Source organism: Salvelinus namaycush, unplaced genomic scaffold (assembly GCF_016432855.1).
Source record: "Salvelinus namaycush isolate Seneca unplaced genomic scaffold, SaNama_1.0 Scaffold707, whole genome shotgun sequence".
In the NCBI taxonomy this organism is placed as follows: Eukaryota; Metazoa; Chordata; class Actinopteri; order Salmoniformes; family Salmonidae; genus Salvelinus; species Salvelinus namaycush.
The window spans coordinates 68,479-130,768 of record NW_024061428.1 but is presented as its reverse complement, the minus strand read 5'-3'; the positions used below and the strand labels follow the sequence as shown (position 1 = coordinate 130,768).

The 62,290-nt window shown below is 42.4% G+C and overlaps 2 protein-coding genes across 2 annotated transcripts; one reads left to right on the top strand and one right to left on the bottom strand.

Annotated features, from left to right (window-relative positions):
- Positions 1 to 4,807: 4,807 nt before the first annotated feature.
- Positions 4,808 to 18,585, top strand: LOC120042528 (NACHT, LRR and PYD domains-containing protein 1 homolog). Its single transcript, XM_038987369.1, has 10 exons — positions 4,808 to 4,838; positions 5,424 to 5,461; positions 6,022 to 6,086; positions 6,219 to 6,433; positions 6,616 to 6,875; positions 7,033 to 7,161; positions 7,316 to 7,448; positions 7,534 to 7,554; positions 16,977 to 17,259; positions 17,954 to 18,585. Exons 3-10 carry the CDS (start codon positions 6,079 to 6,081, stop codon positions 17,958 to 17,960), a joined length of 1,056 nt encoding a protein of 351 aa, XP_038843297.1. The 5' UTR covers positions 4,808 to 4,838; positions 5,424 to 5,461; positions 6,022 to 6,078; the 3' UTR covers positions 17,961 to 18,585.
- Positions 18,586 to 23,419: 4,834 nt separating this feature from the next.
- Positions 23,420 to 52,835, bottom strand: LOC120042527. Its single transcript, XM_038987368.1, has 19 exons — positions 52,738 to 52,835; positions 50,475 to 50,765; positions 42,694 to 42,860; positions 40,793 to 42,593; positions 40,536 to 40,709; positions 40,283 to 40,456; positions 39,848 to 40,021; positions 34,672 to 34,718; positions 33,989 to 34,543; positions 32,177 to 32,434; positions 30,089 to 30,346; positions 27,968 to 28,225; positions 27,670 to 27,706; positions 27,093 to 27,136; positions 26,428 to 26,465; positions 25,729 to 25,793; positions 25,424 to 25,596; positions 23,649 to 23,983; positions 23,420 to 23,479 (listed from the first exon to the last, which is right to left on the bottom strand). The coding sequence occupies exons 1-19, from the start codon at positions 52,833 to 52,835 to the stop codon at positions 23,420 to 23,422; spliced, it is 5,007 nt and encodes a 1,668-aa protein (XP_038843296.1).
- Positions 52,836 to 62,290: the final 9,455 nt, after the last annotated feature.

The window sequence follows — 62,290 nt, the reverse complement described above, 5'->3', positions numbered from 1 at the left end:
AATGCAATCGCTGGGTTAGATTTTTAAAATTAACGTTACTGCGCAATACAGCGTGCGCTAAAGCGAGACCGCCCCATAATTCATGGCGGAATTATTATTTAACATTTGTCAACATAAGTACGAATTAACAGCATAAAGACTGCTTACTCTTAGCTGAGCTTCCATCAGAATCTTGGGCAAGGTGTCCTTTCTCCAGAACAATCGTCTTTGGGTTGAAAGATGTCCTCTTGTCCGGTCGAAATAGCCGCTAATGTTAGCCACCAACTGGAGAGGTGTCCAACTCGTGAAAGCGCATGACAGAGAAGTCCCAGAAAATCGCAATAAACTGCTATAAACTGCTATAAGTCAGTTTAAATTAACTACCTTATGATGTCTTTAACACCTATAACGAATAAAAACATGACCGGAGATATAGAACTACTAAAACGAAAGCGTTTGCAGGACGCCATTGTGATGTCTTCTTGCGCCAGGCGCACCGTTGAAAAGGACGGTACTTCCGTTCCATGGTCTTATATAAGGTCCCAGATTGCGCAATCCACTCCATTCAAATTCTCCCCGCTTACTGACATCTAGAGGAAGACGTATGCAGTGCATGTAGCCCGATGGCTTACATGGGGACTTATAAACTGACCTCAGAACAGGGACCTCGATTTCTGAAATCCCACTCCCTGACAGGAAATGTGCTGCAGAATGAGTTCTGTTCACTCAGAGAAATAATTCAAACGGTTTTAGAAACTAGAGAGTGTTTTCTATCCAATAGTAATAATAATATGCATATTGTATGAGCAAGAATTGAGTACGAGGCAGTTTAATTTGGGAACTCATTTTTACTAAGTCGAAATGGCGCCCCCATAGGCTCAAGAAGTTAACCTGTTATGGCTGCAGGGCGGGTGCCGGTACACTTATGACAACAGCCCGTCCAAGTGCAGGGCGCGAAATTCAAAATATATTTTTTAGAAATATTTAACTTTCACACATTAACAAGTCCAATACAGCAAATGAAAGATAAACATCTTGTGAATCCAGCCAACATGTCCGATTTTTATAATGTTTTACAGCGAAAACACCATGTATATTTATGTTAGCTCACCACCAAATACAAAAAAGGACAGACATTTTTCACAGCACAGGTAGCATGCACAAAACCAACCAAGAACCAACCAAAATAACCAAGAAACAACTTCATCAGATGACAGTCTTATAACGTGTTATACAATAAATCTATGTTTTGTTCGAAAAATGTGCATAGTTGAGGTATAAATCAGTTTTACATTGCAGCTACCATCACAGCTACCGTCACAAATAGCACCGAAGCAGCCAGAGTAATTACAGACACCAACGTGAAATACCTAAATACTCATCATAAAACATTTCTGAAAAATACATGGTGTACAGCAAATTAAAGACAAACATCTTGTGAATCCAGCCAATATTTCCGATTTCTTAAGTGTTTTACAGCGAAAACACAATATAGCGTTATATTAACTTACCACAATAGCCAGAAACACAAGCCATTTCCCAGCAGCAAAAGTTAGCGATCGTAGCAAACCAGCAAAATATATATAATTTTTGACTAACCTTGATAAGCTTCATCAGAAGACAGTCCTATAACATCAGGTTATACATACACTTATGTTTTGTTCGAAAATGTGCATATTTAGAGCTGAAATCAGTGGTTATACATTGTGCTAACGTAGCATCTTTTTCCCAGAATGTCCGGATATTTTTATGACACTCACCTATTCTGACCAAATAACTATTCATAAACGTTACTAAAAAATACATGTTGTATAGGAAATGATAGATACACTAGTTCTTAATGCAATCGCCGTGTTAGAATTCTAAAAATAACTTCATTACGACATCCAGCTTACGTTATAGCGAGAGAGTGCCCAAAATCTGGGCGCAAACTATTAGTAAACATGTTCCGACAGATATATGAAATAGCATCATAAATGGGTCCTACTTTTGTTGAGCTTCCATCAGAATGTTGTACAAGGGGTCCTTTGCCGGGAACAATCGTTGTTTGGTTTTAGAACGGCCTTTTTCCCTCTCGATATAGCAAGCACACTTGTCAAGTGGCACGAATCTCTCCATCGTCAACAAACGGAAGAGAACGGAACACGGCAAAACTCCCGAAAAAAGTTCAATAATCTGATTAAACTATATTGAAAAAACATACTTTACGATGATATTGTCACATGTATCAAATAAAATCAAAGCCGGAGATATTAGTCGTCCATAACGTCAGCTTATCAGAAGGCAAATCCAGGTCCCTCGCACTCTCCAGAAAACAGGAAACTGGTGACACGTCATGCCAAGAGCTATGATTCGAGTCCTGATCAAGTTACACACTCAATTTCTTCTCTCACTACTTGTCGACATCTAGTGGAAGACGTATGAAGTGCATCTAAACTAATAAATATCAAGGACTTTAATAGGCAGCCCCTAGAACAGTGCATAGATTTCAGATTTTCCACTTCCTGTCAGGATGTTTGCTGCAAAAGGAATTCTCTTTTACTCACAGATATAATTCAAACGGTTTCAGAAACTAGAGAGTGTTTTCTATCCAATAGTAATAATAATATGCATATTGTACGAGCAAGAATTGAGTACGAGGCCGTTTGAAATGGGCACCTTTTATCCAGGCTACTCAATACTGCCCCTGCAGCCCAAAGAAGTTAACCTGTCTGGCTCTGGCGTTCCGTCAGCGGAACTCCTCCCACATTCCACTGAAAAGGCAGAGCGCGAAATTGAAAATATATTTTTTAGAAATATTTAACTTTCACACATTAACAAGTCCAATACAGCAAATGAAAGATACACATCTTGTGAATCCAGTCAACATGTCTGATTTTTAAAATGTTTTACAGCGAAAACACCACATATATTTATGTTAGCTCACCACCAAATACAAAAAAGGACAGACATTTTTCACAGCACAGGTAGCATGCACAAAGCCAACCTAACTAACCAACAAACAACTTCATCAGATGACAGTCTTATAACGTGTTATTCAATAAATCTATGTTTTGTTCGAAAAATGTGCATATTTCAGGTATAAATCATAGTTTACATTGCAGCTACAATCAGAAATTGCACCGAAAGCAGACAGAATAATTACAGACACCAACGTCAAATACCTAAATACTCATCATTAAACATTTCTGAAAAATCGATGGTGTACAGCAAATTAAAGACAAACATCTTGTGAATCCAGCCAATATTTCCGATTTATTAAGTGTTTTACAGCGAAAACACAATATAGCATTATATTAGCTTACTACAATAGCCTACCACACTACCGCATTCATTCACCAAGGCACGTTAGCGATAGCAATAGGCACGTTAGCGATAGCGAATAAACCAGCAAGATATATAATTTTGACTAACCTTGATAAGCCTCATCAGATGACAGTCCTATAACATCAGGTTATACATACACTTATGTTTTGTTCGAAAATGTGCATATTTAGAGCTGAAATCAGTGGTTATACATTGTGCTAACGTTGTGCTAACGTAGCATCTTTTTCCCACAACGTCCGGATATTTTTCGGACACTTTTTCTGACACACATATTCTGACCAAATAGCTATTCATAAACATAACAAAAAAATACATATTGTATAGGACATGATAGATACACTAGTTCTTAATGCAATCGCCGTGTTAGAATTCTAAAAATAACTTCATTACGACATCCAGCTTATGTATAGCGAGAGAGTACCCAAAAGCTGGGCGCAAACGACTAGTTCACATGTACGACAGATATATGAAATAACATCATAGAATGGGTCCTACTTTTGCTGATCTTCCATCAGAATGTTGTACAAGGGGTCCTTTGTCGGGAACAATCGTTGTTTGGTTTTAGAACGGCCTTTTTCCCTCTCGATTTAGCAAGCACACTTGCCAAGTGGCACGAATCTCTCCATCGTCAACAAACGGAAGAGAACGGAACACGGCAAAACTCCCGAAAAAAATTCAATAATCTGATTAAACTATATTGAAAAAACATACTTTACGATGATATTGTCACATGTATCAAATAAAATCAAAGCCAGAGATATTAGTCGTCCATAACGTCAGCTTATCAGAAGGCAAATCCAGGTCCCTCCTCGCGCTCTCCAGAAAACAGGAAACTGGTGACACGTCATGCCAAGAGCTATGATTCGAGTCCAGATAAAGTTACACACTCAATTTCTTCTCTCACTACTTGTCGACATCTAGTGGAAGACGTATGAAGTGCATCTAAACTAATAAATATCAAGGACTTTAATAGGCAGCCCCTAGAACAGTGCATCGATTTCAGATTTTCCACTTCCTATCAGGAAGTTTGCTGCAAAAGGAGTTCTGTTTTACTCACAGATATAATTCAAACGGTTTTAGAAACTAGAGAGTGTTTTCTATCCAATAGTAATAATAATATGCATATTGTACGAGCAAGAATTGAGTACGAGGCCGTTTAAATTGGGCTCGATTTTCCCCCAAAGTGAAAACAGCGCCCTCTGTCCTCAACAGGTTAATCAGTCTATCCTTCTGCTTTACCAACACCAGAGACCATGGTGGAGAGTGTTGGATCAAGCCTGGACCTGAGGACACCATAGACCATGGTGGAGAGTGTTGGATCAAGCCTGGACCTGAGAACACCAGAGACCATGGTGGAGATAGTTGTGTCAAGCCTGGACCTGAGAACACCAGAGACCATGGTGGAGAGAGTTGGATCAAGCCTGGACCTGAGAACACCAGAGACCATGGTGGAGAGTGTTGGATCAAGCCTGGACCTGAGAACACCAGAGACCATGGTGGAGAGTGTTGGATCAAGCCTGGACCTGAGAAATGTGAGTGTTAACTGATTTTAATTGTTTTTAAAGGAAAATAGTTGTTAAGCGTTCATTATTCACAATCATGCTCTATTTTGTCTAAACATACTTAAAGGTTGAGTCAGCAATATGACGTAGAAGCACAAAGTAAACAGCATAGTGGGTCAATTTCTACAACAACTGAGAGCGTTGGAGCGCAAGGCTAAACTTCTCCGCTGTAAGAGAGTGAAGAGAACCCTTGCACATGGGCAGATGCTGTGTGTGACTGTTTGAGAGAGATGTCAAGCATCTTGCTCATCACAATATCTGTGGTGCTGCACGTACAACATAATTTAGCTGACTCTACCTTTAAGCTCTCATCCTAGGATCTACCAGAAATCAGATTCCCAACATCTACAAAACATGGACCAGAACGATGTTGTTTCCTGCTTCCACAAACATTAATTAATATAACACTAATGTCAGATTATGGTATGCTAATGAGTGTACATTCTGAGACTGTTGCTCACTGATATTCATTTTTATTACAAGTCTATTTAATAATTATTAATTCATTATTCGACGAGATTGTCCATTTTAAATAACAACTACTTTTGACTTTAGGGATTCCTCAGAGTTGTAAGACCTGTGACCATGTTGAGGTAAGTCATAATGTCAATTCTTACTTTTACATACCTGCAGGAGTCAGGCACAGTCTCAAAACCAGGTGTGTACCAACCAACCATTCATACTGGGATATAGACAGTCCTGTGTTCTACTTTAGTAATATAAACACAGTCTCAAAGCCAGGTGTGTACTGACCAACCATTCATACTGGGATATAGACAGTCCTGTGTTCTGCTTTAGTAATATAAACACTGTCTCAAAGCCAGGTGTGTACTGACCAACCATTCATACTGGGATATAGACAGTCCTGTGTTCTGCTTGTAGGCATGCAGGATTTTAGCTGTTGTCATATTTTGTCATTAGACAGTTTAATTGATAAATCACCAGCATTCCATGTAACATTGAATAAATACATTAGATTAGTTACTTTGGTTAATGGGCCAGTTTCCCAGACACAGATTAAGTCTAGTCCTGGACCTTAAATAACTTTCTATTGAAACTTCCATTGAGCACGCTTTTTAGTCCAGCACTAGACTCAATCTGTGTCCAGGAAACAAGCCCCATATTTATTACTGACATGCTTGTCCTTGTTCAGGACTCCACACACTGGCTTCAGATTGAACCCTTGACTTCCACTGTCCAGGGAGTGACAATGTTCAGGTAAAATAACTACTTTCAACATTTCATTCCACCTGCTAGTGTATTTCCCCAATACCTTTGGGAATAGTCTTCTAGTCCAACCTCTCCATTTGACGATTGACACTCTCTACCATATCTTGTTGTTGCCCTCAGACACAGGACACCCAAAGGGAGTTATGAGTGCACAGTGTCTGGGCTCCGCTGGCGGTGTGAGAGAGATGTCATTCTGAAGTATCACTTCAGGAACTGGGAACCCTACAGTCAACTTCTGAAAGACATGCAGTACACACAAGGTGGTCCATTGCTGGACATCACTATGGAGTTAGGTGAACTGGAGGAAGTTCATCTGCCACACTGTGTCTGTTTAGGTAAAACCATATAGAAATACTATTCAGAAAGACATTTCCATGTAACTGAGTTTCACTTCCTGAATTAATGAACTATTCTGGGAGTTTGAGTTTACTGTGATCTGGTACTGCATATTCTTTGTGTTTTAGTTGGATGAATAATGCAATATTTGTCTTTCTCTCCTTTGTATTGTGTTGTTCAGGGACCAACCCTTCCCTGAGGAATGAGATGAAGATTCTTCATGTAGAGGAACATGGAGTGTCTTTAGAGGAAGTGCATGAGGTCACCAGATTCCATGCTAAGATTCTCCATCCCAAGTTCTCAGCTATCTCTGTTATACTGAGCTATATCCTTTCTTGGAACGTAGATGTCCACTGTGAGCTGATGCTCTATCTGACAGTGATGAAGGAAACACTAATTCCACGCCTATACCTGTTCCCCAGTAACCCCGGCCAAATACAGGTGAGGGACCATTATTATAGAGATTACCTTAACTAAACAGTTGTGCAGTTTATGTTGACACTCATTAAATTAAGATAAGTGTGTTGCTAGTTTTCTGAATAATGTTTGAACAAGACTATACATTGACTGGCTGGGTATTTCATGCCTCGTTTCACAGGCTGTGGAACAACAGGAATCAAAGTTTCAAGGGTCTAAAAGGTTTCCCATCACAAGACCAGAGCAGTCCTTCAAACTGAAGAGTTCCTTCAGACTGAACATTCCCTGTTCTACCGCCATCAATCCACCGGTACAGTTTTAGTAGACTAAGAACATGAATCTGACATTTCAGTCACAGTTCTATCCATTGCTCTCTCTCTCTCACTCTCAATTCAATTCAAATGGCTTTATTTGCATGGGAAACATGTTTACATTGCTAAAACAGACTCTCCTTCTCCCTCCAGAGGATTCATCTCATACATAGAGACACCACACCAAGCTTTTTCAAGGCGGTTGTGAAAATGACAGGGATTGACATTGAGATGGAGTTATTCAGTGATGATGAGAGGATAGTATGGACAGAAATAGTATCACGAGGTAGGAGCATATGTCAATCATCACTTCGTACTTTTGTACCAGATGCTATTTAAAGTGATATAACCTCATGTTGTTTATCTTTCAGATGAATACTATCAGAACCAAGGTAAGACCCAGATGCAGACTGTCCAAGTAACAGTGTTTATTGTAACAGGGGCAGGCAAAGACAGGTCAAGGCAGGCGGGGGTCAGTAAACCAGAGGTGGGTTAAAGGTACAGGTCGGCAGGCGGGGTCAGGGACAGGGGCAGCCAGAGTGGTCAGGCAGGCAGGCTCAGAGTCAGGACAGGCAAGGGTCAAAACCGGGAAGACAGGAAAAGAGAGACTGGGGAAAAAACAGGAGCTGAGACACAACACTGGTTGACTCGAACAAACAAGACAAACTGTCAACAGACAAACAGAGAACACAGGAATAAGTACACAGGGGGTAATGGGGAGATGGGCGATACCTGGAGGGGGGTGGAGACAATCACAAAGACAGGTGAAACAGATCAGGGTGTGACAGAATACATCACTGACACCCATTCAACAAGTCAGTAAACATGAGAGTTACAATGCATTCGGAAAGTATTCAGACCCTGTGACATTTCCACATTTTCTCACGTTACAGCCTTGTTCTAAAATGGATACAATTGTTTTTTCCCCTCATCAATCTACACACAATACCCCAGAATGACATCACAATACCCCACAATGACGTCACAATACTCCATAATGACAAAGCGGAAACAAGTTTAGACATTTTTGCAAATGTATTAAAAATAAAAAACGATCACATTTACATACCTGAAGGGAACATTTTGACATTTGCCGTATGGTTAGTGAGAAACACCATATTGCAAATGTGCGGTCCCTTACTAGACGTCCGCCAACGTTTGAAACATTTGCGGACGGCGGAGGGCCGTGCACGTGGGCCAGGTCTTTCAGGAAGTCATCGAATGAAGTCTCTCGGACATTCGGTTTACGTTTGATGAAATTTTCTAATTTTGGTTGTTTTTTCGCTGTCCCGGTATATCCCACCAGAGGGTGAATGGAATCATATTGCAAATGTACAAAACATCAACAACCATGACGTGGCCTTTTCTCCTAAACAAAAAAGATTTCGAAGACGAAACTTGGTGAGCATAGGTTTGGCATAATGGGCAGTTGGCCCCGAACAAGATGGCGTCGAGGCCTCAACGCTTTTTGAGTTATGGCCAATTTTCTGGGATTAAAGGTCAAAGACGAAAATAGAGTGCTAATTTGACCACTTCACGTCAAAGTACATAAACCTACGGTGTCAGGAAAAAAAGAACCAGCCATTTATCTATCCTAATTTAAGAGAAATCGTACATTGTACAATTGGTGATGTTCACAAAAATGAGTTTTTTTCCCAAAAAAGTTACAGATCCAGTTGCAGCGTGTTCAGGCGAACATTTTTTAAGTGGGTTTTGGAGCTCTGCGAGAATTCTGTGATTTTCTGTGATTTTCTGAAATAACACACACTCATTTAACCCTCTGTAAATCAGTCAGTTCTTAACATAAAGACTTAAAACTCAGGATTCTGTAAAAGCCTACCATAATGAGGATATGTGTTTACTTTTAGCTCCCTGTACCAACCGGAAGTGCCATAATTGGTGTCAAAGGTGCTGTTTTGAAGGGTTAAAAAAGTACATCTTTCCAAAACTTCATATGTGTGATTAGGCAACCCTCGTGAACTCTAAATCAGTCATTCATCCCATCAGATTTCCAAGAAAAACGCACACACCCACTCAGAAAGGATGGAGTGACACACTGTGGGGCTTAGAGACAGACAGTGCCTGCAATAGTTACTTTTGTTCGAACTATTAAAGAACCGTTAGACTTAGAGCTCTGAAACTTTAGAAACCTGTTATAGAGCTCAGGTCGATAGTGTACGGTGAGTTATGTTGCTCTAGAAGGTTCTGAGACCGAGAAACAGCCTTGTACATTTGCAATAACTTCAATTCATTTGGACCAATACGAAAATGACGATATTTAGAAAAGTCCCAGAGTTGCAAGACTAGGTGCATTGAAACCGGCTCGGCCCATATAGATGGACCCCAACATTTCTGTCCGATAGCTCATTCAAGGACCCCGTAGCAAGGCATGGAAAAAGGTGGATTTTCAGCACCAATTAAGGTCTTGCTCAGGCACTGAATAACCTATCGAGCCGAAACTTTGGATTTGAGGTCACCTCACATAGGTCTACATATAATGTCAGAACTGGACCCGCAGTTAGAACGTAACTATGTGTTATATGTTTTTATTGTGGTTTAAATAGAAGGCCCTGTGAATTTTGGGCCTGCTCGGAAATATGTGATAGTTGGCTTCTAAACGAGTTGAAAGAAGTGGGTGTCAGTTTGTATCAGTTTGGTGTCTGAAAATATCTAATTGACTGATGGACACTGACTTGCTAGTTGACTTTTGTACATTTGCAATATGTTTAAACAGTGAGGTACCATCACCGAAATGACATTCTGAAATCAACACCAACGAGCGATGGAGAGAAACCAGAATCACTGTCCGGCCATCCCGAGTTCATCGGCCCAGTCAATTTCTTATTCCTGCGGGAGTTTTGAGCATGTCATATTCGTGATGGTATATGCCCATTGAAACATATTGCAAATGCACAGTACATTTGCAATATGATTCAACAGTGAAAAAACATCACCAAATGGACATGATGAAATCAACACAACGAGCGATGGAGAGGAACCACTCTCACTACCCGGCCATCTCGAGTTCATCAAGGCCAGTCAATTTTGAATTTCTGCAGGAGTTTTGAGCATGTCAAATTCGTGATGGTAAATGCCCATTGAAACATATTGCAAATGCAACTGTACATTTGCAAAATGATTCAACACTGAAAAAACATCACCAAATGGACATGATGAAATCAACACAACGAGCGATGGAGAGGAACCACTATCACTGCCCGGCCATCCCGAGTTCATCAGGCCAGTCAATTTTGCATTTCTGCAGTATTATAGGCTATGTTTCATGTTTTGTGTTACCAGGCACGATTTCAAAACAGTTTTAAAAGCTTTTAGGGAGCATCCAGACTTCCATGCCCGCTATGGGACCACTATACTATGGCCCAAAGTCCATGGGGGCCGGCCTGAGTGGTTTATGGAGGTTTTCAAAAAAAGTTTTAAAAAAATCTGTTTTTTCTTCTCTAAAATATTCTATGTTTCATGTTTTGGGTTACCAGGCACGATTTTCAATATGGTTTTAAATGCTTTTAGGGGGCATCCAGACTTCCATGCCCGCTATGGGAGCACTATACTACGGCCCCAAGTCAATGGGGGCCAGCCTGAGTGATTTGTGGAGGTTTAAAAAATGGATGTCTGTACATTTGCAATATGATTCAACAGTGAAAAAACATCACCAAATGGACATGATGAAATCAACACCATGAGCGATGGAGAGGAACCACTATCACTGCCCGGCCATCCCGAGTTCATCGGGTCAGTCACTTTTGCATTTCTGCAGTATTTTTGAGCATGTCAAATTCGTGATGGTAATTGCCCATTGAAACATATTGCAAATGGACAGCCGTGCACCTGGTGATTACAATTTCTTTAGTGGGGAGCAAGGGGTCAACGGTTGGGTAGGGAGCACCCCCCACCCTTGCCCATCCATAAGGGGGCGCCCCTTGTCATTTTGGATGTTTTATTTTTTTTATCATTATTTTCGACTTTTGACTTCTTATGAAATCATATTGCAAATGGACAAAACATATGCCTTATGGACTAGTAAAAAAAGAATAATAATTATGATAATAAAATTTGACAAAAGTATGTTCATACAGTTCTTATACATGTGTAATTGACATAAAAATCAAAATAATTTCGAAAAACGGTCCATTAACCTTTTTGGGCCAGGGGTGCCGCTAGCGGCACCCCTCCCACATTCCATTGAAAAGGCAGAGCGGCAAATTCAAAAAAAATATTTTTTTAAAATATTTAACTTTCACACATTAACAAGTCCAATACAGCATATGAAAGGCAGACATCTTGTGAATCTAACCAACATGTCCGATTTTTAAAATGTTTTACAGGGAAGACAAAATATGTAAATCTATTAGCTAACCACCTTAGCAAAAGACACCACTTTCTAACACCAATCAGTTTTTACGTCCATCACCAGCTATCACTAATTCGACCAAATGAAGATATATATAGCCACTAAACCAAGAAACAACTTCATAAGATCACAGTCTGATAACATATTTATTGTATAGCATATGTTTTTTTTGAAAAATGTGTATATTTATGGTATAAATCATAAATTACATTTCAGCTACAATCAGAAAGCAGCCATAACATTTACAGACACCAACATCAAATACCTAATTACTCCTCATAAAACATTTCTGAGAAATACATACTGTGCAGCAATTGAAAAACAGGATTCTTGTGATTCCAGACAATATTTCCGATTTATTAAATGTTTTACATCGAAAACTAAATGTAGCGCTAAATTAGCATAGCCACGCCAGACAGACACACTTGGGCGCGCGCGACCAGTTGACATGCACGACAGATATATGAAATAACATTATAAATTTGGTCTTACTTTGGCTGATCTTTCATCAGAATGTTGATCAAGTTGTCCTTAGTCCAGAAGAGTCGTTCAATCCATTCAGAATGGCAACTTTCCATCTTCATTTAGCAGGGGTACTAGTCGAGTGGCACGGATCTCTCCAACGTAAACAAAGTAAACATTACGGAACACGGCAAAACTCCCCAAAAAATTCAAATAATCTGATTAACCTCTAACGAGCCTCTACCCCGGGTCCGGGATCACCCCCCACACACTGATTAGCATAGCTAGCATAGCTTCACAAGTAGATAGTAGCATCTAAATATCATTAAATCACAAGTCCAAGACACCAGATGAAAGATACAGATCTTGTGAATAAAGCCACCATTTCAGATTTTTAAAATGTTTTACAGGGAAGACAAAATATGTAAATCTATTAGCTAAACACGTTAGCAAAATACACCACTTTTCTAACTCCATCAGTTTCTTACTACTTCAGGTGCTATCACCAATTCGGCTAAACTAAGATATTGATAGCCACTAACCAAGAAAAAACCTCTTCAGATGACAGTCTGATAACATATTTATGGTATAGGATAGGTTTTGTTAGAAAAAAGTGCATATTTCAGGTAGAAATCACAGTTTACAATTGCACCGACCATCACAAGACGACTAGAATTACTATAGAGAGCGACATGTATGACCAATTTACTCTTAATAAAACATTTCATAAGAATAGACAAAGCATAGCAATGGAAAGACCCAGATCTTGTGATTCCAGACAATATTTCAGATTTTCTAAGCGTTTTACAGCGAAAACACAATAAATCGATAAGTTAGCATACCACATGTGAAAACGTTACCAGAGCATCGATTCCAGCCAAAGAGCGCTATAACGTAATCACCGCCAAAATATATTAATTTTTTCACTAACCTTCTCAGAATTCTTCCGATGACACTCCTGTAACATCATTTTACAACATACATATACAGTTTGTTCGAAAATGTGCATATTTAGCCATACAAAACCATGGTTACACAATGAAAATACTAGGAAATCAAGCCTCAAAATGTCTGACGTCATCTTTCAGAGTGATCTAGTTTAATTGAAAGCTAATCATATACTTGACTAAAAAATACAGGGTTGACAGGAATCGAAAGACAAATTAGTTCTTAATGCAATCGCTGATTTACATTTTTTAAATTATCCTTACTTTTCAATACAGGTTGCGCCAAGCGAAGCTATAGCAAACAAGATGGCGACATAAACGTTTAACATTTATCGACAGAAACACGATTTATCATCATAAATTGTTCTTACTGTGAGCTGTTCTTCCATCAGAATCTTGGGCAAAGAATCCTTTCTTGGGTCGAATCTTCTTTTGGTCGATAGATGTCCTCTGTCCTTCGAAATATCCACTAACGATCGAACGGGACCCCGAAACGTGTCCAAAGTTTCAGAGTGCACGACAAAGAAATTCCTCAAAATCGCACTAAACGGATATAAATTGCTATAAAACGGTTCAAATTAACTACATTATGATGTTTTTAACAACTATAACGACTAAAAACATGACCGGAGAAATATCACTCTCTAAACAACGATTTGGAAGGAGGCAGGTCTGATGTCCATTTTGCGCATGACGCATGCAGGAAGAGAGCGGTACTTCTACGTTTTCGTGTTTTATAGTGGCTCTGATTGCGCAATCGAATCCATTCAAAACGTGATGACGTACTGACACCCAGAGGAAGACGTAGGCAGTGTCGGTTTCTCTATAGCATCTACTGGCACCTTAAAACCGATCCCAGATCAGGGGTAAAAATTTCTGAAATCTGACTCCCTGTCAGGAAAAGTGATGTAGAAGTAGTTCTGTACCACTCAGAGACAAAATTCCAACGGCTATAGAAACTAGAAAGTGTTTTCTATCCAATAATAACAATAATATGCATATTGTACGATCAAGAATTGAGCACGAGGCAGTTTAATTTGGAGACCAAAAAATGCTAATGCGGAACAGCACCCCCTATAGTTGCAAGAAGTTAAACTATATTGAAAAAACATACATTATGATGAGATGGTCTCATTTATCAAATCAAATCCGAGCTGGAGATAGTTCACATCCGAAACGGCAGCAAAACAAAACATGATATCTCTCCCAAGTCGCGCGCTTCTGACTTCCTGAAATTGACGGTCATGTCAAAGAAATAGGTCTTATTTCACGTCAAAACAAGATAAACGCAAGATTTCTCCTCTGACGTACTCTTGACACCCAGAGGAAGGCGTACGAGGTGTGTTTCGGGTCATAAGTGGCATGACCATGTATAGGCAGAGCGTTGAAGCGAGCATAAACATCTTGCATTTTACTTCCTGGTCGGGGAAAGTGCTGCCAAAGGACTTGTGTTCCACTCAGAGAAAAAATTAAAACGGTTTTAGAAACTAGAGACTCTTTTCTATCCAATAGTATTAACAATATGCATATTGTAAGAGCAACAATTGATTAAGAGGCCGTTTGAAAATTTGCACATATTTTCCAGTTTTTCCAAAACGCCCCCTATAGCCCAAACAGGTTAAGCTTTTTTAAGGGTGTCTTGACTTGTGTTACATTTGCAATATGAAAAATTACGGTAAAGCGCATTCGCCATCTATTGGATTTTTGCAGTGTTACACTTGGCATTTGCCATATGGCATTTGCAATCAGTTTTGAATGAAACGACGCCGAATTGAGTGGTATTGTACATTGTGTTCATGTTTCATATGGTGCCAATAACTTCCTATTCATTTTTGTCCATTTCAGGGGGGTGTTTCCTTACATAAGTATTCCGACCCTTTACTCAGTACTTTGTTGAAGCACCTTTGGCAGCGATTACAGCCTAGAATCTTCTTGGGTATGACACTACAAGCTTGGCACACCTGTATTTGGGAAGTTTTTTCCATTCTTCTCTGCAGATCCGTTCAAGCTCTGTCAGGTTGGATGGGGAGCGTCGCTGCACAGCTATTTTCAGGTCTCTCCAGAGATGTTGGATTGGGTTCAAGTCCGGGCCCTGGCTGGGCCTCTTATGGACATTCAGAGACTTGTCCCGAAGCCACTCCTGCATTGTCTTGTCTGTGTGCTTTGGGTTGTTGTCCTGTTGGAAGGTGAACCTTCGCACCAGTCTGAGGTCCTGAGCACTCTGGAGCAGGATTTCATCAAGGATCTCTTTGAATGTTCATCTTTCCCTCGATCCTGACTAGTCTCCCAGTCCCTGCCGCTGAAAAACATCCCCACAGCATGACGCTGCCACCACCATGCTTCACTGTAGGGATGGTGCCAGGTTTCTTCCAGATGTAACACTTGCCAGTCAGGCCAAAGAGTTCAACAGCAAACTCTTTTGGCAAACTCCAAGCAGGCTGTCATCTGCCGTTTACTGAGGAGTCGCTTCCGTCTGCCCACTCTACTATTAAGGCCTGATTGGTGGAGTGCTGCAGAGATGGTTGTCCTTCTGGAAGGTTCTCCCATCTCCACAGAGGAACTCTGGAGCTCTGTCAGAGTGACCACCAGGTTCTTGGTCACATCCCCGGCCAAGGCTCTTCTCCCCCAATTGTTCAGTTTGGCCGGGATCGGCCAGCTCTAAGAAGAGTCTTGGTGGTTCCAAACTCCTTTCATTTAAGAATGATGGAGGCCACTGTGTTCTTGGGGACCTTCAACGCTGCAGAAATGTTTTGGTACCCTTCCCCAGATCTGTGCCTCAACACAATCCTATATCAGAGCTCTATGACAATTCCTGAGACCTCATGGCTTGTTTTTTTGCTCTGACATGCACTGTCAACTGTGGGACCTTATATAGACAGGTGTGTGCCTTTCTAAATCATGTCCAATCAATTGAATTTATCACAGGTGGACTCCAATCAAGTTGTAGAAACATTTTAGGATGATCAATGGAAACAGGATGCAACTGAGCTAAATTTCGAGTCTCATAGCAAATGGTCTGAATACTTACATTTGCAAAAAATGTCTACACCTGTTTTCGCTTTGTCGTTATGGGGTATTGTGATGTCATTATGGGGTATTGTGATGTCATTATAGGGTATTGTGATGTCGTTATGGGGTATTGTGATGTCAGTATGGGGTATAGTGATGTCATTATGGGGTATTGTGAATTCGTTATGGGGTTATGTGATGTCGTTATGGGGTATTGTTTGTTGATGTTTTTTATTTAACTAGGCAAGTCAGTTAAGAAGAAATTCTTATTTACAATGACGGCCTAACCCGGACAACGTTGGGCCAATTGTGCGCCGCCCTATGGGACTCCCAATCACGGCGGGTTGTGATACAGCCAGGAATTAAACCAGGGTCTGAGCCACTAGATTGCTCCGGATTTTTTTTGTCATCTATTTTAGAATAAGGCTGTAACCTTACAACATGTGGAAAAAGTCAAGGGGTCTGAATACTTTTCGAAGGCGGTGAATATGAGGCTTTCAGAAACATCCTTGGTCTTTGTATATAGTTGAATCTGTGCTTGAAATGCGATACTTGACTGAGGGACCTTCCAGATGTAGTATATATGGAGGACAGGTCCACTTTGACATTACAGAGTATTTTCAGTAGATTGATGACAAAACATTACAATTAAATCCTTTTTAATCCCACTATATAACACAACAGAGAAATCCAAGGGGTATGAACACTTTTGCAAGGCTCTGTATGTTATGTAGAATAGACAATCGTGTCAGCCAGGGTAGGCGTCAATTCCAAATAAGTCAGTCAATTCAGGAAGTAAACTGATATTCCAATTCAATAACTGGAAAATGGCATCTATTTTCAATGACTAGTGGGAAGAAAAAAATGTGTTTAAATTGACTGACTTGAATATGAATTGACTACAACCCTGGAGTCAGCTCTATACAAGAAATGACTATCAGAAGAATGATAACTAGAGAGACTGTTAGATGTAGAAACAGCTGCTGTTCACCCTAAAGCCATATTCATTTAATTCACCTCCCTTCAGCATTAACACTCCCTGGGATTCCTGCTGAGGAGTTTCTGAAGAAACACAGGGCTAAACTCATTCAGGGAGTCAAAAACCCAATGCCAATAGCAGATGTTCTGTCGTCAAAGGGCATGATTGGTGATGAAGAGTACTCCAGAATAACAGCTGAAACAACTGAACAGGAGCAAATGAGAGAACTACTGAATGCAGTCCTCCCTAAAGGACCAGAAGTGATGGGAGCTTGTCTCAAAGCTCTCAGTGAACATGAACACCATCTTGTTAAGTACTTGAGTGAATCTAGGTAAGACCCTTTTCTTTTCTCCCTCCCTTGAATATGTGGGATGATTAAATATAGGTCAAATAAAAACATAGCTACCCAGATCAAAGAGAAAGTATTTTTCAGAATGGAAGCATGTTTTTGTGTTGCTGCCTGTAATAAATGTATCTTAGTATAGTTCTATCATAGGACCATCATCACATCATTATCTCAGGTGTATCATAGGACCATCATCACATCATTATCTCAAGTGTATCATAGGACCATCATCACATCATTATCTCAAGTGTATCATAGGACCATCATCACATCATTATCTCAGGTGTATCATAGGACCATCATCACATCATTATCTCAGGTGTATCATAGGACCATCATCACATCATTATCTCAGGTGTATCATAGGACCATCATCACATCATTATCTCAGGTGTATCATAGGACCATCATCACATCATCTCAGGTGTATCATAGGACCATCATCACATCATTATCTCAGGTGTATCATAGGACCATCATCACATCATTATCTCAGGTGTATCATAGGACCATCATCACATCATTATCTCAGGTGTATCATAGGACCATCATCACATCCTTATCTCAGGTGTATCATAGGACTATCATCACATCATTATCTCAGGTGTATCTCACTCCTCCTTCTTCTCCATACTTTCTGATCTCTCTCTTCCCTTCTCCTCCATCCTCTGTCTTGTAGCACCTAATCTGAAGATGCTGAGGTCTGTCTCCTAGTCTGTGGACAAAGACACTTCTCCACCTAATCTGAAGATGCTGAGGCCTGTCTCCTAGTCTGTGGACAAAGACACTTCTCCACCTAATCTGAAGATGCTGAGGCCTGTCTCCTAGTCTGTGGACAAAGACACTTCTCCACCTAATCTGAAGATGCTGAGGCCTGTCTCCTAGTCTGTGGACAAAGACACTTCTTCACCTAACCTGAAGATGCTGAGGCCTGTCTCCTAGTCTGTGGACAAAGACACTTAAATTACTGTTAGGGAAATTATGTTTCCTTTTCTTTTAACAAATGTCTGTGTTTTATTCATGTGCTGTTCTATAAACCAATGTGTGTTCGTCAAGTGGCTGACTGTACAAATCCTCACTATCAGTAGCTGTAATTTGGCAGTAAACCCAGATTATGTTTTGAGAACGAGATATCTCAGTTTCAAGATCTCATCTTAGAGAGAAGAAGACTGGTGAGGTGTTGGTCTGTCAAATGCTATGAACCAGTAGTGCGGTTAGCTAGTTGCGAGGATCCAGATGAAAATGTTGAGAGTTTGCGGTAGGAATCCGGGGATATGGAGAGAAAAATAGGTCCTTTATGCTCTGGTTTGAGTCACGTTGTATGAACTGGCGAGAGCTTTCCGAGCTCAAGGTTAGCTGATGACCGCTAGCAGTGGTTTGCTGACTGATAGCTGGTAGCTGGCTAGCTTCAGTTGAGGGATTCCAGATCCGAAGTAGAAATACTTTAGAAAAAAAAACAGACACACGCCACATTGGGTGAGGCGGGTTGCAGGAGAGTATTTAGAAGTTGAGGTTTAAAATATTTTTAAAAGAATGTGAAGAAAAAGATATAAAAATATATATACAAGGGACACGACAGGACAAAGACGTCTGACTGCTACGCCATCTTGGATTTATGTTGGATCATTCTGTTGGTTATTTGTATTACTGCTGTTACCATGGCAACTTTCTGGTAATAATTGCTTTAATGTTGTTAACAAATATCAATGCTATATTATTATTTGTGCTATAAAGAATATTGACTTCATTGCTTTTTTCATATTGTTAAACAACATTCTAAGGCTGCTAACATTTCCTCATAAAATGTTACAAATTTCAACCATTTGTATTATTTTTCATCATCATCACCTTTATTTTGAAGGAAAATCACCGAGGTCACGACCTTATTGTTTCTAGGTCTTGGTTATTCTTACTGGTGAAACGGAGGTGAAGCGAAGTAGCGGCACCATTGAGCTGTAATAATAAGAGACCCTTTCCCTACTTCATTATAAATGGATTTCCTGTTTCAACACAGTGGGTGGATTCAACACCTATAGGTTTATTGGTTGATATTTATGTCATGTAAAGTCTTCATACACTTAATACAAGTATTCAGTCTATAAATTAAGATTCTAACTAGTAAAAGTGCAGTTACATTTTTTATTTCCTGATTTGATTTATTTAGGTGATGTTTTGCAGTGCTACCAGGAGAGGGCGGTGTGACACAACAACCAGGTTTGGCAGAAGGACTCTAGACCAGTGGTTCCCAACCTGTGGTCCGTGGGGGTGGTGCAGCTGGTCTGCAATTATTTAGAGATTGTAGTATTTTATTATTCAATAATAATAACAGGAGTATTAATGGTATTATAAGCAATTTTACATTCCTTTTCATGATACAAATAGTTTATGATAATAGACTTTTACAGGCCTTGTTACATTCACATGTATTGACAGAATTTAAACATCAACATATCTGATGTGGAAAAAATATCAGCGACTCTGTGAATGGTGGTCCTCAAGAGCTTTTGACGGTGATTTGATGGTCTCCAGAATGGGAAAGGTTGGGAACCACTGAGATAGACAGTCACATCTGTGTGGTAACATGATAGGATGGGAACCGCTGAGATAGACAGTCACATCTGTGAGGTAACATGATAGGATGGGAACCGCTGAGATAGACAGTCACATCTGTGTGGTAACATGATAGGATGGGAACCGCTGAGATAGACAGTCACATCTGTGTGGTAACATGATAGGTTGGGAACCACTGAGCTAGACAGTCACATCTGTGTGGTAACATGATAGGATGGGAACCACTGAGATAGAGAGTCACATCTGTGAGGTAACATGATAGGATGGGAACCGCTGAGATAGACAGTCACATCTGTGTGGTAACATGATAGGATGGGAACCGCTGAGATAGACAGTCACATCTGTGAAGGTAACATGATAGGATGGGAACCACTGAGATAGACAGTCACATCTGTGAGGTAACATGATAGGATGGGAACCACTGAGATAGACAGTCACATCTGTGTGGTAACATGATAGGATGGGAACCACTGAGATAGACAGTCACATCTGTGAGGTAACATGATAGGATGGGAACCACTGAGATAGACAGTCACATCTGTGTGGTCACATGACAGGATGGGTAACCAATGATATACAATGATTCTGCAAACCCCAAAACAGACTGATTAGAATGTATAGTAGATGACATTACATTGAACTAATCACAGTAATCAGAGACCAACTCACATACACAGTTTAAACAAAGACACACACAGAATGTATTACATGTATTTGACAGGGATTTTGCACATCAATCAACATTTCTGTAAATGTGCCAGATTTAGCCAGCTAGCTAGTTTTTAAATGTAGTCCCTGGGCAGGTAGATAAACATAAAAAAATACATTAAAAAACATTTGGTAAAACATTGTGTATAGATGGGGGCTGATTGTCCTTCAGCCACTCTCAAGTCATTGGTAAAGGAGTGACAGGTTACACAGCTCCTTATGTCTGTCAATGCTCAATGTGTTCCAGACGTGAGGCTCTCACTGAGAAAGCTGCTGATAGTCTGAGGTGGTTGTGTTGATGTTCAGTCTCTCTCATGAACCTCTAACAGGCCAACACTGTACAATATATTCATAAAATACATTTATGTTGAATGTGTCTAGGACTGAAGGACCCTCCTGCTAGATAGGGGTCCAGCTAGGTACCTAGTGGATGACTGACCCTCCTGCTAGATAGGGGTCCAGTTAGGTACCTAGTGGAGGACTGACCCTCCTGCTAGATAGGGGTCCAGCTAGGTACCTAGTGGAGGACTGACTGACCCTCCTGCTAGAAAGGGGTCCAGCTAGGTACCTAGTGGAGGACTGACTGACCCTCCTGCTAGATAGAGGTCCAGCTAGGTACCTAGTGGAGGACTGACCCTCCTGCTAGATAGAGGTCCAGCTAGGTACCTAGTGGAGGACTGACCCTCCTGCTAGATAGGGGTCCAGCTAGGTACCTAGTGGAGGACTAACTGACCCTCCTGCTAGATAGGGGTCCAGCTAGGTACCTAGTGGAGGACTGACCCTCCTGCTAGATAGGGGTCCAGCTAGGTACCTAGTGGAGGACTGACTGACCCTCCTGCTAGATAGGGGTCCAGCTAGGTACCTAGTGGAGGACTGACTGACCCTCCTGCTAGATAGGGGTCCAGCTAGGTACCTAGTGGAGGACTGACTGACCCTCCTGCTAGATAGGGGTCCAGCTAGGTACCTAGTGGAGGACTGACTGACCCTCCTGCTAGATAGGGGTCCAGCTAGGTACCTAGTGGAGGACTGACTGACCCTCCTGCTAGATAGGGGTCCAGCTAGGTACCTAGTGGAGGACTGACTGACCCTCCTGCTAGATAGGGGTCCAGCTAGGTACCTAGTGGAGGACTGACTGACCCTCCTGCTAGATAGGGGTCCAGCTAGGTACCTAGTGGAGGACTGACTGACCCTCCTGCTAGATAGGGGTCCAGCTAGGTACCTAGTGGAGGACTGACTGACCCTCCTGCTAGATAGGGGTCCAGCTAGGTACCTAGTGGAGGACTAACTGACCCTCCTGCTAGATAGGGGTCCAGCTAGGTACCTAGTGTAGGACTAACTGACCCCCCTGCTAGATAGGGGTCCAGCTAGGTACCTAATGGAGGACTAACTGACTCTCCTGCTAGATAGGGGTCCAGCTAGGTACCTAGTGGAGGACTGACCCTCCTGCTAGATAGGGGTCCAGCTAGGTACCTAGTGTAGGACTAACTAACCCTCCTGCTAGATAGGGGTCCAGCTAGGTACCTAGTGGAGGACTGACCCTCCTGCTAGATAGGGGTCCAGCTAGGTACCTAGTGTAGGACTAACTAACCCTCCTGCTAGATAGAGGTCCAGCTAGGTACCTAGTGTAGGACTAACTGACCCTCCTGCTAGATAGGGGTCCAGCTAGGTACCTAGTGGAGGACTGACCCTCCTGCTAGATAGGGGTCCAGCTAGGTACCTAGTGTAGGACTGACTGACCCTCCTGCTAGATAGGGGTCCAGCTAGGTACCTAGTGGAGGACTGACCCTCCTGCTAGATAGGGGTCCAGCTAGGTACCTAGTGGAGGACTGACCCTCCTGCTAGATAGGGGTCCAGCTAGGTACCTAGTGGAGGACTGACTGACCCTCCTGCTAGATAGGGGTCCAGCTAGGTACCTAGTGGAGGACTGACTGACCCTCCTGCTATTTAGGGGTCCAGCTAGGTACCTAGTGGAGGACTGACCCTCCTGCTAGATAGGGGTCCAGCTAGGTACCTAGTGGAGGACTAACTGACTCTCCTGCTAGATAGGGGTCCAGCTAGGTACCTAGTGTAGGACTGACTGACCCTCCTGCTAGATAGGGGTCCAGCTAGGTACCTAGTGTAGGACTAACTGACTCTCCTGCTAGATAGAGGTCCAGCTAGGTACCTAGTGTAGGACTGACTGACCCTCCTGCTAGATAGAGGTCCAGCTAGGTACCTAGTGGAGGACTAACTGACCCTCCTGCTAGATAGGGGTCCAGCTAGGTACCTAGTGGAGGACTGACTGACCCTCCTGCTAGATACTGGTCCAGCTAGGTACCTAGTGGAGGACTGACTGACCCTCCTGCTAGATAGGGGTCCAGCTAGGTACCTAGTGGAGGACTGACTGACCCTCCTGCTAGATAGGGGTCCAGCTAGGTACCTAGTGGAGGACTGACTGACCCTCCTGCTAGATAGGGGTCCAGCTAGGTACCTAGTGGAGGACTGACTGACCCTCCTGCTAGATAGGGGTCCAGCTAGGTACCTAGTGGAGGACTAACTGACCCTCCTGCTAGATAGGGGTCCAGCTAGGTACCTAGTGGAGGACTGACTGACCCTCCTGCTAGATAGGGGTCCAGCTAGGTACCTAGTGGAGGACTAACTGACCCTCCTGCTAGATAGAGGTCCAGCTAGGTACCTAGTGGAGGACTGACTGACCCTCCTGCTAGATAGGGGTCCAGCTAGGTACCTAGTGTAGGACTGACTGACCCTCCTGCTAGATAGGGGTCCAGCTAGGTACCTAGTGGAGGACTGACCCTCCTGCTAGATAGGGGTCCAGCTAGGTACCTAGTGGAGGACTGACTGACCCTCCTGCTAGATAGGGGTCCAGCTAGGTACCTAGTGGAGGACTGACTGACCCCCCTGCTAGAAGATCCACACTTCCAGGAGGCTGCAGAAGGAGAGAGGCTGTGTGGTTGGTCCTTCAGTAAGTTTATTGTTATTATAGTGGTCATGTTTGATTGCCATTTTCTGCACGTTTTTGTGACCCTGAATTAAAGCAACAGACAGCAAGAACATGTTGAACCATCCTTTCTGTCTACTCTGCCTGGTCTCCCCACCTCCAGGGGTTGACTACAACTGTTGATCTGAAGCTCTGTCCAAAGACAGGGGTCCAGCTCCCCAAGAAAGATGATCATCCTGGAACTTGACTCATTTCCTTTTCTCAACACCATGTCGATGATGTCACGTGCCTTCTCTGCCCTCTCAGCTATCACCTTCACTGACTCCATTTCCTCCTGGTTGATGACTGTTTGTTGCAGGAGTCCGTCTAGCAGACCATTCAGGACAGGTCCTGATACTCGTTTCACAAACTCTGTCCGTACAGAACGCAGCTGCTGCTCTGGAGAACCAGTCAGACTGCTCTCAGCCGGACGCCCTGCCCCCGACACAGCACCTGAGAGAGTCAGGTTACAATATAACTACATTTGTACATTTACATTTCAGACATTCAGAATCCTAAAATAAAAGTATTGAGAAAACATTCTATTTTACAATAACGACCTGAACATATCACATATTCACATTTAGGGATGGTTTCACAGACATAGAAAAACAGTCTGGGTCATTCAGAACCAGGCTAATCTACATCAAGTCCTGGAGGATATGTCATTGGGCCATTCAGAACCAGGCTAATCTACATCAAGTCCTGGAGGAGATGTCATTGGGACATTCAGAACCAGGCTAATCTACATCAAGTCCTGGAGGAGATGTCATTGGGACATTCAGAACCAGGCTAATCTACATCAAGTCCTGGAGGAGATGTCATTGGGTCATTCAGAACCAGGCTAATCTACATCAAGTCCTGGAGGAGATGTCATTGGGACATTCAGAACCAGGCTAATCTACATCAAGTCCTGGAGGAGATGTCATTGGGTCATTCAGAACCAGACTAATCTACATCAAGTCCTGGAGGAGATGTCATTGGGTCATTCAGAACCAGTCTAATCTACATCAAGTCCTGGAGGAGATGTCATTGGGTCATTCAGAACCAGGCTAATCTACATCAAGTCCTGGAGGAGATGTCATTGGGTCATTCAGAACCAGGCTAATCTACATCAAGTCCTGGAGGAGATGTCATTGTTTTTGAAGACAGTCTTTATTAATCAGGACTAGTCCAGGTCCTACAGTAAACCATGTTGACTGGCCCTCAAGTCATTGGTTTGTATCTCTCATGTTTACTTATTTAATGAATGTTACAACAGAAATAGATTTCTCACAGAGCTGCATGTTGTCTTTGTAATCTAGAGATTTTCAACAAACTATCAGCTTTCCTTTAGTAAGTTTCAACATACTGTTGTCACTTCAATGATAGTGGCTCACCTCTTTCTGACTGGAGTTTCTGAGGAGCAGGTACAGCCTTGAAATTACTGTTGACCTTTTTACTGCCAAATAGAGGACCACGTCACAGTGGACGTTCCAAGAAAATATATATTTCAGTATCAGAGATACACGGTTATATATTTTCAGTATAGTAGAGATAAGTGAGAACTTGGAATGGAGAATCTTAGCATGGAATCTGATGATCTCATGCACTTCTTCAAAAGACACTCCATGTTCCTCAACACAAAGAATCTTCATCTCATTCATCAGGGAAAGGTTGGTCCCTGAATGACACAATAAAAAGGAGACAAAAATACAAATATTGTATTATTCATCCAACTAAAACACAAAGAATATGCAGTACCAGATCACAGTAAACTCAAACTCCCAGAATAGTTCATTCATTCATTCAGGAAGTGAAACTCAGTTGCATGGAAATGTCTTTCTGAATACTATTTCTATATGGTTTTACCTAAACAGACAAAGTGTGGCAGATGAACTTCCTCCAGTTCACCTAACTCCATAGTGATGTCCAGCAATGGACCACCTCGTGTGTACTGCATGTCTTGCAGAAGTTGACTGTAGGGTTTCCAGTTCCTGAAGTGATACTTCAGAATGACATCTCTCTCACACAGCCAGCGGAGCCCAGACACTGTGCACTCATAACTCCCTTTGGGTGTCCTGTGTCTGAGGGCAACAACAAGATATGGTAGAGAGGGTCAATGGTCAAATGGAGAGGTTGGATTAGAAGACTATTCCCAAAGGTAATGGGGAAATACACTAGCAGGTGGAATGAAATGTTAAAAGTAGTTATTTTACCTGAACATTGTCACTCCCTGGACAGTGGAAGTCAAGGGTTCAATCTGAAGCCAGTGTGTGGAGTCCTGAACACATAAGTAATACATATGGGGCCTGTTTCCTTTACACAGATTTGAGTCTAGTGCTGGACTAAAAAGCAAGCTCAATGGAAGTTTCAATAGAAAGTTCTTTAAGGTCCAGGACTAGACTTAATCTGTGTCTGGGAAACTGGCCCAGTAACCAAAGTAACTCATCTAATGTATTTATTCAATGTTACATAGAATGCTGGTGATTTATCAATTAAACTGTCTAATGACAAAATATGACAACAGCTAAAATCCTGCATGCCTACAAGCAGAACACAGGACTGTCTATATCCCAGTATGAATGGTTGGTCAGTACACACCTGGCTTTGAGACTGTGTTTATATTACTAAAGCAGAACACAGGACTGTCTATATCCCAGTATGAATGGTTGGTCAGTACACACCTGGCTTTGAGACTGTGTTTATATTACTAAAGCAGAACACAGGACTGTCTATTTCCCAGTATGAATGGTTGGTCAGAACACACCTGGCTTTGAGACTGTGTTTATATTACTAAAGCAGAACACAGGACTGTCTATATCCCAGTATGAATGGTAGGTCAGTACACACCTGGCTTTGAGACTGAGCCTGACTCCTTTTGGTATGTAAAAGTAAGAATTGACATTATGACTTACCTCAACATGTTCACAAGTCTTACAGCTCTGAGGAATCCCTGAAGTCAAAAGTAGTTGTTATTTAAAAAGGACAATCTAATGTAATAATGAATTAATAATTATTAAATAGACTTGTAATAAAAATGAATATAAGTGAGCAACAGTCTCAGAATGTACACTCATTAGCATACCATAATCTGACATTAGTGTTATATTAATTAATGTTTGTGGAAGCAGGAAACAACATCGTTCTGGTCCATGTTTTGTAGATGTTGGGGGTCTGATTTCTGGTAGATCCTAGGATGAGAGCTTAAAGGTAGAGTCAGCTAAATGATGATGTACGAGCAGCACCACAGATATTGTGATGAGCAAGATGCCTGACTTCTCTCTCACACAGTCACACACAGTATCTGCCCATGTGCAAGGGTTCTCTTCACTCTCTTACAGACTGTTAGTCACGGGACCAAAACAGCAGAGAAGTTTAGCCTTTGTGCTCCAACGCTCTTTGTTGTTGTAGAAATTGACCCACTATGCTGTTTACTTTTGAATCTACGTCATATTGCTGAATCTACCTCTAAGTTTGTTTTGACCAAGTAGATCATGATTGTGTTCCTTGCCTGGGACTAAACTATAATGAAAGCTTTTATCGTATTTTGATTTTAAAACAATTATTAGTTAACACTCACATTTCTCAGGTCCAGGCTTGCTCCAACACTCTCCACCGTGGTCTCTGGTGTTGGAGAAGCAGGAGGACAGTGATTAAACTAAATATAACTTATAAAGGCTTGACCCCGCCTGCCTGACCACTCTGGCTTCCCCTGTCCCTGACCCCGCCTGCCTGACCACTCTGCCTGCCTCTGTCCCTGACCCCGCCTGCCTGACCACTCTGGCTGCCCCTGTCCCTGACCCCGCCTGCCTGACCTGTACCTTTAACCCACCTCTGGTTTACTGACCCCTGCCTGCCTTGACCTGTACCTTTAACCCACCTCTGGTTTACTGACCCCTGCCTGCCTTGACCTGTACCTTTAACCCACCTCTGGTTTACTGACCCCTGCCTGCATTGACCTGTACCTTTAACCCACCTCTGGTTTACTGACCCCTGCCTGCCTTGACCCGTCTAATGCCTGCCCCTGTTGGAACATCAAACCATTGTCAAGTCAATGTGTCTGAATCTGGGTCTTAACTTGATTCCTGGTAGGATGATTCATGAGGATTTTGTTATTATGTTACCTAGAATGATTGTTACCTAGATTGATGACTCACCTTTGATTGTGTTGATCATCTATCTGACACAGGGTCACTGAGGAGGAGGAGTAAAACCCAAACACAGGATAGAGGGGTTCAGTGAATCTGGCGTGTTCTGAATCAAGGTGTGTCAGTGTACCAGAGGAGGACACACTATAGAAGGACAAAATACCAGCTGGCCAGTCCAGATACACTCCAACTCTGTTAGAACCAGAATCAGAGATGGATCTTCTGACACTGACTCCAGGATGGTAAAAGTCATAACCACTATCAGAGCAGAATAAACACCAGGACTTCCTATTGAGTCCAATCCAACTGTCATCCTCATCTCCCTTCCTCTTCATTCCTTTGTACACCACACCGATGTAAATCTGGTCACCATCATTCTCCACCTCCCAGTAATTACGACCTCCAGATAAGCCTTCTCTGCAGACAACGTGGGAATGATAGTCAAATCTGTCTGGATGGTCTTCATAATGCTGCTTCTCTTCCACCAATGTCACCTTCCTGTTCCCCTCAGACAGTATCAGGTTTGGGTGTGCTGTATTTGGGTCCAGGGTGAGATGACAGGCATCTGTAGACAAAAGGAGAGTTTAATCAAACCACATCTTCATATAAAATGTTGTTTTGTAGTTACAGTGCATACAGGTATTCTATCCTACCTGGGGGGGCAGCGTAGCCTAGTGGTTAGAGCGTTGGACTAGTAACCGGAAGGTTGCAAGTTCAAATCCCCGAGCTGACAAGGTACAAATCTGTCGTTCTGCCCCTGAACAGGCAGTTAACCCACTGTTCCTAGGCCGTCATTGAAAATAAGAATTTGTTCTTAACTGACTTGCCTAGTTAAATAAAGGTAAAAAAAAAAAAAAAAAAAAATATAGCATACATACATCACATTTAACTAGGCACAGTCTAACAGTCTGTATGTACACATTAAAACACACCAATACTGCTAATCTAACTGTCTGTAGGTCCAACAGAACACATTAAAACACACCACTACTGCTAATCTAACTGTCTGTAGGTCCAACAGAACACATTAAAACACACCACTACTACTAATCTAACTGTCTGTAGGTCCAACAGAACACATTAAAACACACCACTACTACTAATCTAACTGTCTGTAGGTCCAACAGAACACAATAAAACACACCACTACTGCTAATCTAATTACTACTAATAGAACTACTGCTAATAGAACTACTACTAATCTAAGCCCATAGAAACACATTGAAGAACACAAACAAAAGTGTCTATCCTACATGTAGGAGATATAAGAAAGCTTTGGAAATATGTTTTACACATATTGATTAACCCCTTTTAGGCACAACAAAAATGGAGAACACCATCGTGTTCGTGAGAATCTCCCCTTTCCATTGTGGGGTCAGGTGAGTTTGTAGCCAAACCGGTTCTGACGCTACAAACAGAAGTTGGCACGTCGACAGTTCTGACTTCAGATGAGTCCCCTGACAAAACGCCCTGCTCTGCCACCGTGGATGCAGTGGTTTGAAACACAGATATAACTATCTTAAACTGACGGATGTGTCACACCCTGATCTGTTTCTCCTGTCCTTGTGATTGTCTCCACCCCCCCTTCCAGGTGTAGACCATCTTTCCCATTATCCCCAGTGTATTTATACCTGTGTTCTCTGTTTGTCTGATGCCAGTTCGTCTTGTTTGTCAAGTCAACCAGCGTTTTTTTGCTTTCAGCTCCTGCTTTTCTCACCCTTCTGGTTTTGACCCTTGCCTGTCCTTACTCTGACCCCGCCTGCCTGACCACTCTGGCTTCCCATGTCCCTGACCCCGCCTGCCTGACCACTCTGCCTGCCTCTGTCCCTGACCCCGCCTGCCTGACCACTCTGGCTGCCCCTGTCCCTGACCCCGCCTGCCTGACCTGTACCTTTAACCCACCTCTGGTTTACTGACCCCTGCCTGCATTGACCTGTACCTTTAACCCACCTCTGGTTTACTGACCCCTGCCTGCCTTGACCTGTCTATTGCCCCTGTTGGAACATCAAACCATTGTCAAGTCAATGTGTCTGAATCTGGGTCTTAACTTGATTCCTGGTAGGATGATTCATGAGGATTTTGTTATTATGTTACCTAGAATGATTGTTACCTAGATTGATGACTCACCTTTGATTGTGTTGATCATCTATCTGACACAGAGTGACTGAGGAGGAGGAAACCTCAAACCCAAACCCAGGACAGAGGGGTTCAGTGAATCTGGCGTGTTCTGTGTAAAGGTGTGTCAGTGTACCAGAGGAGGACACACTATAGAAGGACAAAGTACCAGCTGACCAGTCCAGATACACTCCAACTCTGTTAGAAACAGGATCAGAGATGGATCTTCTGACACTGACTCCAGGATGGTAAAAGTCATAACCACTATCAGAGCAGAATAAACACCAGGACTTCCTATTGAGTCCAATCCAACTGTCATCCTCATCTCCCTTCCTCTTCATTCCTTTGTACACCACACCGATGTAAATCTGGTCACCATCATTCTCCACCTCCCAGTAATAACGACATCCAGATAAGCCTTCTCTGCAGACAACGTCAGGATAATAATCAAATCTGTCTGGATGGTCTTCATAATGCTGCTTCTCTTCCACCAATGTCACCTTCCTGTTCCCCTCAGACAGTATCAGGTTTGGGTGTGCTGTATTTGGGTCCAGGGTGAGATGACAGGCATCTGTAGACAAAAGGAGAGTTTAATCAAACCACATCTTCATATAAAATGTTGTTTTGTAGGTACAGTGCATACAGGTATTCTATCCTACCTGGGGGGGCAGCGTAGCCTAGTGGTTAGAGCGTTGGACTAGTAACCGGAAGGTTGCAAGTTCAAATCCCCGAGCTGACAAGGTACAAATCTGTCGTTCTGCCCCTGAACAGGCAGTTAACCCACTGTTCCTAGGCCGTCATTGAAAATAAGAATTTGTTCTTAACTGACTTGCCTAGTTAAATAAAGGTAAAAAAAAAAAAAAAAAAAAATATAGCATACATACATCACATTTAACTAGGCACAGTCTAACAGTCTGTATGTACACATTAAAACACACCAATACTGCTAATCTAACTGTCTGTAGGTCCAACAGAACACATTAAAACACACCACTACTACTAATCTAACTGTCTGTAGGTCCAACAGAACACATTAAAACACACCACTACTACTAATCTAACTGTCTGTAGGTCCAACAGAACACAATAAAACACACCACTACTGCTAATCTAATTACTACTAATAGAACTACTGCTAATAGAACTACTACTAATCTAAGCCCATAGAAACACATTGAAGAACACAAACAAAAGTGTCTATCCTACATGTAGGAGATATAAGAAAGCTTTGGAAATATGTTTTACACATATTGATTAACCCCTTTTAGGCACAACAAAAATGGAGAACACCGTCGTGTTCGTGAGCATCTCCCCTTTCCATTGTGGGGTCAGGTGAGTTTGTAGCCAAACCGGTTCTGACGCTACAAACAGAAGTCGACAGTTCTGACTTCAGATGAGTCCCCTGACAAAACGCCCTGCTCTGCCACCGTGGATGCGGTGGATTGAAACACAGATATAACTATCTTAAACTGACGGATGTGTCACACCCTGATCTGTTTCTCCTGTCCTTGTGATTGTCTCCACCCCCCCTTCCAGGTGTAGACCATCTTTCCCATTATCCCCAGTGTATTTATACCTGTGTTCTCTGTTTGTCTGATGCCAGTTTGTCTTGTTTGTCTTGCTTGTCAAGTCAACCAGCGTTTTTTGCTTTCAGCTCCTGCTTTTCCCAGTTTCTCTTTTTCTCACCCTTCTGGTTTTGACCCTTGCCTGTCCTTACTCTGAGCCCGCCTGCCTGACCACTCTGGCTACCCCTGTCCCTGACCCCGCCTGCCTGACCACTCTGCCTGCCTCTGTCCCTGACCCCGCCTGCCTGACCACTCTGGCTGCCCCTGTCCCTGACCCCGCCTGCCTGACCTGTACCTTTAACCCACCTCTGGTTTACTGACCCCTGCCTGCATTGACCTGTACCTTTAACCCACCTCTGGTTTACTGACCCCTGCCTGCCTTGACCCGTCTAATGCCTGCCCCTGTTGGAATATTAAACCATTGTCAAGTCAATGTGTCGGAATCTGGGTCTTACCTTGATTCCTGGTAGGATGATTCATGAGGATTTTGTTATTATGTTACCTAGAATGATTGTTACCTAGATTGATGACTCACCTTTGATTGTGTTGATCATCTATCTGACACAGAGTGACTGAGGAGGAGGAAACCTCAAACCCAAACCCAGGATAGAGGGGTTCAGTGAATCTGGTGTGTTCTGTGTAAAGGTGTGTCAGTGTACCAGAGGAGGACACACTATAGAAGGACAAAGTACCAGCTGGCCAGTCCAGATACACTCCAACTCTGTTAGAATCAGGATCAGAGATGGATCTTCTGACACTGACTCCAGGATGGTAAAAGTCATAACCACTATCAGAGCAGAATAAACACCAGGACTTCCTATTGAGTCCAATCCAACTGTCATCCTCATCTCCCTTCCTCTTCATTCCTTTGTACACCACACCGATGTAAATCTGGTCACCATCATTCTCCACCTCCCAGTAATAACGACCTCCAGATAAGCCTTCTCCGCAGACAACGTGGGAATGATAGTCAAATCTGTCTGGATGGTCTTCATAATGCTGCTTCTCTTCCACCAATGTCACCTTCCTGTTCCCCTCAGACAGTATCAGGTTTGGGTGTGCTGTATTTGGGTCCAGGGTGAGATGACAGGCATCTGTAGACAAAAGGAGAGTTTAATCAAACCACATCTTCATATAAAATGTTGTTTTGTAGTTACAGTGCATACAGGTATTCTATCCTACCTGGGGGGGCAGCGTAGCCTAGTGGTTAGAGCGTTGGACTAGTAACCGGAAGGTTGCAAGTTCAAATCCCCGAGCTGACAAGGTACAAATCTGTCGTTCTGCCCCTGAACAGGCAGTTAACCCACTGTTCCTAGGCCGTCATTGAAAATAAGAATTTGTTCTTAACTGACTTGCCTAGTTAAATAAAGGTAAAAAATAAAAAAAAAAAAAATATAGCATACATACATCACATTTAACTAGGCACAGTCTAACAGTCTGTATGTACACATTAAAACACACCAATACTGCTAATCTAACTGTCTGTAGGTCCAACAGAACACATTAAAACACACCACTACTGCTAATCTAACTGTCTGTAGGTCCAACAGAACACATTAAAACACACCACTACTACTAATCTAACTGTCTGTAGGTCCAACAGAACACATTAAAACACACCACTACTACTAATCTAACTGTCTGTAGGTCCAACAGAACACAATAAAACACACCACTACTGCTAATCTAATTACTACTAATAGAACTACTGCTAATAGAACTACTACTAATCTAAGCCCATAGAAACACATTGAAGAACACAAACAAAAGTGTCTATCCTACATGTAGGAGATATAAGAAAGCTTTGGAAATATGTTTTACACATATTGATTAACCCCTTTTAGGCACAACAAAAATGGAGAACACCTTCGTGCTCGTGAGCATCTCCCCTTTCCATTGTGGGGTCAGATGAATTAGGAGCCAAACTGGTTCTGACGCTACAAACAGAAGTCGACAGTTCTGACTTCAGATGAGTCCCCTGACAAAACGCCCTGCTCTGCCACCGTGGATGCAGTGGTTTGAAACACAGATATAACTATCTTAAACTGACGGATGTGTCACACCCTGATCTGTTTCTCCTGTCCTTGTGATTGTCTCCACCCCCCCTTCCAGGTGTAGACCATCTTTCCCATTATCCCCAGTGTATTTATACCTGTGTTCTCTGTTTGTCTGATGCCAGTTCGTCTTGTTTGTCAAGTCAACCAGCGTTTTTTTGCTTTCAGCTCCTGCTTTTCTCACCCTTCTGGTTTTGACCCTTGCCTGTCCTTACTCTGACCCCGCCTGCCTGACCACTCTGGCTTCCCATGTCCCTGACCCCGCCTGCCTGACCACTCTGCCTGCCTCTGTCCCTGACCCCGCCTGCCTGACCACTCTGGCTGCCCCTGTCCCTGACCCCGCCTGCCTGACCTGTACCTTTAACCCACCTCTGGTTTACTGACCCCTGCCTGCATTGACCTGTACCTTTAACCCACCTCTGGTTTACTGACCCCTGCCTGCCTTGACCCGTCTATTGCCCCTGTTGGAACATCAAACCATTGTCAAGTCAATGTGTCTGAATCTGGGTCTTACCTTGATTCCTGGTAGGATGATTCATGAGGATTTTGTTATTATGTTACCTAGAATGATTGTTACCTAGATTGATGACTCACCTTTGATTGTGTTGATCATCTGACACAGAGTGACTGAGGAGGAGGAAACCTCAAACCCAAACCCAGGATAGAGAGGTTCAGTGAATCTGGTGTGTTCTGTGTAAAGGTGTGTCAGTGTACCAGAGGAGGACACACTATAGAAGGACAAAGTACCAGCTGACCAGTCCAGATACACTCCAACTCTGTTAGAATCAGGATCAGAGATGGATCTTCTGACACTGACTCCAGGATGGTAAAAGTCATAACCACTATCAGAGCAGAATAAACACCAGGACTTCCTATTGAGTCCAATCCAACTGTCATCCTCATCTCCCTTCCTCTTCATTCCTTTGTACACCACACCGATGTAAATCTGGTCACCATCATTCTCCACCTCCCAGTAATTACGACCTCCAGATAAGCCTTCTCTGCAGACAACGTGGGAATGATAGTCAAATCTGTCTGGATGGTCTTCATAATGCTGCTTCTCTTCCACCAATGTCACCTTCCTGTTCCCCTCAGACAGTATCAGGTTTGGGTGTGCTGTATTTGGGTCCAGGGTGAGATGACAGGCATCTGTAGACAAAAGGAGAGTTTAATCAAACCACATCTTCATATAAAATGTTGTTTTGTAGTTACAGTGCATGTATTGATTAGTTACTATAGAGCTGAATATACAGTTAATTAAGATCAAAGAGACTTACATTTCCTCGGCCCTGATTTCAGCCAGCACTCTCCACCATGATCCACACTGTAGGAGAAACAGGTTATTGACTGACAAAGACCTAATAAAGCAGTCAACATTTAAACCATATTGTTGTGTTCTGGTGCACTATCCAAGTTCATTACTAGAGACATACAGGTATTCTATCCTACCTACTGCATACAGAACGGAGTACAATTCATTACTAGAGACATACAGGTATTCTATCCTACCTACTGCATACAGAACGGAGTACAATTCATTACTAGAGACATACAGGTATTCTATCCTACCTACTGCATACAGAACGGAGTACATTTCCAACAGGATTTCAGAGATGCAGAAGAAGAGTATTCATGTGGTGATGATGTATGCTGTTTTGGAGTGCTCAGCCTGCTGAGTAAACTTCCCCTTAATTCTACCATCACGTCCTCATGTTACTGAACCTACATACAGTGGCAAGAAAAAGTATGTGAACCCTTTGGAATTACCTGGATTTCTGCATAAATTGGTCATCACATTTAAACAACAATAGACAAAACACAGTCTTCTTAAACTAATAACACACAAACAATTCTACGTTTTCATGTATTTATTGAACACACCATTGTCACGATGTGTCCCTTTTGGGGTGTATATCGTGGCTCCCCTCTCACTCTCTCCCACATCAGGTTTTAAAACGGTCTTAAAATTCCTGTTAGAAACTCTCTCTCTCTTCGCTGCCATGGAGTATGGAGTAAGAGAGCCCATGGAGAACAAAGAACTTCTCTTTAGAAACTCCTAATCCCCAGAATGGGAGAATTAAACAATATTTCCATTTTTGAGAATGTGGGAATGGTCCGTGGACACTTAAGAGACGGTCATGTTGCGTGTGTGTTTCATTTGGTGATCTCACGAAGGACAGGAAACACACATTACTATATCTCTTATTAAAAAGTGTACATTTTCCCAGCTGTCAGGTTTACTTCTGAATGTTGTATAAGATGGATGAATAAGTAGAAGAATACTTTTGAAAAAGATAACAATGTGATTTAGTCTTCTAAATTAAAATTGGTTGTTTTACGGTAATTTATGCACAGTCAAGTAGCCACGCCCAGGTGGGCACAAACACGATGAGACCCGCCCTTTTTCTACTCAAGTATAAAAGCCCCCCGTGACGCAATTTACACAAGACCACGCAAACCACGGTGTAAGCTAAGGTTGCAAATTGTCAAATTTTCTAAGACCAAAACGTGGCGGGTGACGCTGGTTAAACTACAACTCTACCAGAGGATAAGACTAGAAAATATGGAGCTGACGCTACATGTTGAAATGGTAAAGAACTACAACTCTACCAGAGGATAAGACTAGAAAAATATGGAGCTGACGCTACATGTTGAAATGGTAAAGAACCACAACTCTACCAGAGGATAAGACTTGAAAAATATGGAGCTGACGCTACATGTTGAAATGGTAAAGAACTACAACTCTACCAGAGGATAAGACTAGAAAATATGGAGCTGACGCTACATGTTGAAATGGTAAAGAACTACAACTCTACCAGAGGATAAGACTAGAAAAATATGGAGCTGACGCTACATGTTGAAATGGTAAAGAACTACAACTCTACCAGAGGATAAGACTAGAAAATATGGAGCTGACGCTACATGTTGAAATGGTAAAGAACTACAACTCTACCAGAGGATAAGACTAGAAAATATGGAGCTGACGCTACATGTTTAACTTCTTGCGACTACAGGGGGTGCTGTTCCGAATTAGCATTTTGTCGTCTCCAAATTAAACTGCCTAGTACTCAATTCTTGCTCGTACAATATGCATATTATTAATTCTATTGGAAAGAAAACACTTTCTAGTTTCATACAAAGTTGGAATGATGTCTGTGGGTGACCCAGAACTCTTTCTACAGCGAAATCCATGACAGACAGTGAAAGGTCTGAGAGCGAAGCTCTGGTTTCAGATCAGTTTTTAAGGTCTCTGTCTATCCTATGGAACGACACGAACTGCACCCGCCTTCCCCTGGATGTCAGTAACCAATGAGAAGTGGAATGGGCCTTCTCCGTAGCTCTCAGAGGTTATAAAAGACCAAGGAGTGAGAGTAGCCCCCCTTTCGACGCTCGCCCTTACGCAGGAAGGGACCTCCGGACGCCATTTTCACAGGCTCGGTTATCAACTTGAAATGTATCCGTCTGTAATTTAATTCGATATAGGACTTAGAAACATCATAAGGTAGTTAATTTAAACCGTTTTATAGGAAATTATATCCGTTTAGTGCGATTTTGAGGAATTTCTTTGTTGTGCACTCTGAAACGTTGGACACGTTTTGTGGTCCCGTTCGATCGTTAGTGGATATTTCGAAGGACAGAGGACATCTATCGACCAAAAGACGTTTATAACATAGAAAGGATACATTGCCCAAGAATATGATGGAAGAACAGCTCATAGTAAGCAATATTTAATATGATAAATTGTTGTTCTGTCGAAATATTTTAAACGCATATTTCGCCATTTTGTTTGGTGTAGCTTCACTTGGCGAACCCTGTATTGAAAAGTAAGGATAATTTTACAAATGTAAATCAGCGGTTGCATTAAGAACTAATTTGTCTTTCGATTCCTGTCAACCCTGTATTTTTTAGTCAAGTATATGATTAGCTTTCAATTAAACTAGATCACTCTGATAGATGACGTCAGACATATTGAGGCTTGATTTCCTAGTATTTTTATTGTGTAACCACGGTTTTGTATGGCTAAATATGCACCTTTTCGAACAAACTGTATATGTATGTTGTAAAATGATGTTACAGGAGTGTCATCGGAAGAATTCTGAGAAGGTTAGTGAAAAAATTAATATCTTTTGGCGATGTTGACGTTATAGCGCTCTTTGGCTGGAATCGATGCTCTGGTAACGTTTGCACATGTAGTATGCTAACTTATCGATTTATTGTGTTTTCGCTGAAAAACGCTTAGAAAATCTGAAATATGGTCTGAAATCACAAGAACTGGGTCTTTCCATTGCTATGCTTTGTCTATTTTTATGAAATGTTTTATGATGAGTAAATTGGTCATACACGTTGCTCTATCTAGTAATTCTAGTCGATTTGTGATGGTCGGTGCAATTGTAAACTGTGATTTCTACCTGAAATATGCACTTTTTTCTAACAAAAACTATCCTATACCATGAATATGTTATCAGACTGTCATCTGATGGTTTTTTTTATAGGTTATTGGCTATCAATATCTTAGTTGAGCCGAATTGGTGATAGCACCTGAAGGAGTAAGAAACTGATGGAGTTAGAATAGTGGTGTATTTTGCTAACGTGTTTAGCTAATAGATTTACATATTTTGTCTTCCCTGTAAAACATTTTAAAAATCTGAAATGGTGGCTTTATTCACAAGATCTGTATCTTTCATCTGGTGTCTTGGACTTGTGATTTAATGATATTTAGATGCTACTATCTACTTGTGAAGCTATGCTAGCTATGCTAATCAGTGTGTGGGGGGTGGGGGGTGATCCCGGATACGGGGTTGAGGTTCGGTAAAGGTTAAATGGTAAAGAACTACAACTCTACCAGAGGATAAGACTAGAAAATATGGAGCTGACGCTACATGTTGAAATGGTAAAGAACTACAACTCTACCAGAGGATAAGACTAGAAAATATGGAGCTGACGCTACATGTTGAAATGGTAAAGAACTACAACTCTATAGGCCACGGAGACCATACAGCTGTAGTTTTGGCTGAACGGTTGGAAAATTGTTCAACTCTGAGACTATCGATTGGATTTAATAACTGGTTGAAGCTCCTTTGGCAGCAATAACCTCTAACCCAAATGTTTTCTGTCGTTGTGGATCAGACCTGCACAACGGTCAGGATGAATTTTGGAGCATTCCTCTTGACAAACCGTTTAAGTTCAGCAATATTCTTGGGATGTCTGGTGTGAACCGGTCTCTTGAGGTCATGCCACAGCATCTTAAAATCGGGTTGAGGTCAGGACTCTGATTTACTTCTGTGTTTTGGGTCATTGCCCGATTGCATCACCAAACTTCTGTTGAGCTTAAATTGGCGGACAGATAGCCTTCCTGCAAAATGTCTTGATCAACGGAAAAATTAATTCCCAAGTTTATGATAGCAAGCTGTCCAGGCCATCAGGCAGCAAAGCAGCCCCAAACCATGATGCTCCCTCCACCATACTTTCCAGTTGGGATGAGGTTTTGATGTTGGTGTGCTGTGCCTTTTTGTCTCCACACATAGTGTTGTGTATTCCTTCCTTCCAAACAACTCAACTTTAGTTTCATTTGGCCACAGAATATTTAGACAGTAGAGCTGTGGAACATTCAGGTGCTCTTTTGCGAACTTCAGATGTGCAGTAACGTTTTTTTTGGACAGCAGTGCCTTCTTCCGTGGTGTCCTCCCTTGAACACCATTTTTGTTTAGTGTTTTACGTATCTCAGACTCGTCAACAGAGATGTTAGCCTGTTCCAGAGATTTCTATAAGTCTTTAGCTGACACTCCAGGATTATTCTTATCCTCATTGAGCATTCTGTGCTGTGCTCTTACAGTCATCTCTTACAGTCATCAGGACAGCCACTCCTAGGGAGAGTAGTAACAGTGCTGAACTTTCTCCACTTATAGACAATTTGTCTTACCGTGGACTGATGAACATCAAGGCTTTCAGAGATACTTTTGTAACCCTTTCCAGCTTTATGCAAGTCAACAATTCTTAATCTTAGGTCGTCTGAGATCTATTTTGTTCGAGGCATGTTTCACATCAGGCAATGCTTCTTGTGAATAGCAAACTCAAATTTTGTGAGGGTTTTTTATAAGGCAGGGCAGCTCTAACCAACATCTCCAATCTCGTCTCATTGATTGGTTAACTGACTCCTGACTCCAATTAGCTTTTGGAGAAGTCATTAGCCTAGGGGTTCACATACTTTTTCCAATCTACACTGTGAATGGTTAAATGATGTATTCAATAGAGACAAGAAAAGTACAATACTTTGTGTGTTATTAGTTTAAGCACACTGATTGTTTATTGTTGTGATTTAGATGAAGATCAGATGAAAAGTTATGACCAACTGATGCAGAAATCCAGGTAATTCCAAAGGGTTCACATCATTGGTATTGTACCTGTATGACATGACCGCTTCTCACACTATTGGGGACATCTATTCTGACTTACGTAAGCTTCATCAGTTTATATGCAGGATCCACCAGAGCAGCTGAAAGCAGTACCCCTGCAGAGTCTCCTGGGTGATTGTAGCTCAGGTCCAGCTCTTTCAGGTGGGAGGGGTTTGACCTCAGAGCTGAAGACAGAGCAGCACAGCCCTCCTCTGTGACCAGACAGCCAGACAGCCTACAGAGAGACACAACAGCTGTCTAGGTTGGTGTACTGGTGTCAATCATCTTGTAGGACACCAATACATTTGTCCATGACACAAACATTGTGATGAAATATTAGATTTTCAGAGTCTTGGTTTTACTAAGCTCAGTACCGACCTGACTGAAACAGCTGTACTTACCCCAGTGTGTGTAGTTTACAGTCTGGATCCTCCAGTCCAGCAGACAGCAGTGTAACTCAGCTCAGTACAGACCTGACTGAAACAGCTGTACTTACCCCAGTGTGTGTAGTTTACAGTCTGGATCCTCCAGTCCAGCAGACAGCAGTGTAACTCCTGAGTCCTGCAGGTCATTGTTTCTCAGCTCCAGTTGGTTCAGTTGTGAGTTGGGTGAACTCAGGACTGAGGCCAGATCTGAACAGCAACCCTCTGTCAGACCACACTGACCTAGACTAGAGGGCAGAAGAGCACATGATTAACACATGTTTAAAACATCCACATAATAACTCATACTGAAGATATTTAACTCACACAAGTGTCTGTATGTTGCAGAGTGGACTGGTTAGTCCATCACAGAGCAGCTTCACTCCTCTGTCTCCCAGGTCATTGTATCTGAGGTCCAATTCTCTCAGGGGGGAGTTTGGTGTCTGCAGAGCTGAGGCCAGAGTCTCACAGGATTTATATATGAGCTTATATTTATCCAGTCTGGAGAGAGGAGATAATCTGTTAGATATACAAATCCGTCATTATAATGATACTGTATACATCATCTCAATAACAGAACTTACAGTGCTCTCTTGCAGGTTTTCACTACCGGCAGCAACCTCTGATAACCTTTCTCTGATGTGTTGTATGTCTTCAGGTCAAACTCCTCCAGCACCTCCTCTGACATCAGTAACAGGTAGGCCAGGGCTGAACATTGGTTAGGTTTTAGCTCTGTTTCTGAAAGAGTTCCTGAATGCAGGGAGGTCTGCATGTCTTCAACTAGAGAGTTGGCACCAAGTTCATTCAGACAGTGGAACAAGTTGATGATCCTTTCTGTTGAGGATTCCCTTTTGATCTTGTCTGAAAGGTACCTGACTGTTCTCTCAACTGTTTCCTCATTGGTCTGTGTTGTACTTCCTGTCTGTGTCAGAAGGCCTCGTAACAGATTCTGATTGGACTCCAGTGAGAGACCCAGAAGGAAGCGGAGGAACAGGTCCAGGTGTCCATTCTCACTCTTCAAGGCCTGGTCCACTGCGCTCCTGTGTAAGTCAGACAACTGGATTGACTCCTTCTCTTCATCATCACTAGTGGTGGAGAAAACATTTTCCTTCTTGTCCAGACATGATTCTAAAGCATGCACTGCTGCTAGAAACTCCTGAATGCTCAGATGCACAAAGCTGTAGACCTTGTCTTGGTACAGCCCAGATTCTTCTTTAAAGATCTCTGTACACAATGCTGAGTACTCTGATGCCTCTGTGACATCAAGGCCACACTCTCTCAGGTCCTCCTCATAGAAGATCAGGTTGCCCTTCTGCAGCTGTTGGAAAGCCAGCTTTGCCAGTTTCAGGATCATCTCTTTGTCTGACTGAGACAGTTCCTTTGGGTTTGTCTCTGTGGCTTTGTTGTACTTCTTGTTCTTCACAATGATTTGGATGAGAATGAAATGTGAGTACATCTGGGTCAGAGTTTTGGGGACTTCATCCTTCTCTGCCTCTTTCAGTATCATCTCAAGGACAGTGGCTGATATCCAACAGAAGACTGGTATGTGGCACATGATGTGGAGGCTCCTTGATTTCTTCATGTGTTTGATGATATCATTGGCCAGATTCTGATCTGTGATTTTCTTCCTGAAGTACTCCTCCTTCTGTGGATCATTGAACCCTCGTACCTCTGTCACCTGGTCAACACACTCAGGAGGGATCTGATTGGCTGCTGCAGGCCTTGAGGTTATCCAGAGGAGAGCAGAGGGAAGCAGATTCCCCTCGATGAGGTTTGTCAGCAGCACGTCCACTGAGGTTGGCTTCGTGACATCAGAGCATTTTTTATTGTTTGTGAAGTCTAGAGGAAGTCGACACTCATCTAGACCATCAAAAATGAAAACAGTTTTGGTTTCACCATCTTCAATGCTGTCAATCTCTTTCAGCTCTGACAAGTAGTGGGAAATATGTTGCATCAGACTGTATTGGTCCTTTTTCAGGTTCAGATCACGGAAAGGAAGAGGAAACATGAAATGAATGTCCTGATTTGCTTTTCCCTCTGCCCAGTCAAGGATGACCTTCTGCACAGAGACTGTTTTTCCAATGCCAGCGATTCCTTTTGTCAGCACAGTTCTGATAGGTTTGTCTTGTCCAGGTAAAGGCTTGAAGATGTCGTTGCATTTGATTGGTGTCTCTTGTGTGGTTTGTTTCTTGGATGCCATCTCTATCTGTCTAACCTCATGTTCATTATTGAGCCCTCCACTTCCACCCTCTGTGATGTAGAGCTCTGTGTAGATGTCCTTGAACAGACTTTGGTTTCCATGGTGTCCAATTCCTTCAGATATGTGTTGATACTTGTGTTTCAGTTTAGCCTTAATGTCTTGTTGGACTGTCAGCAGAGTTTGACCTGTAGGAAAACAATGAGAGTTGGGACTCATAAGTTTGTGTGGTGTGTTTTATAAGGGCCTTTGTACCGTTCTTTGTAATATTGTCTAAAACAGTCTTACTTCTTCTGTCCACAAGGTTGTGTGTGATCTTTAATGCATCCTCACTGTCCAAACTCTCCACTTCCTTATTGTCATCTGGTAATGGTTCCTGGCTGAAAGCAGGTGCCTGATTACTCTTCATTGATAGCAGGCTGGTTGTAGGTGACTCTGCTCTGGGCTTCTGGACACTGAACAAAACAGGGAGACAGATCACCTCATCAATATCACATCAATACCTCATCTACTTCATTTTAACAACTGTATAGTTGAACTTCTAGAAGTCCTGATGTTTCTTTTAAAGCTACAGTCTGCAATTGGTAAATCCATTTTTGGCCTTTTAAATGAATGATGTACAGTCATGGCCAAAAGTTTTGAGAATGACACAAATATTAATTTTCACAAAGTCTACTGCCTCAGTTTGTATGTTGGCAATTTGCATATACTCCAGAATGTTATGAAGAGTGATCAGATGAATTGCAAAGTCCCTCTTTGCCATGCAAATGAACTGAATCCCCCAAAAACATTTCCACTGCATTTCAGCTCTGCCACAAAAGGACCAGCTGACATCATGTCAGTGATTCTCTCGTTAACAGAGGTGCGAGTGTTGACGAGGATAAGGCTGGAGATCACTCTGTCATGCTGATTGTTTTCGAATAACAGACTGGAAGCTTCAAAAGGAGGTTGGTGCTTGGAATCATTGTTCTTCCTCTGTCAACCATGGTTACCTGCAAGGAAACACGTGCCGTCATCATTGCTTTGCACAAAAAGGGATTCACAGGCAAGGATATTGCTGCCAGTAAGATCGCACCTAAATCAACCATTTATCGGATCATCAAGAGCTTCAAGGAGAGCGGTTCAATTGTTGTGAATGAAGGCTTCAGGGCTCCCAAAGTCCAGCAAGCGCCAGGACCGTCTCCTAAAGTTGATTCAGCTGCGGGATCGGGGCACAGAGCTTGCTCAGGAATGGCAGCAGGCAGGTGTGAGTGCATCTGCACGCACAGTGAGGTGAAGACTTTTGGAAGATGGCCTGGTGTCAAGAAGGGCAGCAAAGAAGCCACTTCTCTCCAGGAAAAACATCAGGGACAGACTGATATTCTGCAAAAGGTACAGGGACTGGACTGCTGAGGACTGGGGTAAAGTCATTTTCTCTGATGAATCCCCTTTCCGATTGTTTGGGGCATCCGGAAAAAAGCTTGTACGGAGAAGACAAGGTGAGCGCTACCATCAGTTCTATGTCATGCCAACAGTAAAGCATCCTGAGACCATTCATTTGTGGAGTTGCTTCTCAGCCAAGGGAGTGGGCTTCTCACAATTTTGCCTAAGAACACAGCCATGAATAAAGAATGGTACCAACACATTCTCTGAGAGCAACTTCTCCCAACCATCCAGGAACAGTTTGGTGACGAACAATGCCTTTTCCAGTATGATGGAGCACCTTGCCATAAGGCAAAAGTGATAACTAAGTGGCTCGGGGAAGAAAAAAATATTGATATTTTGGGTCCATGGCCAGGAAACTCCCCAGACCTGAATCCCATTGAGAACTTCTGGTCAATCCTCAAGAGGTGGGTGGACAAACAAAAACCCCACAAATTCTGACAAACTCCAAGCATTGATTATGCAAGAATGGGCTGCCATCAGTCAGGATGTGGCCCAGAAGTTAATTGACAGCATGCCAGGGCGGATTGCAGAGGTCTTGAAAAAGAAGGGTCAACACTGCAAATATTGACTCTTTGCATCAACTTCATGTAATTGTCAATAAAAGCCTTTGACACTTATGAAATGCTTGTAATTATACTTCAGTATTCCATAGTAACATCTGACAAAAATACACTGAGGTAGCAGACTGTGTGAAAAGTAAAATTTGTGTCATTCTCAAAACTTTTGGCCACGACTGTATATGGGGCTTTAGTGACAAAACTGATGGCACTGTGATAGAACTCTAACAAGTCTTCTGACGGTTTAGTGTGTTGTATCTTCTGTCATTGTTGGTTTATAATGCCTCGTGAAACATTTTTTGGTATCTGAAATTGTCAAATAAAATAAAATACAATTATAGTGATCAGACTGCATAGTAACCATATATGTTATCACACACACACACAAAACAAAAAAACTGTCAATAATGACAGCAAAAGGGAGGAGTGTCAGTCACATGCGTCATAGGGTGATATAAAGTAAACCAACTGGTTCCTTCAGAGAGGAAGTGTTTCAGGGAAATACTTTGTGCTGCGACGCTCCCTTCAGTTCACCAGACAGCAGGATGGAGAGCAGAGCTCAACACAGAGAGGAGAAATAGATCACTACTGTAAGTTGCTGTTGTGTGTGTGTGTGTGTGTGTGTGTGTGTGTGTGTGTGTGTGTGTGTGTGTGTGTGTGTGTGTGTGTGTGTGTGTGTGTGTGTGTGTGTGTGTTGTAACAAAATTCTACATGTGGCTAAGAGGAGGGCAGTAATGACAGGTAATTGACAGGCTAACAACACTGTAACAGGTTTAAACCGGTGGGCTGTTTACAGATAAGCTGTGTACAGATGCAGTGATCTGTAAGCTGCTCTAACAGCTGATGCCTATAGTTAGTGAGGGAGAGAGCCGGTGTTAATTGCCAACGAGCATGCATTTGACAATTGTAGTGATGTAATGAGGTCTGTGTGTAACTTGTGTCGAGGAGTCAGGCACAGGACAGCAGATATGAGTAAATAAACGTAATTTACTCAAATAGGCAAATACAATACAATAAAGCAAGCCCACACAACTGACCGTATAACATACAAACAATTACTCACAAACAAACATGGGGGAACAGAGGGTTAAATAATGAACAAGTAATTGCGGGATTGAAACCAGGTGTGTAAGACAAAGACAAAACAAATGGAAAATTAAAAGTGGATCGGCGATGGCTAGAAGGCCGGTGACGTCGACCGCCGGACGTCGCCCGAACAGGGACCGACTTCGGCGGAAGTCATGACATCTGACTTAACGTCAGCCAACAATAGAGCCCTAGTTTTAAACAGCTTCACTGTGAACCCTTTTATTCGTATTTATTTCACCTTTATTTAACCAGGGAGGCCAGTTGAGAACACGTTCTCATTTACAACTGCGACCTGGCCAAGATAAAACAAAGCAGTGCGACAAAAAAACAGAGTTACACATGGGATAAACAAACATACAGTCAATAACACAATAGAAACATCTATATACAGTGTGTGCAAATGTAGTAAGATAAGGGAGGTAAGGCAATAAATAGGCCGTAGTGGCGAAATAATTAAATTTAGCATTAACACTGGAGTGATAGATGTGCAAGTAGAGATACTGGTGTGCAAAAGAGCAAACAATAAATAACAATATGGGGATGTGGTAGTAGGGGGGGTTATTTACAGATGGGCTGTGTACAGGTGCAGTGATCTGTAAGCTGCTCTGACAGCTGATGCTTATAGTTAGCGAGGGAGATATAAGTCTCCAGCTTCAGTGATTTTTGCAATTCGTTCCAGTCATTGGCAGCAGAGAACTGGAAGGAAAGGCAGCCAAAGCAGGTGTTGGCTTTGGGGATAACAAGTGAAATATACCTGCTGGAGCGCGTGCTACGGGTGGGTGTTGCTATGGTGACCAGTGAGCTGAGATAAGGCGGGAGGAGTGTCAGTCACATGCGTCATAGGGTGATATAAAGTAAACCAACTGGTTCCTTCAGAGAGGAAGTGTTTCAGGGAAATACTTTGTGCTGCGACGCTCCCTTCAGATCACCAGACAGCAGGATGGAGAGCAGAGCTCAACACAGAGAGGAGAAATAGATCACTACTGTAAGTTGCTGTTGTGTGTGTGTGTGTGTGTGTGTGTGTGTGTGTGTGTGTGTGTGTGTGTGTGTGTGTGTGTGTGTTGTAACAAAATTCTTCATGTGGCTAAGAGGAGGGCAGTAATGACAGGTAATTGACAGGCTAACAACACAGTAACAGGTTTAAACCGGTGTGAACTGGTATATCTATTAAGGAACTTGAGGTTTAACAACAGATTCAGAAATGTGGAAAATAAAATGTCCTCGCAGGGCTGCTTCTTCTAACAAGAAGGTTATCCAGTGACCTTTGTCCCAAACAATGGGCATCAGGTAGCCTAGTGGTTAGAGCGTTGGGCCAGTCACTGAAAGGTTGCAAGATCAAATCCCCCAGCTGACAAGGTATAAATCTGTCATTCTGCCCCTGAACAAGGCAGTTAGTTTTAACCCACTGTTCCTAGGCTGTCATTGTAAATAAGAATTTGTTCTTAACTGACTTGCCTAGTTAAATGAAGGTAAAAATTAAATCTCTCCTTCCTCCTAGTGTTCACTTAATTTCACTGATTTGAAATAGTCCAGGTGACGCGTGAACATTTTCACTTTTTTTTAAAAGCATGAAACTTGGTACACTTGTAATTTAGGACCCTAAACACTTTGGTGTAGATATGACCTTTTCTCTGTGTTATCATGTTTGGTTCAGCAGATATGGAAAATAAATGGTCAGTTATGGTGGAATGGAAAATGGCCTCCGGCAAGTGTTTTTTGCGATTGCTCCATATCTGAAAAAAGTTCAGGGCTCCAAACTATACAAGTATACCAAGTTTCATGCTTTATAAAAAAGTGAACATTTCAGCTAGAATTGGACAGAAATAGTACTAAAAGGAAACAAACATATTTGTGTATAACAAGGACTGGTATGATGTCACAAATGAAATGGGCAGCTTCTGCTAACCCTAACCCATACCATAAATAACAATATGGGGAAGAGGTAGTTGGGTGGGCTGTTTACAGATGGGCTGTGTACAGGTGCAGTGATCTGTAAGCTCCTCTGACAGCTGATGCTTATAGTCAGTGAGGGAGATATAAGTCTCCAGCTTCAGTAATTTTTGCAATTCGTTCCAGTCATTAGCAGCAGAGAACTGGAAGGAAAGGCAACCAAAGCAGGTGTTGGCTTTGGGGATAACAAGTGAAATATACCTGCTGGAGTGCGTGCTACGGGTGGGTGTTGCTATGGTGACCAGTGAGCTGAGATAAGGCGGGAGGAGTGTCAGTCACATGCGTCATAGGGTGATATAAAGTAAACCAACTGGTTCCTTCAGAGAGGAAGTGTTTCAGGGAAATACTTTGTGCTGCGACGCTCCCTTCAGTTCACCAGACAGCAGGATGGAGAGCAGAGCTCAACCCAGAGAGGAGAAATAGATCACTACTGTAAGTTGCTGTTGTGTGTGTGTGTGTGTGTGTGTGTGTGTGTGTGTGTGTGTGTGTGTGTGTGTGTGTGTTGTAACAAAATTCTTCATGTGGCTAAGAGGAGGGCAGTAATGACAGGTAATTGACAGGCTAACAACACAGTAACAGGTTTAAACCGGTGTGAACTGGTATATCTATTAAGGAACTTGAGGTTTAACAACAGATTCAGAAATGTGGAAAATAAAATGTCCTCGCAGGGCTGCTTCTTCTAACAAGAAGGTTATCCAGTGACCTTTGTCCCAAACAATGGGCATCAGGTAGCCTAGTGGTTAGAGCGTTGGGCCAGTCACTGAAAGGTTGCAAGATCAAATCCCCCAGCTGACAAGGTATAAATCTGTCATTCTGCCCCTGAACAAGGCAGTTAGTTTTAACCCACTGTTCCTAGGCTGTCATTGTAAATAAGAATTTGTTCTTAACTGACTTGCCTAGTTAAATGAAGGTAAAAATTAAATCTCTCCTTCCTCCTAGTGTTCACTTAATTTCACTGATTTGAAATAGTCCAGGTGACGCGTGAACATTTTCACTTTTTTTTAAAAGCATGAAACTTGGTACACTTGTAATTTAGGACCCTAAACACTTTGGTGTAGATATGACCTTTTCTCTGTGTTATCATGTTTGGTTCAGCAGATATGGAAAATAAATGGTCAGTTATGGTGGAATGGAAAATGGCCTCCGGCAAGTGTTTTTTGCGATTGCTCCATATCTGAAAAAAGTTCAGGGCTCCAAACTATACAAGTATACCAAGTTTCATGCTTTGTAAAAAAGTGAACATTTCAGCTAGAATTGGACAGAAATAGTACTAAAAGGAAACAAACATATTTGTGTATAACAAGGACTGGTATGATGTCACAAATGAAATGGGAGGCTTCTGCCAGGGAACTCCCACTCCTTCAGAAAGTAAACAGACCGGCTTCAGCTGTGGGCGCAGAAAAGTTTGCTATAAGGCAGCCTTTCTTAAAGTATGTGTCACGACCCAAATGTATGGGAAAATGGCTTTGTGATGAATGAGCCTGATTCAATGAATGAAGGAGCCGAGTTGGCTTTTTTCCCCAACATGTCATTTAAGGTGCTCCACAGCTTTTTACTAGCATTCTTTATATAATTTAACTTTGTTCATAGTGTAGTTTATTTTTTATTTTGTTTAGTCACATGATTTCTTAATTAGCAGTACGTTTGCCAAGCAGTTGGGCTGCCAGACTTAATTGCTATACCTTTTGCCTCATCCCTCTTAAACATACACATTTTTCAATGCCTCGTCAATCCAAGGGGATTATTAGTAACTGGAATAAGTAGTTTCATAAATGCGTCAAGTGCAGCGTCTGGTTGCTCCGTATTACACACCACAGACCAGCAAATATTCTTTACATCATCAACATATGAATCACTACAAAACTCTTATACACTATATTAGGCACAGCCTTTGGAACTATGGCTATTATATTGTGATCACTACATCTTATGGATCTGGATACTGCTTTAAAACAACTTTCTGCAGTAAAGATGTGATCAATACATGTTAATGATTTCATTCCTGTGCTGTTTGTAACTACCCTGGTAGGTTGATCGATAAACTGAACCAGGTTGCAGGCATTGGTTCTAGTTTGAAGTGTTTTCCTGAGTGGGCAGCTTGATGATAGAGAGTCAATATTTAAATCAACCAGAAAATATACTTCTCTGTTGATATCACATACATTATCAAGCATGTTACACATATTATCCAGATACTGACTGTTAGCACTTGGTGGTCTTTATTGGGAAGCTTATCAGAGGTAGACTTACTCATATTATTTACATTGGAGCTGCAGGGTGAGCTGCATAAAGTGGTCTACTATTACACACCTCAGTGCTAACAGTGTGACTCTGGTTTATAGGCTCATGATTACTGCTTACAATAGCTGTAGGATGAACAGATGTATTCGGTGCAATTAGGGGTACATAAACTAAATTACTTACATTGTGTTTGCCAATGCTCCTAAGATCATGTACATTTGATGCAGCATTATGACGACTCATTGTCACAATGGTAGGGAGCTGGTCTTGGATCATTTACCAGTCATTGTTTCAGCGCAGCCTTGAAATGCGTGGACAGAGTCCAGGAGCCCAGATGACTTGGACGGACTCCGTCATTCCTGTAGAGTATCTTCTGTTTCCAGAAGGTGTCAAAGTTATCAATAAAAGTGACTCCAGCAGAGCTGCAATCCTTTACCCAGATGTGTAATGCCAGCAGTCTGCTGAATCTTTCACACCCGCGGCCCAACGATGGTACTGGACCTGAAATTATTGCCCGTTTTCTGGAGTCTTTTAATGGTCAAATCAGTTCTTTAAAATCCTTTTTCAAATGTTCCGAGCTAGCCCTCCTGATGTCGTTTGACCCCACATGGACTACGACAGTGTCAGCTCCCGACATCTGTGGTAGAACAGTTGGAAGCAGCCTTGTTATGTCCTGTACTCGTGCTCTTGGGTAGCACAGGGTTTTTGCCTTGGGGACCGAGATGTTTCTCACCATAGAGCTGCCTATGATGCCAGTTGGTGATGTTGAATGGGCCGGTCTCTCAGGCAGCCTCCGAGGATTGGAACCCGAGGTAGAAGCCACCGGAGAGGGAGACAGAGCCGAGGACGAAGACGCAGGTAACTCCGGATCCGATCTTGATCGGGAAGCCACCAAGGACGAAGGCGCCGGAACCTCTGGATCCAGGGCGGCAAAGCTGTTTCTGGTCTGTGTCAGTTCCGGGCTCAACATATCCACGGAGACCCCTGTTGCCAGAGGATAACTTCTTCGACTTCCACGGAGAGTGACCTCCATGGCTGGTTGGGTCGAGTTCAGCTCCGTTCTCCAGGGAAGGGGGAGACTCCGTCGGGGATGGGACCCTGCCGAGCACCGGCCAGTCAGCTGTGGAGAGCCGACACGGCGGCGACACTTCCACCAGACCAGAGCGGCATCCGGCTACTGCGGTGGAAGAAAAATAAAAAGTAGGCTGGTTCCCCAGTAGCTTGCCAAGAGTATCTACTTCGCTCCTGTAGTCCTCCGCAAGCAAGCAGTTTGTTACGTACGCCTCTTGGAGGAGGGAACGCAACACCCTGCTACAACTCAACTCCCCGTGGAGTGAAAGAGGTATGTGTTCGTAGGTGCGGGGAAGGAGGACAGAGGCTGAGAAAAGTTACCGTTTACAGGGAATTTATTTCCTTCACACAGTAGTGGGGAAAATGGGCTGGACGGAACCAAAGCAAAGAAAGTTAAAGTTAAAGAGCCCCCTCTCTTACCTACCTACCCACTACTATACCTAATCTTAGCACTACCTGGCACACTAACCAAAATACAGGGGGTGGTCTGCCCAGGTCTTACCTAGTGTGCATAGAGTAAATACTATGGGTTATGTATGCCCTCAGGCATCTTGCCTAAACACTCCCAAGGTGCCTTACCCTTCCCCCCTGGGAACAAATGAAACAGAATAATCCACCAAACTTAGTGAACAATTTAAAGAAACCAAAAACACTAAGTCCTACGGCTTACACATACCTCTGCAGGAGCGGCTACAAAATACTTTTCAACACTTTCTGACCAACAACCAACACAGCACATACAAAGAAGCTCCGTCCTAACAAAGGAATACTGGCTTTTGAAGCTGCAGAAGGAGTCGGTAATTGATGAGCCAGCTGTTTCCCCTGACAAGAGGGCGGGGTCAGAGCTCCAATCTGCATTGGGGCCGACCAATCAGCTGCTTGGAATCCAGGAAGCCATTCTGAAACACACACATACAAACCCACAACAACACAGAAACTGGGGAACGTAATACTGTTTCGCTGCCAGACTTGGCTCCGCTGATAGCCAGGTGTAGCAGTGTTAAGATATTGGGACTGCTGTTGGGACAGCTTTCTGTAGGCCATAACAGTTTGTGGGCACTGTTTGTCACCATTATAATGCAATTAATGTATTGTTTAGTGTTGTGTCTTTGCTGGCATCCCACTTTTTATATTGTTTTGCCCCACCAAGATTTACATGCTAAAATCTCCACTGCACCAGGGGAAAGAGAAGAAGTAAGTATGTTTTTCCCAAGGAAGAGGAACTGAGAAGGCCATGGACACCCCCTACCAAAAGATCATCACAGTCTTTCACAGGCAGGGATGGACCCCATGCAGAGGACATGTGAAATGCTATGTTTGCCAAACCCAGTGTGGCGTGAGATACACTACATGACCATATACTACTGCTCGTTGAACATCTCATTCCAAAATCATGGGCATTAATATGGAGTTGGGTCCCCCCTTTTCTGCTGTAACAGCCTCCATTCTTCTGGAAGGCTTTCCACTAGATGTTGGAACATTGCTGCGGGGACTTGCTTCCATTCAGCTGGCACTATGCATTCGGGCAGGTAGCGTTCTCCTGGCATCCGCCAAACCCAGATTCGTCCATCGGACTGCCAGATGGTGAAGCATGATTCATCACTCCAGAGAATGCGTTTTCAGTGCTCCAGAGTCCAATGGCGGCGAGCTTTACACCACTCCAGCCGATGCTTGGTATTGCGCATGGTGATCTTAGGCTTGTGTGCGGCTGCTCGGCCATTGAAACTCATTTCATAAAGCTCCCGACAAACAGTTCTTGTGCTGACGTTGCTTCCAGAGGCAGTTTAGAACTTGGTAGTGAGTGTTGCAATCGAGGACAGAGGATATGTATGTGCTTCAGCACGTAGGCGGTCCAGTTCTGCTGAGCCATTGTTTCTCCTAGACATTTCCACTTCACAATAGCAGCACTTACAGTTGACTGGCACAGCTCTAGCAGGGCAGAAATGTGATGAACTGACTACGATGGTGCCACGATGGTGCCACGTGATGAGCATCCTACGATTGTGCCACGATGGTGCCACGTGATGAGCATCCTACGATGGTGCCACGATGGTGCCACGTGATGAGCATCCTACGATGGTGCCACGTGATGAGCATCCTACGATGGTGCCACGTTGAAGGTCGTTGAGCTCTTCAGTAGGCCATTCTACTGTTAATGTTTGTCTATAGAGATTGCATCAATGTGTGCTTGATTTTATACACCTGTCAGCAACAGGTGTGGCTGAAATAGCCGAATCGACTAATTTGAAGGGGTGTCCACATATTTTTGTGTATATATAGATATTTGTGTACCTTATTGTCAGGGTCCCGAGGGCAGAATGGAGGAGGATAGCGGGTGTGGGTTGTACCTTTTTGAGTAGTGTAACTTTTACTTCACCTAATTTTAACATTCTGTCAAAGAGTTCAACTTAATAAAAACATGTTTTCTCAACTCAAGATCTTAAATTAATAAATTACTATAGTTAGTGCCTTTATAAAGTAACAGTGTTGAAGTTAATCTTCAGTAAGCCTATTTCAAAACTTAACATTTCGGTGAAACTGTGTACATTGACTTGTGAATTTTGAAAAGTAATATCTGAAATCAAGGTGTTTCAATTTGTTTGTCAATGTACCGTTTTAAAAACAATGCAGCTATTGTGGACTAAACCTATTTTGGGTGAAGACAAGTAACTATGATTAAGGGCAAACATCATGATAAACTTGCTAGCTGAGTTTGAACAAGATTAGAACGGCTCTATTATTATTATTATTAATCAAATCTATGATGGAAATGTACGTCTCTCGTCTGCCCCTGCAAATCGGTCGGCATATGTGTTGGGGGGACCCAACTACATATTAATGCCACTTTTTCATCACAGTCATCTGATTGGAGGTTTACGCATCATCACACTCCCACAATTATTATTTCAGTTGAAAATAATTTTTATAACCTTGTCAACATCTTGACTATATTTCCTATTCATTTTGCAACTAATTTCATGTATGTTTTCATGGAAAACAAGTACATTTCTAAGTGACCCCAAACTTTTGAACGGTAGTGTATATTGGGAGTAGTGCCTTTCCTCAGCCACAGTGCTTTATATGTGAAAAAGTAGTATCTCACAACTCAATGAAACCTTCTTGTGCAGACATTTAGAAACGAAACATACCAATTTAAAAAATAAGCCACAGGAGTTTTTTGAGAGAGAATTTCGCCGACTTTTGTGGCTGTGGTAACTAGAGACGACGCTTTAGGTGCACTTGATTTAACGGGTTCAATGATCAGAACACATTTCCTCTTAATGCAAACCCCGGTGCGCCGGGCAACATAAAATGATTACGCCTCAAGTGAACTCAAGCACATTCAAATCAAATCAACTTTTATTTGTCACATACACATGGTTAGCAGATGTTAATGTGAGTGTAGCGAAATGCTTGTGCTTCTAGTTCCGACAATGCAGTAATAACCAACGAGTAATCTAACCTAACAATTCCACAACAGCTACCTTATACACACAAGTGTAAAGGGATAAAGAATATGCACATACAGATATATGAATGAGTGATGGTACAGAGCGGCATAGGCAAGATACAGTAGATGGTATAGAGTACAGTATATACATATGAGATGAGTAATGTAGGGTATGTAAACATTATATTAAGTGGCATTGTTTAAAGTGGCTAGCGATGCATTTTTTTTACATCAATTCCCAATTTTTCCATTATTAAAGTGGCTGGAGTTGAGTCAGTATGTTGGCAGTGGCCACTAAATGTTAGTGGTGGCTGTTTAACAGTCTGATGGCCTTGAGATAGAAGCTGTTTTTCAGTCTCTCAGTCCCTGCTTTGACGCACCTGTACTGACCTCGCCTTCTGGATGATAACGGGCGGAGTGGCTCGGGTGGTTGTTGTCCTTGATGATCTTTATGGCCTTCCTGTGACATCGGGTGGTGTAGGTGTCCTGGAGGGCAGGTAGTTTGCCCCTGGTGATGCGTTGTGCAGACCTCACTACCCTCTGGAGAGCCTTACAGTTGTGGGCAGAGCAGTTGCCGTACCAGGCGGTGATACAGCCCGACAGGAGGCTCTCGATTGTGCATCTGTAAAAGTTTGTGAGTGCTTTTGGTGACAAGCCAAATTTCTTCAGCCTCCTGAGGTTGAAGAGGCACTGCTGCGCCTTCTTCACAACGCTGTCTGTGTGGGTGGACCAATTCAGTTTGTCCGTGATGTGTACGCCGAGGAACTTAAAACTTACTACCCTCTCCACTACTGTCCCGTCGATGTGGATAGGGGGGGTGCTCCCTCTGCTGTTTCCTGAAGTCCACAATTATCTCCTTTGTTTTGTTGATGTTGAGTGTGAGGTTATTTTCCTGACACCACACTCCGAGGGCCCTCACCTCCTCCCTGTAGGCTGTCTCGTCGTTGTTGGTAATCAAGCCAGCCATTGTAGTGTCATCCGCAAACTTGATGATTGAGTTGGAGGTGTGCATGGCCACGCAGTCGTGGGTGAACAGGGAGTACAGGAGAGGGCTCAGAACGCACCCTTGTGGGGCCCCAGTGTTGAGGATCAGCGGGGTGGAGATGTTGTTACCTGCCCTCACCACCTGGGGGCGGCCCGTCAGGAAGTCCAGTACCCAGTACCCAGTTGCACAGGGCGGGGTCGAGACCCAGGATCTCGAGCTTGATGATGAGTTTGGAGGGTACTATGGTGTTAAATGCTGAGCTGTAGTCGATGAACAGTATTCTCACATAGGTATTCCTTATGTCCAGATGGGTTAGGGCAGTGTGCAGTGTGGTTGCGATTGCGTCTTCTGTGGACCTATTGGGGCGGTAACCAAATTGGAGTGGGTCTAGGGTGTCAGGTAGGGTGGAGGTGATATGGTCCTTGACTTGTCTCTCAAAGCACTTCATGATGACGGAAGTGAGTGCTACGGGGCGGTAGTCGTTTAGCTCAGTTACCTTAGCTTTTTTGGGAACAGGAACAATGGAACAATGGTGGCCCTCTTGAAGCATGTGGGGACAGCAGACTGGGATAAGGATTGATTGAATATGTCCGTAAACACACCAGCCAGCTGCTCTCATCACTGTCAAACGCTGTCAAACGCTCCCTAAAAGACTTCAGCGAGCAGGCCTTTCTAATCGACCTGGCCCGGGTATCCTGGAAGGATATTGGCCTCATTCAATCAGTAGAAGATGCCTGGTTATTCTTTAAAAGAGCCTTCCACATAATCTTAAATAAGCATGCCCCATTCAATTTTTTTTTAACCAGGAACAGACATAGCCCGTGGTTCACTCCAGACCTGACTGCCCTTGAACAGCACAAAAACATCCTGTGGCATACTACATCAAATAGCCCCCGAGATATGCAACTTTTCAGGGAAGTTAGGAACCAATATACACAGGCAGTTAGGAAAGCAAAGGCTAGCTTTTTCAAACAGAAATGTGCATCCTGCAGCACAAACTCCAAAAAGTTCTGGGACACTGTAAAGTCCATGGAGAATTGGAGCACCTCCTCCCAGCTGCACACTGCACTGAGGCTAGGAAACACTGTCACCACCGATAAATCCACGATAATCAAGAATTTCAATAAGCATTTTTCTACGGCTGGCCATGCTTTACACCTGGCCACCCCTACCCTGGTCAACAGCCCTGCACCCCTCACAGCAACTTGCCCAAGCCTCCCCATTTCTCCTTCACCCAAATCCAGATAGCTGATGTTCTGATAGAGATGCAAAATCTGGACCACTAAAAATCAGCAGGACTAGACAATCTGGACCCTCTCTTTCTAAAATTAGCACCCGAAATTGTTGCCACCACTATTACTAGCCTGTTCAGCCTCTCCTTCTTATCGTCTGAGATCCCCAAAGATTGGAAAGCTGCTGCGGTCATCCCCCTCTAGACCCAAACTGCTACAGACCTATATCTATCCTTCCCTGCCTTTCTAAGGTCTTCGAAAGCCAAGTTAACAAACAGATCACTGACCATTTTGAATCCCACCGTACCTACCGTACCTCCGCTATGCAATCTGGTATCCGAGCTGGTCATGGGTGCACCTCAGCCACGCTCAAGGTCTTAAATGATATCATAACCTCCATCGATAAGAGACAATACTGTGCAGCTTTATTCATAGACCTGGCCAAGGCTTTCGACTCTGTCAATCACCACATTCTCATCGGCAGACTCAACAGCCTTGGTTTCTCAAATGACTGCCTCGCCTGGTTTACCAACTACTTCTCAGACAGAGTTCAGTGTGTCAAATCGGAGGGCCTGTTGTCTGGACCTCTAGCAGTCTCTATGGGGGTGCCACAGGGTTCAATTCTCGTGCCGACTATTTTCTCTGTATACATCAATGATGTCGCTCTTTCTGCTGATGATTCTCTGATCCACCTCTATGCAGACGATACCATTCTGTATACTTCTGGCCCTTCTTTGGACACTGTGTTAACCTTTCTCGCCCCGGGGTTCCGCTAGCGGAACACCCACAACATTCCGCTGCCTTCGCAGAGCGCGAAATTCAAAAAATATTTTTTAGAAATATTTAACTTCCACACATTAACAAGTCCAATACAGCAAATGAAAGATAAACATCTTGTGAATCCAGCCAACATGTCCGATTTTTAAAATGTTTTACAGCGAAAACTCAATATATATTTATGTTAGCTCACCACAATAACCAAACACACAACGCTATTTATCCACCACATAGGTAGCTTTCAAAAAACAGACAAAATATAGATATAATTAGTCACTAACCAAGAAACAACTTCATCAGATGACAGTCTTATAACATGTTACACAATACATTTATGTTTTGTTCGAAAAATGTGCATATTTGAGGTATATATCATAGTTTTACATTGCAGCTACAATCACAAATAGCACCGAAGCAGCCAGAATAATTACAGAGAGCAACGTAAAATACATAAATACTCATCATAAAACATTTATGAAAAATACATGGTGTACAGCAAATGAAAGATAAACATATTGTGAATCCAGCCAATATTTCCGATTTTTTATTAAGTGTTTTACAGTGAAAACACAATATAGAAATATATTAGCTTACCACAATAGCCAAACACACAACCACATTTATTCACCGCAAAGATAGCTTTAGCAAAAACCAGCAATAAATATAAAATAAATCACTAACCTTGACCAACTTCATCAGATGACAGTCTTATAACATCATGTTACACAAAACATTTATGTTTTGTTCGGAAATTTGCATATTTAGAGCTGAAAACCGTGGTTATACATTGGGAAAATGTAGCAACTTTTTCCCAGAATGTCCGGATATATTTCTGACACTCACCTAATCTGACCAAATAACTCATCATAAACTTTACATAAAAATACTTGTTGTATGGCAAATGAAAGATACACTGGTTCTTAACCTGTCTAGGATGAGTGTGCCGCTAGCGGCACTCCCCCCCCCCCCCCACTGAAAAACCAGTGCCGCGAAATTCAAAAAAAATATTTTTTTAAAATATTTAACTTTCACACATTAAAGTCCAATACAGCTAATGAAAGACACAGATCTTGTGAATCCAGTCAACATGTCCGATTTTTAAAATGTTTTACAGGGAAGACACAATATGTAAAGATGTACATCTATTACCTAAAAACACATTAGCATAATCCACCATCTTTTATTTGTCCACCAACACCAGTAGCCATCACCAATTCGGCTAAACTAAGATATTTATAGCCCCTAACCAACAAAAAAACTCATTAGATGACAGTCTGATAACATATTTATGGTATGGGATAGGTTTTGTTAGAAAAAAGTGCATATTTCAGGTAGATGGCATAGGTTACAATTGCACCCACCGTCACAAATGGAATAGAAAAACTACTTAGAGCAACGTGTTTACCTACTTACTAATCATCAAACATTTCGTAAAAATACACAGCATACACGAATCGAAAGACACAGATCCTGTGAATACAGACAATATTTCAGATTTTCTAAGTGTCTTACAGCGAAAACACAATAAATCGTTATATTAGCATAGCACATACCACATAGCAGCCCAGCATTGATTCTAGCCAAAGTGAGCGATAAAAGTCAACATCGCCAAAAGATATTAATTTTTTCACTAACCTTCTCAGAATTCTTCCGATGACACTCCTGTAACATCACATTACAACATGCATATACAGTTTGATCGCAAATGTTTATATTTAGCCACCAAAATCATGGTTAGACAATGTGAAATGTAGCTCAGCTGGCCAGAAAATGTCCTTGCGCCACTTAGACAGTGATCTACTCTTATACATAAATACTCATAAACGTGACTAAAAAATATAGGGTGGACAGGGATTGATAGACAATTTAATTCTTAATACAATTGCGTTATTACATTTTTTAATTTATCCTTACTTTTCAATACAGTTTGCGCCAAGCGAAGCTACGTCAAAAAACATGGCGTCCTAAGCCACTAAAATGTTTCGACAGAAACACGATTTATCATAATAAAAATGTCCTACCTTGAGCTGTTCTTCCATCAGTATCTTGGGCAAAGGATCCTTTCTTGGGAGAAATCGTCTTTTGGTGGAAAGCTGTCCTCTTGCCATGTGGAAATGCCAACTGCGTTCGGGATGAACTGAAAAGCGTGCCCAACTATTCACATCGTTGCAAAAATAAATGTCCCAAAATCGCACTAAACGGATATAAATTGCTATAAAACGCTTTAAATTAACTACCTTATGATGTTTTTAACTCCCATAACGAGTAGAAACATGACCCGAGTAATATTACCCCCTTCACTAATGCTTGGAAAAGGTGCGGGCCGGTGTCCTCTAGGCGCATGACGCAGCTCCAAAAGAATGACTAGCTTCAGGGTTTTTTCATTTGTAGGGCCTGTGAACGCGCAATCGACCCCATTGGAATCGTCATCACGTAAAGGCATCCAGGGGAAGACGTAAGAAGTGTCCGTATAGTCATAGCAAAATCAGTGCCCTTTTAACTGACTTCAGAACAGTGGCCAACATTTCTGAAATCTGAATCCATGTCAGGGAAATTGCTGTAGAATGGGCTCTGTTCCACTTAGAGACAAAATTTCAACTCCTATAGAAACTATAGACTGTTTTCTATCCAATAATAATAATAATATGCATATTGTACGATCAAGGATTTTGTGGGAAGCCGTTTAAAAAAGTACCCAATTAGCATAAATAGTCTAAACAGCGCCCTCATCCCCAACAGAATGCAACTGCCGTGTTAGATTTAAAAAAATAACAAACAGCTTACGTTATAGCGAGACAGCGCCCGCAAAAAAGTGCGGATAATAGGACTAAACATTTTCCACAGAAATACGAAATAACATCATAAATTGTGTTACTTTTGCTGAGCTTCCATCAGAATCTTGTACAAGGAGTCCTAGGTCCAGAATAAATCGTTGTTTGGTTTTAGAATGTCCTTCTCTCCTGTCGAATTAGCAACCTTAGCTAGCCATGTGGCGCGAAGATGTCCATCTCCTCTCGACGCATAGAATGGAAAACTCCAAAAGTCCCATTAAACTTTAAATAAACTGATGAAACTCGGTTGAAAAAACCTACTTTGTGATGTTTTCTAATATGTATCAAATAAAAACAAAGCCGGAGATATTAGCCGTGTATACCGAACGCTTTTCATAAGACAATGGGGAGGTGCTTCCCGCGCCTAAGTAGAGAAAGGTTGTGGACACGTCATTCCAACAGCTCTTGTTCGACCTCAGATCAAGCTAGACACCCCATTCCACCTTCCACTGCCTGTTGACATCTAGTGGAAGGCGTATGCAGTGCATGCATATCCATAAATATAAAGCAATTCAATAGGCAGGCCCTGGAACAGAGCATCGTTTTCAGATTTTTCACTTCCTGTCTGGAAGTTTGCTGCTAAATGAGTTCTGTTTTACTCACAGATATAATTCAAACAGTTTTAGAAACTTGAGAGTGTTTTCTATCCAATAGTAATAATAATATGCATATTGTACGATCTAGAACAGAGTACAAGGCTGTTTCATTTGGGCCTGATTTTTTCCCAAAGTGAAAATAGCGCCCCCTACACACTAACAGGTTAACTAACCTCCAGACGAGCTTCAATGCCATACAACTCTCCTTCCATGGTCTCCAACTGCTCTTAAATGCAAGCACACACTGTATATATACTTTTTTCTATTGTGTTATTGACTGTCTGTTTGTTTATTCCATGTGTAACTATGTTGTTGTTTGTGTCGCACTGCTTTGCTTTATCTTTGCCAGGTCGCAGTTGTAAATGAGAACTTGTTCTCAACTAGCCTACCTGGTTAAATAAAGGTGAAATTAAATAAATAAATTAGGAATAAATACATTTCGGAAATTTTAACTGTCTGTAATGTCTAATTGTTACATGCCTACTACTGTCTTTTAATTTAAACTGTAAAGCTGTTTGTTAGAAATTTATTTTTATTTTTGTGTTATGGAGTCAGGGGATCCAACCAGGTGGACTAGCTGTTGTTATGGAGTCAGCTAAGGGGGATCCTTTTAAAATCAAATAACAGATTGTTTGTGACCATGGACAGTCAAATAAAGTCTCGTCCAAGTAAAAGTGACATGCAACAAAAGGAAAATGATCTACCGGTAGTTAAATGTAGGTCTAAATAATGTCAAAAGTTTAGATTGAGAAAGCTTTCTGGTTACACAGATCGGAACGACTGTGGTCCGTTTTGCTCACTTCAGGTGCACTTGATTTAACGTGAGCCAGTGGGTTCAATGATTGTCAGCACACACCATTCGTCTTAATGCAAACCCCACCAGCCAGTGTGCAGGTCGAGATAATCTGATCGCACCTCAAGTGAACTCAAGTAGTGGGTGTAGGCCTTTTCAGTAAACGGACAAAAACTGAGAGCGACCTACCTGAATTTGCCTAATTGAAACTCTTGCTTTTGTTGCAAAACGTTTTCCGTTGCGAAACGTTTTGCTACGGTTTACGACAGTGTGCACTGTGCACTAATGAAAACACCCTAGCTCAGGCTCAATCAAACATACTTGCCTTACGCCTTATGTCCACCAGATGCATCAAACTCTTTGCGTTCCACAACGCTACGTTGGGGACGCCGCACTAGGCTGTGGTGTGTTCTGTGTACTGCATGCATTCAATATTTTCAACTTGTGCATTTTTTTACCGTGCGGTGGTACAAATGGAAGTACACACATTGACTCCAACTGGCTAGCTTTTAGCGAGTGTCGTGGAAAATCGGTTCAAACCATAACACTTACAAGAACTTGTGAAATCAAATAGACTTTTAATACAATGTATCACAAGCCGGAACGATCCGCGGATCCCACCCCTTCCCAGAGCACTGGTTCGCTCTTTATACACATCCACACACATGAGATCATTACATACATTAATTAAATTACTTCTCCTATGGTCATCTGCCACCATTATCCTTCATTTCAGGCTTCCTGCTTGTCTACGCCCAATAACGCCTGTATCCGCTCTTGATTAGATTATAATGGGGGCAGGACCCCCTTGTCCCCTAAAATTAATATATGTCTATCTTGCCCTAAGCACTTATGGCCTTTACCCTAAGCACTTATGGCCGTTCCTG

Coding starts and splice junctions, on each gene's coding strand:
- LOC120042528 (XM_038987369.1), top strand. Junction 6,434..6,615: donor GCCACACTGTGTCTGTTTAG/GTAAAACCATAT, acceptor TGTGTTGTTCAG/GGACCAACCCTTCCCTGAGG. Junction 7,449..7,533: donor GACAGAAATAGTATCACGAG/GTAGGAGCATAT, acceptor TTTATCTTTCAG/ATGAATACTATCAGAACCAA.
- LOC120042527 (XM_038987368.1), bottom strand. CDS start 52,835: ATGCTCATCACGTGGCACCATCGTAGGATGCTCATCACGTGGCACCAT. Junction 40,710..40,792: donor AAAACCTGCAAGAGAGCACT/GTAAGTTCTGTT, acceptor TCCTCTCTCCAG/ACTGGATAAATATAAGCTCA. Junction 34,719..39,847: donor TATAAACTGATGAAGCTTAC/GTAAGTCAGAAT, acceptor TTTCTCCTACAG/TGTGGATCATGGTGGAGAGT.